Genomic DNA, 60,948 nt, shown 5'->3' on the forward strand with positions numbered 1-60,948 from the left:
TGGGTTCGTGCCCCGGTCCGGGAGGATCCCACATGCCGCGCAGCGGCTGGGCCCGTGAGCCACGGCCGCTGAGCCTGCGCGTCCGGAGCCTGTGCTCCGCAATGGGAGAGGCCACAACAGTGAGAGGCCCGCGTACCGCAAAAAAAAAAAAAAAAAGAGTTGATAGTTCCTCAAAGTCCAGATTTGGTTCACAAATCAAAGTCTTGTTTACCATAAACAATGTTGCTGAGTAGTATCATTGATATACCACCTTATCAGGTTATCGGAGCTAGAAATTTAACCAAAATCCTATGAAGAGCAAGAGTCTTGTGAATCCCAATCACGTGGTCAGAAATGCCCACGATGGGCACTGTCAGACGCTAAGTCATAAGGTTGGGCAGGCCTAGTAGAAACGAACAACAAATAAAATGATACATGGGATTGGGATCGAGCAGGTCCAGAGGACATGAATAAGCTCTCTCAGCTTACATCTTTCACCTGATTTGAGGGAGTTCTCCCAGACTTGCTAATGCAGGAAGAAGAGCTCAGCCTTGATTAAATCGGCATGGAATGTTGGTGCAAGTGGAAAATAAACTGCTGGGCACCACAGCCTCACTCAGAGGTGGCCTTTGAAAGTGGACAGATTAGCCTGCGCAGCTGGTCAATGACTTGATGTAGAGAGAAGTGGCCTGAAGTAAGGCTATACATGGACTCGTGAGCAGTGGGGAATGACTGGCCTGGGTTGATCAGGGACCTGCAAGGCAAACTGTTGGAAGTGACTCACTTCTGTGAGTTCTATGAAGGCTGTAAACCCTAGAGGAAGCACCTCATGCAGCCAGTTCCAGTATAATCGTGAATAGTGGTTGGACAGAGGCAGCAAATTGATGACCTTAGCAGCTCATAGTCGTGGAAAGAGCATCTTCTATGATGGGGCACCGAAGAGCTGGCAGGGAAAGCAGACTGATCGAGGCTTGATATAAAGTGGTTGTTCCTAGTAAGAGGGGCCTTCAACAAAAGGAGAATTCCTGGAACCACACATTCTAGCATCAAGTCCACCAAAAATCCAGACAGGACCAGTGTGATGGTTAATATTTGTGTCAACTGGGCAAAGCAATGCCCACATATTTGGTGAAATGTTGTTTCTTTGTATGTCTGTGAGGTTGTTTCTGGATGAGATTAACATTTGAATCAGTAAACTGAGTTTAAAAAGTCACCCTCACCAACGCAGGTGGATATCATCCAATCCACTGAGGGCCTGAATAGAACAAAAAGGTAAAGGAAGGGCATTTTTGCTTTTTGCTTGAATTGGCATCCATCTATTTCTGCCCTTGGACACCAATACACGTGGCTCTCGGGCCTCTGGACTCAGACTGGGACTTACACCATCAGCTCCCCTGTTCTCAGGCCTTCAGACTTGGACTGAATTACACCACTGGCTTTCTTCATTCTGCAGCTTGCTGGTGGCAGACTGTGGAACCCCTTGGCCTCCATAATCATGAGTCAATTCCTATAATAAATCTCCTGTATATATCCATATATATTCTATTGGTTGTTTCTCTGGGGAACCCTCATCAATACGACCATTCATTTCTCTGAGGTCATCAGTCCAGAGAGCAGCCCAGATCCATCACCCTGATGTTAAGAGAGAATCCAGAGGATACCATGAAGAGTACGGAGAACGTGTATCTCCTACCTCCATCACCAGGACTTTGTGGAAGTTATATTCTACCCTTTGTCGACTGAAAAAAAAAAAAAAAAAAGTACAACCTAAAAGTTGAGAATTACATTTTATTTGGTGGACTTGTTGAGGACTTAAGCCCTGAAGGCAGCCTCTCAGATGTCTCTGAGGGACTGCTCCAATGAGGAAAACGGGGAGCTAGGATATACAGAAGTTTTTGCTATAAAAAACAGGTAGTCGGAACATCAAAAGATTACTGTTAGAGAAAAACAGATATCAAGTTAACTTATTTGGCACTTTTCTATGTTTGGGAAGATGCAAGAGTCTGGGCTCAATGAAATCATGCCTTTGATACGCACCTTAACTATCTAGGGCCAGTATCCTGCCTTTCTTCATCCTGAATCCCTTCAGGGTGTACAGTCTGGGCGGGTGCAGTGGCTGAGGGCTTGATGGCTGCAACATCCTTTGTTTACTGATATGGCGGTGACATTCTTTGTCCACACCTTCTAATTCTCTTTTGAAGGGTTACAGGAAGAGGACAGACTTTAAAATTTCACCTGGGTTATCAAAGCAGAAACTGGTTTAGTTAAAGAGACAGTTGAAAGTAAGAGAAGGTGAGTATGCTAGATTTTTTTTTTTTTTAATCCAAATTTCTCACTTAACTACCCAGTGGAGAGGGGAATATTTGAGGGGATCAGTAATTTGGAAACCGCTGCAATCATGATTGTGGTCTCCTTGAGAATGAATCTGAAGTTGATCTGTGAGTTTGTGAATAGCTGTTGGCATGTATTGATTTTGTTTTGGTTGGTTTAGTTTGGTTTTCTTCTGAGATTAGTCACTGAGGTCTGTGGAAATAGCTCAATGCAGAATAATGAGCTGGGGTCAAGGGGTCAAGGTTTTTTACTTTCAACCAAATCCATTGAAAAGCCTCCAGAGAAAAGAAAACTCAGTAAAAGCCACTAGAGTGAATAACTTAGATTCTAAGAAAAAGCAATAGAAGTTATACAACTTGACAAATATTGAAGATTCTTAGGAACCTGTGGGACAATATCAAAAGAGCAATTATATACAGGTAATTGTAATCCTAGAAGCAAAGTAGAGAGAAGTGGACAAATATTTGAAGAAATGATGGTCAAACTTTTTCAAATTTGGGTAAAGATATAAATAAATGTACAGATCTAAGAAGCTCAGCAAATCCTAAATAGAATGAACACATGAAAACCTGGACTAGGCACATCTTAGACTACTGATCCCCAAAAATAAAAAGAATTTTGTAAGCATACAGAGAAAAATGTATAATACATATAGGGAACGATGGTTTAAATGATCAGTGACTTATCAGAAACTACAGAAACCAGACGACAAGGGAACAACATCTGAAAGTACTGAAAGAAACAGCTATCAGCCTAGAATTCCATATCAAGCAAAAGTGTCCCTCAAGGATGAAATGAAATAAAAGACATTTGCAAATGAAAGAAAATTAAGAGAATTTGTTGTCAGCATTTCCACATTCCCGCGCTACAGGAAATGCTAAAGTGAATTCTTCAGGTTGAAGAGAAAAAACACTAAGGTGAACCTGACTCTTCAGGAAGGAATAATTGCAAATGGTAAATACTTAGTGTTGGGCTGCACCCTGCAGGCCTACTAGCCCTGTGCTTGCCCACCTACAAGACTGAAGAAAGAGCCTGGACTCAGCAACAGAGACATCAATGGTTTAATGGATGGGGGAGCTTACATGTCTGAAGCAAGGTCCTGGAACAACACTCCACCGTGTGCTGCAGAAGGCAGGCAGGACATGGTGGCAGTCTTCACTCCAGGGGGAAGGGGAGATTACAGGTTATAGGGGAATTGATGTCAGGTGGGCTCATTAGTTACCAGGGAAACCAGTAGAGGGGCGCCACCCCTTTGATCAGAACAGTCACTGGCTGGGGCCTGGGGCAAGTATGTAGGAAGGTCAGTCATGTGCTTAGGTGTAGGTGAAACAGGCACTGGTCGGGCAGGGGATGTACAGGGAGCAAGAGAACAGCCACCTTGAGTGGCCTCACCCTACATTTAGATAAATACTTAAGGCTATTTTTCCTCTCAATTTTTGGTTTAAACAGTTCTACGTATTTTAAGCTATTTCGCTTTCTTATGAGGTTAATAATGTATGTTTATGTAATACATATGATTAGTATAGAAAAAAAGGATGGTGGTGGATGAATCACAGGACTTGACTTCTCTCTGGTTTTGCTGGGTTTGTTCTATTTATGTCCACCTGCTGTCATCAGACTGCCTTCAGAACAGGTATTTTGAGATACTTTGACCACACAGAACACATGGTTTTTTGTTTTTGTTTATTTTTTCTCCCTACATTTACTATCTTTAATATTCCTTCAGTTTGTGAGCAGATAGGGTAGGGGGCCTCCCAGAGGAAAAGAACCAGTTATAGCTTTTTGACATAAGAGAAGCCATTTCTGGCCTAAGCCATTTTGTGATCTAAGTTGGGCCACAATGCTTGTCCTTGAACAGGTCTCAGTAATAAAGATCTTGAGGGAACAAAAGAACAAACGATTGTTAACAGGCAAGAGAAGTAACAATAGCAAAGATAATGAATCATTTGTAAAGACCCCCAGTTCTGCTTTGCTGGTTGAAATTAGCCTGAAGCACTTTCTTGAGCTGTTTTCCAGAATTTAACCACCACCCCTACCCCTCACCTCCCAACCACCAGACCAACTGGAGCCTCAGAGATGATGATATTGACTTTTTCTGACCTTCGAGACTTCAACTAAAGTTTGCCCCAATTTTATGCTGAATTTTCCTCTGCTCAAGCCCCTTCATGCATATACATGTGCCCTTGGCTTAAAACTTCCCCAATTTTGCTACTGGGGAGACACTGCTCTGGGAAAGATCCCCAGTGTTTTCCTTACTTGCTGCAAGTAATAACTCCTTCCTTCTCCCCGTCTTTGACTTGGTTGTGTCTTTTGGCTCAACCCCACCAAGAGGCTAACCCAGTTTTCAGGTTACAAGTTTACATAAGTGAACATGAAACTATGAGCTAGAAGACCTGGGTTCTGGTCCTAGGCCAGCCGCTTACAGATCATGACTTTCCCATTGAACTTGCCCTGCATGAATTTCCTTGTCACTCCTGTGAAGCTAATCCACATGTCCACTAGCTCTCAGGAATGCTGTCAGAATATAGTGGCGCCACTTGAAATTGTTGATTTTTAAAATTTATTTATTTGGATCTTTGCTGCAGCACGCGGGCTGGGCTCTTAGTTGCCGCGTGTGGGATCTAGTTGCCTGACCAGGGATCAAACCCAGGGCCCCTGCATTGGGAGCGCGGAGTCTTAACCACTGGACCACCAGGGAAGTCCCACAATTGTTGACAAAGTACCTCCAGGAGGTTCTGAGGGGTCTGAGAGCAATTTAGAATTGGTTAAATGCCTTTTTCTATACTGCCTATCCAGAGCCTAGGATTTTTCTTTTGAGTAATTGAACACTGCCATCTTGTGTGTAATTGTAGGAAATAGCAGGGATTAAATTCCTAAAAGGAAGGTCCTTAAAAATAACAAAACCATTGTCTTTTCATTCTTGTCTCCTTAACCTCATTTTCCAAAGGTCGAGACTCAGATTATCAAAGAGGAGGTCAGAATAGCCTTGCGTAGGCCACTAAGACTAACTTGAAAGGGTAGAACTAAACTTTAGAGGTCAAGTAGCATTTGAATAGGCCTTTTGGTGAAAGGGAGGGATGACCTGATGAGGGGTGCGGGTGGGGGGCGGGGAGTGGGGGGAACAATGGAGTCCTGGAAGGCAGGATGGTAGTTAGAAGCTCAGTCTCAGTGGATGGGCTGGGGCACTCCTGAGCTTGGCCACTTCCCAGCTGGGTGTTGAGGTTGGGTCCCTTCCTGTGTAAAACTGGGATAATAATGGTACCAGCCTCTAATCCTCCCAACAACCCATGTACCGTTTGTAGTGCAACATCTGTCACAGTAAGTATATAATGAATATTAGCTGTTATTATGATTTTGCCCTTTAGACTAGGGAGAAATAAAGGAAGTTCATTAAATTCACTAGCACCTTTGGAATCAATTCCATGTCCACCCCATTCTTCTAAAGAGATTTGAGGCAAGGAAGTGAAAAAAGTGACAGGATTCCTCCAGTCATGGCAGAGTATAAACACAGAGAACATAGCAATAGCTACCACTTACTGAGAATTTACTATGCACCAGGCATTGATCTATGTGTGTTACATGTATTAATTCATTTAATCTTTTAAATTTTTTCCCAGGTTTATTGGGGTATGATTAACAAATAAAAATGACATATACTTAGGTTGTATAATGTAATATTTTTAAGGTGTACAACATGATTTAATATATATGCATTGTGAGATGATTACCACAATCAAGCTAATGAACACATCCATCACCTCACATAGTTACCTTTTTTCTGTGTGGTGAGAACGCTTAAGATTTACTTTCTTAGCAAATCTTAAGTATACGGTATTTTCATACAGTATTCTGTCTTATTTCACTTAAAATAATATTCTCCAGCTTTATCCATGTTGTTGTAAATAGCAAGATATCCTTTTTTATGGCTGAATAATATTCTATTACGTGTATGTTTATGTGTGTGTGTGTGTGTGTGTGTGTGTGTGTGTATATATATGTATACCCTTATACACTACTATATACACACACACCCTCACGCACTACATTTTTTTATCCATTCATGTGTCGAAGGACACTTGGGTTGTTTCCATATCTTGGCTGTCGACTAAAAAATTATTCACAACCTAAAAGTTGAGAGTTATGTTTTAACTCGGCAGGAATTTTTAGGACTTCAAGCCCAGGAGGCAGCATCTCAAGTAACCCTGAGAGAATTGCTCTGAGGAGGAAGGGGTGGGGAGCCAGGTTATACAGAAGTTTTGTCACAAAGGGCAGGTAGTCTGAACGTCAAAAGATGGTTGTTAATTAAAGAAAACCAGATATCCCAAGTTCAGGAATTTAGCACCTTTTCTGTGTATGGGAAGATGCAAGGGTCTGGGCTCACTGAAATCATTCCTTTGGTATGCACCTCAGCTCTCTGGGACCAGTACCCTGCGTTTTTATGTCCTGAGTTTCCTCAGGGCTCACCGTGGGGAGTGGCTGCAGTCTGATGGCTGCTAGAGGGCAGGTATTCTTTGTTTCCTTCCTGAGTTCCCTCAGGGCTCACCGGCTCACCATCCACTGTGGCTACAATTGCTGATGACTGTGACATCCTTTGTTTACTGATATGGCAGGCAACATTCCATTTATCAGCCATCTGTATATTTTCTTTGAAAAAAGTCTATTCAGTTCCTCTGCCATTTTTAATTGGATTTAATTTTTTTGTTGGTGAGCCATATGAGTTTCTTATATATTTTGGATATTAGCCCCTTATCAGGTGTATGGCCGTGTTCAGTAGGAAAAAGCATGGAGTAACTTTTAGTGATGTACCTACTAGATGTAGCTAAGGTAGGGTTCCCAGATAAATTACAGGATATCCAATTAAATTTGAATTTCAGATAAAATGCTACTTTTCATAGCATGTTCCAGAGAATGTATAGAACATATTTATACTAAAAAAGTTAACTGGGCATCTGTATTTTTACTTACTAAATCTAGAAATCCTAAGGAGTTCATTCCATGAGCACAGTTTTGATACAAAGAAGCCAAAGGCATCATGTCACTGTGTGTTGATAGATTTCCTCCGTATTTGCATAGAGTTTAACAGGGAGAGAACTCCAGTAATCATAGTATTGGCTCCCCCTCCGCAGGAGGTTGTTTAGTTTCCAGTAGTTCATATGGCCCTTGAAATCTGGGACAAGATCCCATGGATTTATATCCTAGTCTTGTCATTCTTTGGCCACATAACCTTGAATATACATAGCCTCTGTGCTCATTTTCTCATATATAAAATGGGAATGCTAGTAGTTCCCACCTCATGGAATTTCTATAAAGATCAAATGAAAGTGTCTAGTGAATACGCAAAAGATAAAGAGAAAGGAATGGAAGCATGAGGGGGGCGGGGCAGGGGGGCAGGGGGCTGGTTATCAACAAATCACAAAGGAAGACAAAGAGGAAGAAAGGAACAAAGGAACTACAAAACAAAGGAACTAGAAATTAACAAAATAGCAATAGTAAGTCCTAATTTATCAATAGTTTCTGGAAATGTAAATCAAAAGACACAGAGTGGCTGAATGAACAGAAAAACAAGATTCAATGCTGTCTACAAGAGACTCACTTTAAGGACACACACTGGCTGAAAATGAGGGGATAGAAAAATATATTTTCATACAAATGGTAACCAAAAGAGAGCAGGGGTGGCTGTTGTTAGATAAGAGATAAAGAAGGTCATTATATAATGATAAAGGGGATGAAGTGATTGTGAATATTTATGCACCAAGAGTGGGGCACCTAAATGTATTAAGCAAATATTAACAGATATTTAGACAGCAATACAATAATAGTAGGGGGTTTCAAGAGTCCACTTTCAACAATGGATAGATCATCCAGACAGCAAGCCAATAAGGAAAGAGCAGACTTGAATAATACTCCAGACCAAATGCACCTAACATTCTGTTTATAGTACATTCCATTCAACAGCAGCAGAATACATGTTCTTCTCAAGTGCACATGGAACATTCCCCAGGATAGATCATATGTTGGGTCACAGACCAGTTTTATCAAATTTAATAAAGTTGAAACCATATCAAGTATCTTTTCTGACCACAATGATAGGAAATAAGAAATTAATAACAGAAGGAAAATTGAAAATGTCAAATATGTGGAAATTAAATGACACACTTCCAGGAAACCAATGGGTCAAAGAATAAATTCTTTGAGACACATGAAAATGGAAACACAATATACCAAAACTTTTGGGATAGAGCAAAAGCAGCTCTAAGAGAGAAGTTTTAGTGATAAATGTCTACCTTAAGGAAAATGAAATATCTCAAACAGCCCAACTTTACATCTCAAGGAACTAGAAAAAGAACAACAAACTAAGCCCAGAGTGAGCATAAGGAAGGAAATAATAAAGATTAAAGCATGCCGACCCACCATATTAATGGCATCATGATAACCTAGGAAGGAGGAAACAGCCAGAACTCTGGAGGCCCTGATAAGGTACCTTTGCACCAGCGAGTGGGAGAAGAAATGGAATTCAAAAATCAGCATTGGAGACTAGAACTAATGGATGAAAGTTTGATGCGATATTTACATAGTCCCAAGGTGTCTCCCCTCAAATTGCCTATTAATTACAAAGGGGAAAATGGTAATTTTAATATTGAGAAATCGAACAGGCACCTCCTAACCAATTGATCAGAACTAACATTACCAATATTGGGACAAAGCAATGTCATGTGCCTTCTGACGAGAGGCACTGAGAAAGACACCACATCACTCTTACCGTATTCCTGCTGTGCATAACTTGAATCGTGAATAAACCTCAGACCTAAGTTGTGTTTTTTGACTTTGACAGATTCTCTACCCCCCCAAAAATGACCCTCACTCTTCAAAACTATGAAAGAATAAGACAAGAAGAGCACATATAACCTGTGATCCTGTACTGGATCCTGATAGACATGAAGGCAACTGATGAAAATTTAAGTATGGGCTACAAATTAGATAAACCCATATTAAATTTCCTGAGTTTGATCACTGTACTGTGGTTATGTAAGAAAATGTTTCTGTTCTTAGGAAATACATATGGGCATACTTAGGGGTAAAGGATTTTGATGTCTTCAACTTACACATCTTTTTCTAAACTATTTCAGAGTATGTGTGTATCCACATATATGTTTACATATGTGCGTGTCCACATATGTTTACATATGTGTGTATCTAAATACACATACTTACACATACAGAGAAAACAAACAAATGGGGGAAATGTAAACAATAGGTGACTCTGGGTAAAAGCTCTTTGGAGTCCTTATTTTTGCAACTTTTTGCAATTTTGTAATTATATCAAAATAAGTTTAAAAAATTGCAAAAAGAAAGACGAGACTTTGCAGTGATGCAAGGCCATGACACAGGGGTCTGGTGGGTTACCCTCAGGAACCACGACTTGGCCCAATGGGAGCCAGTAGTGGGTGAAGGGAAGGGGAACTTGTGAGAGATGACTTTACCATAATGCAGAGGAGGAGGAGAAAGACTAGAGCCAGGGAACCAGTTTACAAACAAGAACGGCATCAACAATAGACTGCGGAGACATCCCAGGGACCAAGTGATGAAATCTGACCCAATCAAGCATCAGCATTCCTCCTCGTGAATCCTCATAGTGTCCCTGTACTGCGAAAGGCTGGGGTGAGGAAATGCACACCAGTGCTCTTTGACTAATCCATAATCACCTATTTACCTCCATCAAGAGACTAATGATGTGGTTTATTCAGAGCCAGGTGGTGAGCAAACTTTTCTCTAAGACATAAGGTTTATGGCAATGACTTTAAATGAATACAAGTCAGATGAATGCATAAAAGTCCCGTAAACAAAGCCATTATTCCAAAACCTGTTCAATATTTATCCAGAGCTTTCCAGAACCTAAACCAAATTTACTTCACTTAGGTCTATATGGAAACTATCAACTTCACTCTGTTAATAAAGTTATGTTTTACAACCTAGTACATTTTGCTGAAAGAGATGAGTGCCCCACTTGCAAAGCTGCCTTCCTTTGCCAACAAAAGAATCTGAGGCAACAAATGATGTTAAACACAAAAAAGGAGACCATTTTCCCCAAGAGATGTACAGAAAGTGGTTTGGATGTCGTTGTCCTCAAAACACACTGATATGTGACTTGAATGCATTATGCATTCTTTTTCCAGGAATAGTGAAAATTAGGAAAAAATAATCCATTGTGATGATGTGCTGGTAGCCTCATCTTCACACAGGAAAGACAGGTCTGTCTGCACCTGGATACTTGAACACTCGAGTCCTCAAAAGAGAGTGATGGTAACTTACTTGTATTTTCAATCTGTTCAAAAGTTACCTACTCGAAGTCATACGATAAATGAACTGTTGGTCTTGGAGCACAAATCAAGGTCTTTCACTCCCAGTCTGTAATATTCAAATACACAGCGCAGAGGTGAAGAGCATGCATGGGCTCCAGAGATGGGCTGTCTGAATTTGAGGGCTAGAACAATCTCTTGCTAGGTACATGAACTTGTACAAGATATTTATCCTCCCTCTGTTTAGTTTCCTCCTCTGTAAAGTGGGTATACTCTTGGTACCTACTTCAGAGGTTTGATGGAAAGAGTTGTCGACTGAAAAAAAAATGCACAACCTAAAAATTGAGAATTATATATTATTCAGTGGACTTTCTAAGGACTTAAGCCAAGGAGGCAGCCTCTCAGATGTCTCTGAGGGACTGCTCTGAAGAGGTAAGGGAGGAGCCAGGTAAGGGATATATAGACGCTTTTGCTATAAAAAACGGGTAGTCGGAGCATCAAAGCCAGATATTAAAGAAAGCCAGGTATCTCAAGTTAACCAGGTTAGCACCTTTTGCAGTGGGCTCCTTGAAATCATTCCCTTGCTATGTGCTTTAGCTATCTGGGGCCAGTACCCTGTGCTTTCCCATCCCGAGTCCCTTCAGGGTGTACTCTCAGAGGCAGGGGCGGGGGTGGGGAGGGTGAGGGAGCCCATTTGTTTCCATCCTGAGTTCCCCCTGGCTCACCATCAGGCCGATGGTAGTGGCTGATGGCTGCAGCATTCTTGTTTGCTGATATGGCAGGCACCATTTTCATCCAGAGTCAGTAGGCAAATTCACATTAGATCTGCTCCTGGAACATGGTAAATGCACAGACAGTGTTTGCTATTAAATGATCAGATCAGGGACTTCCCTGGTGGCGCAGTGGTTAGGAATCCGCCTGCCAATGCAGGGGACATGGGTTCGAGCCCTGGTCCGGGAAGATCCCACGTGCCATGGAGCAACTAAGCCCGTGCACCACAACTACTGAGCCTGTGCTCTAGAGCCCGTGAACCACAGCTACTGAAGTCTGTGCACCCTAGAGCCAGTGCGTTGCAAGTACTGAAGCCCACACACTCTAGGGCCCGTGTGCCGCAACTACCGAGCCCACGTGCTGCAACTACTGAAGCCCACGTGCCTAGAACCCGTGCTCCACAAGAGAAGCCGCCACAATGAGAAGCCCGTGCACTGCAACAGAAGACCCAACGTAGCCAAAAAATAAATTTAAAAAATAATTATCAGATCAGCAATAGAATTACTAGTAATATATTTCATGATACTCCAGAGTTCCCCTGTGGATCATACCAGCCTCCCTCCAGAAGACATTGCCTGACGTCACACCTTGCCTGAGTCTTCCTTTCCATGTCCTGCTTCTCCAACCCCTTTTTCAGTTTCTTTTGGGAGCACATCTTTAACAAATGACTGACACACAAATCCTCGTGGCAGGGTCTGATTCTGGGGAACTTAAAATGTCTTAGTGGGGTAGCTATAAGAAAATACCATAGACTGGGTGACTTATAAACAACAGACATTTATTTTTCACAGTTCTGGAGGCGGGAATTCTGAGATCAGGGTGCCAGCATGGTCAGGTGATGTCTCTCTTCTTGGTTGCAGACTTCTTTTTGTGTCCTCACTGAGCCATGACTACGGAGACTGTGCACCTAGAGCCTGTGCTCCACAACAAGAGAAGCCACCTCAATGAGAAGCCTGTGCACTGCAGCGAAGAGTAGCCCCCGCTCGCCACAACTAGAGAAAGCCCACGTGCGGCAATGACCCAATGCAGCCAAAAATAAATAAATATATCTGCCAAGTTAGGGTTTTGGGGCTCATGTACTCCTTTGAGAATCCAAAGAAAGTTATGAAACCTCTTCTCAGAAGAGGAGCCCATCATGCACAAATGTAATTTTGTATTAAATTCCGTGGGTTTCTAGATCCCACTAAAATCCATCGCTGGATCCCATACAAGACGATCTCTAATGAGTTTTTTTTTTTAATGGAGTAAAGACATTACTTACTGCAAAGAAGAAAGTGTGCATTTAAAAGTGAAATCCACTTTTCAAGGAGAAAACATCTGGGAACAGTGTACATCCTTGGACCTCTGTAGGGAATCTCTGTACTCTTTTGGCTAGAATGGATTTTGGAGCCTCATAACTGAAAGTTCCAATCCCAACTCCACAACTTGTCAGATTTGTGTTTGGCCACAGACAAGACAAATCGTTCAGATTTAAATTCTTCTTTCTCTTTCTGAAGGCCTTCCAACACCCCTGGGCTTGGAGGTGGGGCTGCTTCTGAGTTACCTCGGAGCATACGTTATATCATCAGACTCACCTTCTCATCTGAGCTCCTTGAGGGCTGAGATGGTGTCTTTATCTTTGCATCTCCAGTCCCTAACAATTTTTGAATTGAGTTGAATGGAAATGTTAGTTATTTTCCTCCTCAGCCTCTGACAGGGAGCATTAGAATTGAACAACAACCATATTAATTTCCTTGGATCCTTTTGCTTGCTGTTTTTCACTTGTTTTCCCAATACACATAATTTAGAGCTATTATACCTGTCTGCTTCTACCCTATTAGGCTCGACAGGTGACATATGGGAAGAGATAGGGCATGTGAATATGGAGGAATGGAATTAACTTGATGGACAGTCCCTTTCTTTCCAATAAAAGCAGCTCTTTTCTCATTGTTCATTGACCTTGGAATAATGGATTGTGAACAGGGAATCAACATCTTTTATTACAGCGCATTTACTAGGCCCAACCAAAGAGTCTAAAGCTTTCTGCAAAAATGTGCATTTAGGGGAATGTTCACAACTGGCTCCTGCCAACTTCTCTGCCTTTCAATCCCTCTCTAACCCTCAGTGAATGGAGGGTCGATGCACAGTTCCTAGGTGAGAACAACATAAAGAATTACTGAGTTGGAACTAGAATGCCCAGGGAAGAAGTCTTATGAGCTCAGTTTGTTTCATGCATCAAACCTCTGAAAGCTGCTTGGCTTTTGTAACGAGAAAAGCAGTGAATTTGGAAATGAGTTTGAATGCCTGTCTGTCTTGTTTATAAATGAATAAACCAGGACTCAGGCAGGTTAAATAACCTTCCCAGGGTCACCCGCCTAGTAAGGGTTAATATTTATTTCCTGTAAAGGCTGTTGGGAGGAGAAAAGTATATAAGGTATATACAACATCTAACAGAGTGCTGGCTCCCAGGAGCGCCTAACACCTTTTTGAACACCTAGGAACTGGAAAGATTGGTCCTACAATGTCCCTTTTCAGATTTTATGTGTTTCCCCTAAAATGGATGTCTTGCCACTCTTACCCGCATTTCTCACATTTCCACACATAGAAGGGATTTTCTGCTCTGTTCCCCAGAAATGTATGAGGAACACCTCCAGCTCTTCCCCTTGACCTTCATCCTTGCCCAGAGGAGGAAGAGAGCCAGTCCTGTCATGTTTAGGGTGAGAACTGAGCGTGTTTGGTCACTATCCTGATGCACATTGTTTTCTGATTCACCTTTGCCCACAGACGCATACCTTCTGCTTCTTCTTGCCGGGCCCTTACAGGGTCAGACTCATCCTGGACGAGAAGACCGTATTCATCCAGGACAGTCAGGGACTCGGGGTCCGGTCTCTATATCATGTCAAACATCAGGAGGCCCATTGTGACCACACATATGAAGCACAGTCTCCCATCTAGTGGTGTCAGTGGTGAAGCTGACGTGTTTCACACCCTCTGTCTGACTTCTGTGCTGTCTGTCAGTTGGTTCCAAGTTTGGGAGTGGATAAAAGGGGTTTAGGAAGGCCAATTAATAACACTAGTATCTTGATTCAAAGTCCCCTCAAAGCCAGGGACTTTGAGATGAAAATTCTGGTGGCTGGGAATGTAGTAAGGAGCGAGGTCAAGGCTTTGGGCTTAGCCAGGGTGTAAGACCTTAGATTTTAATACAATAGCAGCTGGTGGGACAGAGAGCTTATTTCTCCATTGCTCACAAGTGAGCAGCTGTTTTTATCTGATCAACTCATTGCCCAGGGATTTGTTTTGTTTTTTTTTTTGTAATTCAACTCACTACAATACACATTTTTTTAAAATTTATTTTTGGCTGCGTTGGATCTTCGTTGCTGCACGTGGGCTTTCCCTAGGTGCGGCGAGCGGTGGCTTTTCTTGTTGCGGAGCACGGGCTCTAGGCATGTGGGCTCAGTGGTTGTGCCTCATGGGCTCTAGAGCACAGGCTCCGTAGTTGTGACGCAGGGGCTTAGTTGCTCCGCGGCATGTGGGATCTTCCCGGACCAGGGCTTGAACCTGTGTTCCCTGCATTGGCAGGTGGGCCACCAGGGAAGCCCTGCCCAGGGTTTTGATCAGGGATGGTGTTTGAGTCAATAGTGAGCTTCCCTGTATGTGGTCACAACTCATTGCTGGAGGCATTACATGTGTCCTGTGTGAGCAGCAGACTCTTGGGTGCTTCCGCCTGGTGTTCTCTGGAATTTGCCCCACGCGCCTGCTCCTTTTGCTGGTTTTGCTTTGTATCTCTTCACTGCATTACATCTTGGCCATGTTACAACTATTTGTCAAACTGCATATATATACATTTACATATATATATATATATATATATATATATAGAGAGAGAGAGAGAGAGAGAGAGAGAGAGAGAGATACAACTGTATATCACTGAACCTGTGGTCTTGGAGAACCTGACATGGAGACTTGAAGGACAACTTGGAAGGGAAAAGGAAAATCAGGAAAAAAAAAAAACTGATTTGGAAAAGCTAGGGAAAAGGAGGGTTTTCATAAAATTGAAATGATTTTCAAATGCTGCTGAGCAACACTAAACTTCAAATGCATCTCTTAATGTCGTTTACACAAAGCTAAATAAGACAACCTGGCCAGAAGGCGAGGTGGGGAACATTCCCAAACTGAGGCAAGGGAATACATACTGTCTGTTTATTTTAAAAGCCAGATTGTGGACTGAAAGTTTCAAGGATACCAGAGGAACTACACACATTTTGCATATATGCATTGTGGATTGAATGGTGTTCCCCCTATGCTAGATTAGGGTGGGCCCAAAATCCGTCATGACTGGTGTCCTTAAGAGAAGAAGGAAATTTGGACACAGAGACAAAGACACTAAGGCCATGTGAAGACTGAAGCATAGATTGTAGTCACAAATCTACAAGCCGAGGAACCCCAGAGATTGCTGGCAGCCACCAGAAGCTGGAAGAGACAGGAAGGATTCTTCTCTGGGGCCTTTAGAGAGAGAATGGTCCTTCCAGCATCCTGATTTTGGATTTTTAGCTTCCAGCACTGCGATAGAATGTATACTTCTGTTGTTCTAAGCCACTCAGTTTGTGGCACTGTTATGGCAGCCCCGGGAAGCTAATGCACGCACAAATACGCACTCACATGTAGTCATCATATTCCTGATCGGAATTTTATCTTTAATTTTTTAAATGCCTGATTATTTTTATTTCGTTTTGCCACCTATGAAAGAGCAGTAAGTCAAATAGATGCAAAAGCACTCAAAGAAGGATTACAGTTCAAGCAAACGAATCATTAGGCAAAGAACTTGACCCCTGAATGAACCAGCTGTAGGTTGATCTCTCCACTACAGCCCAAGGAGGCTCCAGGTCAGATTGGGGGAAACTGGTCTGCCCCAGTTTTAGCCAGTCCCCATACAAAAGAAAAAGAGGGGTTCAGATACACATGTGCAAGTGTTTAAAAGTTATTTGCTTAATAATTTGTTAGCTCGATTGGTGTGTTCTATCCTCCTATTTTGACAAGTATACCTTCATAACAAGAAAATTAAAAAATATGTGAAAAGTTATGGCTTTATATGACCGGCAACAAAATATCAAAGATAACCAAATTTAATTCTGCACGTACATCTACATTTCTGCTGCTGATCTGCCAGTGTTCAGATGTGTAATAAACATAAACATGACTTATAGATGATTAAGTAGCATTCCATACTATCTGTCACCCTTTCAACTCAAGTTAAATTGCTAGTTATGCTTTCATAATCATGATTTTCTCATACTTTGTATTCTGTTGACTGAAATGACCTAACCATATTAAAATCAATGTAAAAAAAAAGAATTTTCACATTTTCAAATAAAGTTTAAAAATATTAATCATTGGCAATAGAAATGACAGCAAAAATAAACAAATGGGACCTAATCAAACTTACAACTTTTGTACAGCAAGGGAAACCATAAACAAAACAAAAAGACAACCTACGGAACAGGAGAAAATATTTGCAAATGATGCGACCGACAAGGGCTTAATTTCCAAAACTCAACTCAATAACAAAAAACAAACAACTCAATCAAACAAAGGGCAGAAGACCTAAATAGACATTTCTCCAAAGAAGACACACAGATGGCCAATAGGCACATGAAAATATGCTCATTATGACTAATTATTAGAGAAATGCAAATCAAAACTACAACAAGGTACCACCTCACACTGGTCAGAATGGACATCATTTAAAAGTCTACAAATAATAAATGTCAGAGAGGGTGTGGAGAAAAGGGAACCCTCTTATACTGTTGGTGGGAATGTAAATTGGTACGTCACTATGGAAAACAGTATACAGGCTTCCTAAAAAACTAAAACTAGAGCTACCATATGATCTAGTAATCCCACCCCTGAGCATATATCTGGAGAAAACTATAATTTGAAGAGACACATGCACCCAAATGTTCACTGCAGCACTGTTTACAATAGCCAGGACATGGAAGCAACCTAAATGTCCATCGACAGATGAATGGATAAAGAAGATATGGTATATACACACCGTGGAATATTACTCAGCCATAAAAAAATGAAATAATGTCATTTGCAGCAACGTGGATGGACCTAGAGATTATACCATATGGTATCACTTACGTGTGGACTCTAAAATATGACACAAATGAACATATCTACGAAACAGAAACAGACTCACAGACATAGAGAACAGACTTGTGGTTGCCCGGGGGCATGGAGTGATGGGAAGCGAAGGATTGGGAGTTTGGGATGAGCAGATGCAAACTAGTATATATAGGATGGATAAACAACAAAGTCCTACTGTACAGCACAGGGAACTATATTCGATATCTTGTGATAAACCATAATGGAAACAAATATGAAAAAGAATATATATATGTATAACTGAGCACTTTGTTGTACAGTAGAAATTAACACATTGTAAATCAACTGTACTTCAATAAAATTTTTAAAAAATATTAATTATAAAAGTAAATTAAAAATATGAAGATAAAATTTTAAGTTATTTAAATGCAGGAATATATTTAATTTAAAAATATAATTGAACCTTTTTTTAATGAAAATAAAACTAGCTGCAAATCTAATATTCAACATCCATTTAGTCACCAAAGCATAGCATGTGTACCATGCTTCACACACATCACGTTTAGATCCATATATACAAAAATATAGGAGCAAAATGAATTGTTTAATGTTGGGAAATGTTTTTCAGACACCATGTTTAACTCTAAGTGCCGTGGTAATTTGTGAATACCTCTGGGACCACATGCATAATGAGAAGCAATAAAATGGATGTTCTACAATCCTAGGAACTGGTTGGTTGTTATGAAAGAATTTACTACATTCCTGCTTTCTGAGCAGGAGAATCAGATAAGTTATCCAAGCGCATCCACAGCTCAAATCGTCCACATCATCTCAAGTGGGCTCCGAAGCAACAGAACCCACAGACCTGGCCTTCAGACCAACCGTCTTCTGTTCTTAGAACATAAGTAGGAGATGAGGCATCTTCCCTGGGGCCTGAATGGTGTTGGTCATGAGAATGGACATTGAGAGTTACGGGTTACACTTTGCCAGCTTGGGTTCCAAGTGACTGAGGTTCCCGCTTGTTCTTTGAATAAATTCATGCACATTTTGTGTTTGTGATATTTGAGGCTCCCCGAAATCCAGGTCCTAGTGGAGGCGCCCTCTTGTCTGGTTCTGAGGGTGGTCCTGGTGGGGTCAGAAAGATGTGTGGGCCTGCAGGAGAGGAACCAGGTGGGTGGGTGTTGCTTGCAGTCGCCCAGATGTCCTGACTGGCGGTAGGAAGGAAGGGGATGGAGAAAAGGTCTTCACTGCTGTTCATTCCAGGCACTGGTCATGAGTGAGAGGTGATTTCATGTCAATTCACGTCTCTCCAGAACCACAGGCAGCCCGGCCAACACACCTTACCCAGGCTTGAGACCTCTTGTGTTTAGGATCCAGGATGATTCTTCATCCCAGCTGAGATCAGCTGGTAATTTAGCCCATGCTGGGAGGGTAAAAAATAATTCCTTGTCCTTATGGGAAGCCTCCTTTGGCCTTACTGTTTCTTTAAAGCAAAACTCAGCGTTTCAGTGCCTCACAAGGAGCCCCTCAACTCCATGCTGCTTCAGTAAGAACTTTACTGACATTTTGGTGGTAAGAAGGAAAGGGGTTTACAATCTAAGTAACATGACAGGGACTTCCCTGGTGGTCCAGTGGTTAAGAATCCGCCTTCCAATGCAGGTGACGAGGGATCGATCCCTGGTCAGGGAACTAAGACCCCACATGCTGCGGGGCAACTAAGCCCGCGCACCACAACTAGAGAGAAGCCTGCGTGTGCGCTGCAACTAAGACCCGACGCAGCCACAAATAAATAAAAAAAAAAAAAAAAAAAAAAAAAAGCTGATCTCTGAAGTAGTGAAACTTAAAAAAAAATAATGTGACAAACTTCACACAAACACCCCTTTAAGTCTTTCTATTCTTTCTCCCCAAATTCTCTCCCAAACCAGCCATCCTACCTCTTCCTTAACACCAAGCCCTCCTCCCCTCCCCTCCTCCAATCCCCTCTTCTTCCCCTGCTCTCACCATAACCCCTTCTAAGTAAAGCAGTTCATATCCCCTTAGCTCTGGTTTGCATCTTCCCAGACATCACCCAGCCCAGCACACACAGGAATTTCCCTGGGGTTCACTGTCTTTAGAAAATAGGGATTGGGGTAAATAAAGAGGGGGCTCTGAGACAGGCTTCCAGGACATGCGGATTCTAGTTGAGGTGAATTCTCAATCCCTCCATCTTTCACCTGATGCAGGTTATGAACCATGAAGCCAGAGCAGGAGACATAGGACGCCAGGTCTCCAGTTTGGGAGTGGGCTGTCACCCAGAGGAGAATGAAGTTAAAATAATGGCATTCGTGTACCCAGCCCACTTCCTCAAACTCCTGTTTCTCCTCGTGTTCACATGTGTTCTGGAGTCCGTGGCTCACAGGGGTACCTGAGAAGTGATGCTTGGATCACCCAAAGAGGTTAGACCACCCTAACTAAACTCTATCACCCAAGAACTTTCTCCAAGAGCTTAACTATTTGGTTTAGTTTTTGAGCTGATTCTCCCCTAATCTGCATTTCTTGTCTTCATGGAGAAGAACAAGCAAGGAAAAGTGTTTTGTGGACTACAGGTGAAGGAAGGAGGTTTATTTATGGAATGTTAGCATCTCTCCAGCCACTGCAGTGAAAGCTCCATCTAGAGCTGGACAACTCCGGAGAAGATTCTAATTCCTTCCTGGCAGTTGAGATAGCCGCTAGTGTGAAATATACTTCAAATCAATGTCTTTATTGCATCAGGTATTTTTATCTCAAATGAGCCGACATTAAGATCTGGAAATAAACACATGCCTTAAGACAATGTTTATCTACAGAAAATCTCGAGAGAATAAATCCACCCTCTAGCAGCCGAGTAGAATACTGTCTGTGTTTCAAACATGTAATCACTTTTCCACCACTGGGCATTTTTCATGCTGTTTCTGCTGTCTAGAACATTCTTCACAAACTCTACCCTTTGTTAAAATTCATTTCAGCCCTTTGAAATATCTTCTCAGCCCTTCCTTCTCATTTCTGGGGAAAACTGTTTCCACATTCCTCCACTCATCCAGAGATAAGAAGACGGTGGTTTCTCTCTCTCTCTTTTTTTTTTTTTTGGCTGTACCACTCAGCTTGCAGGATCTTAGTTCCCCGACTAGGGATAGAACCCGGGCCCAGGGCAGTGAAAGCACGGAGTCATAACCACTGGACCTCCAGGGAATTCTCAAGGGTGTTTTCTCTTTCTCTGTGTCCTTTGGTCAGTCTCCTTTCTGCAGTTGACCTAAATGTTCGTGATCCGCTCTCAAATTGCCCCTAATTTGGGTGTGCACATCAGTATCTACCCCTAAGGACTCAAAAATTGGTAAAAAAAAAAAAAATGATGACAAAGGAGTCCCCTTTGGGGAAACACTGGATAAATACTGTTCGTTGAATGAATAAGTGAATCACCAACCCTCTGCCATCACAGTTTTGCAGCAGCCACTGGCCCTCCCACAGAGCCCTCTGCCCACTAACCCACAGGCCTGAACCAGGTGTGAAATGCCCAGCCTCAGTACTCAGCCCTTGTGTGGCCAGAGACTCACAGTATAAGTCTGGGCCTGGATAGTGAAGAAAAGTGAAAGAGTAACAACAAATTTTAATTTAATGTGTTAGAAATGTCTAATGAGCTGTTGGAGGGATTAACACAAAGAGCGGTTTTATTTAGCATTGCTCTTCATACTCTGAGAATAATGTCTACAAAATCCTTGAGTGCCTCCAAATGCACTTTCCCCTGTAAATTTAAACAAGAACAAAAACAGGATACTAAGAGAATTGACAGACGGCCCCCAAATCACACAGTGGAACCACATTTGGAAAATACAAGCTAATGGAATTATGAAGTGTAAAAATAGGCTAAAAGAGGAATTAAACTGTGTCAAGGTTCTCGGGGACAAACATATCCAGCCCCTCATATTACAGATGAAATATTAAAGAACGAGAATGAGGAAGGGACTTGTAAAAGTTGTACAGCTGTTGGTATGAGAGCTGGGAAAAAACCCATCACAGTGGATAGACCAAAAGGAGAACATAATTGCCTCAGATTTTGTTCCCCGTGGGCACACGTGCAGTCTAATAAGCCCAAGTATTGATAGTGACTCATCCAATTAATACAGCGCAGAAGTTTGACATGAAAACCTTCAAGTGGATCCTTAGTCGCCTGGTCCTGCATCCATAGTTAGCTCACCTGGACCACGTTAATTAGAACTCTGTAGAGTGTGGTATTACAGAGCTGATGTCTGGAGCAAGGTTTACTCTCATGGTGAAATTTTGTCTTCTTGTCAAAAGGAAAAACCCAGAAGGCAAGTTCCTCTGTTCCTTCTCTGGAACAAGAGGAGGTGGATGAGGAAGAAAACTGGGGACACTTGGAGAGAGGTGACGGTACCAGAAAGGACACAGGGAGCCATCCTTTATATCCCAGCTAAGCCACTCAGGTCGTGCAGTTCATAAGCCACTAATCTTTCTGAAACACATAATATATCTGTTTTACAGCTAACAAAACAGTGGCTGGTAGAGTTTTGCCAAGTGCCCAGGAAATGATGGGAGGGAGTGGCCAAAAGAACACCCTCTCCTGTGTATCGAGCTATTGATGGGATCAGGGCCCTGCTTGGGTTTCTTGCTCCTGGTGCAGTGCTCTTTCTTCTAGAAGGTATGCGGCGATGAAAAAAAATGTGATTCATGAACAATACACCAAAGGATACTTTCAGGGAAAAGGCTAAAGAGAGTTGGAAAAGACCCTCCCTATAAGTTTATTCATTGTGTGTCGACAACAGGATGCAAAGGAAGCAGCCTTAGGAGTCTGTCCCTTGCTGTTCCTGTATTGGGAATGGTTGTCTCGTTCTAGGTATCTGTGTACCTCATTTGCTTGCTTTTTTTCAGATCTCTGCTCAAATGTCACCTCCTCAGAGAGGCTTTCCCTGAACACTGTATATAAAATAATTCACTCTCTTCTCCCTGATTCCTCTGCAAACATTACCCTGTTCTAATTTCAGGTGGAGAGCTGCTAGGAAGAAGGAGGGGTTAAGTAAACAAATCGATGCATGTATTGCCCATATCCACCCACAGTATGTGAGCACCATGAGGGTGTGAACTTCACCACTGGATCCTCAGCTTAGCAATGCTTGGGACTTAGTAGGCGCTCAATACGTAGCCTTGAATAAATGAATGAAAATTGAAACCAGTTCATGGGATTTAGAGACTCCACTGTGCTCTCTCGGAGGAGAGAGCTCCCCATACTTATTCTTGTCTCTTTGCCCATGGCATTATTTCTCTCCTGGTTTCCTTTTCATACATTAGCTGCTGTTCCTCAACCTCCTTCACTGGATCTATTTCCTCACCCACCTCTAATATATGTGATAAGTGCTTTACATTGTTACCCCCATTTAATATTACCCAAACTCATAGAGTTATGTAACAGATTATCCTGATTTTGCCTGCAAGGGACCTGGTCAAGTTGTTTGAACTGTCTAAGCCTCAAAGTCACAAAACTCGTCAGTGGCAGACTAGGCTTAAGTCTTGACAGTGTTTGTAGCACGTTCTTGGGTTGGTATCGATACAGGTCACGGTCTCAGCACAGTGACTGGGACGTTGGAGACTTGATAAGTGTTGACTCTTTAGTTACCACTGTTGGGCAGGGTTGGGGGTGTGCATCAGGATGGATCCTGGCACAAACAGATGGCATATTTAAGAGTATGATCGAGGAGCCTTGACTAAAGGAGCAGGGAGGTGGTGATTACCAGAGCTCAGAGGGAGGTGCAGTTTTAGGCGGGGCCTCCAATAGACTTGAACTTTAAGACCCCAGTCCCTTCTAAGGCCTTGGAGAGTGAGGCTAGCAGTGTGTTCCACATGGTCATAGGCTTTTGCAAACGTTTCAAAAGTGGGATATTTAAACCACAGTTGGCTAAGATCTCTGTCTCTTTCCACTTGGACTTTGCCTTCGTCACAGTTCCCTTCCTGTTGGGTGGAGTGTTTTAAATTTAGCTAAGGAGATGTTGAGTCTAAAGCATGTTTAATTGGTGAATTGCATACCTATATCTCACCAGACCCAGTCACTTCCACGGACAGTTATTATAAGCATTGCCATATAGAAATGGCCTCCAGAAGAACTCCTGGCACCTTTGGTGATAACTCACCCAGCTATTGTGACACAAAGTTGCAAGACCATGGCTATATTGCCATAAGAATGCGTCCTATGGATGGACCCTCACCACCAGAGGCATGTGGTTGGTGAAAGGGACAGAGGGAATTTGAAATGTACAAAGCCAGACACTAGTCTGTGAAAATTCTTCCAGCCGACAGACATGTAAAATTATAAGCGAGGGTTCAGTTTGCATTGACCGCCCCCACCCCCGGTCTAAACAGAAATATTCTCCTATCTGAAATAAATTCTATTTCACTCTAGTCCCATTGAAAAAAAAAAAGTTTGGCATGTTAATAATGCTTTGATGACAGTATTCAAACAGCTAAAAAATAGATCAAATTATTTTTCTGGCCTTTTCTATTGAAAATACTACGAAGGTAATGAAATTTCACGGTAATAAAGAGAAGGCAGACGAAAACTTACAGAAGAGGTATTGTGGAGGTATGTATGTGTCGACTGAAAAAAAACACTCAGCCTAAAAGTTGAGAATTATGTTTTATTTGGCGGGCAAAACTGAGGACTTCGGCCAGGAATACAGTCTCTCAAATGTCTCTGAGGGACTGCTCCAAAGAGGCAAGAGGGGAGCCAGGATATAGAGGAGTTTGTAACAAAAACCAGGTAATCAGAACATCAACAGATTACTGTTAATTTGAGAAAAACCAGACATCTCAAGTTAATGAATCTATCACTTTTCTACATATGGGAAGATGCAAGAGTCTGGGCTTTCTGAAATCATGCCTTTGATCGGCAGCTCAGCTATCTGGGGCCAGTATCCTGCTTTTCTCCAGCCTGAATCCCCTCAGGGTGCAGTTGGGGGTGGCTACAGTGGGCTGCAGGCTTGTTGGCTGCAACATCCTTTGTTACTGGATTGCTGGCAACGTTTTTCATCCATATAGACTTTTTGAAATTTGGGTTACCTTTAAGACTTTTTTAAGATTTGAACGTTGTAATTTCTCTTCTCATTCTAAAAAGATAATCATTTTACACCTAATTTCGTACTCTTTTCTTAAGGAGTGTCCAAAATTTGCGTAAACTTCTACCCTACAAAACTAGTTCTGCCCCTGGCTATGGCTTTGGGTAGAAAATCATAGGCACTTCTAAAGGGGAACTTGGCAGTGAGGGAGCTGGAGGAATATATACTCTGTGACCTCTTTGTCCCGTAACCCAAATGCAAGCCAGAGGGTAAGGGAGTCCAGTTATTTCCATCCATAGAGCTCAGCCCCTCTGGACACAAAGCAGGGTAGTGGAGGGGCAAACCGGAATATTTCTAGCACAGTGGGAAACCTCGCATTGTCTCTGAGCGCTATTTTAGCGGAAGACCCTTCCTGGCAGTCTTCCTCCGCGCCGGCCCCCCACTCACTCCTCCCTGCTGGGAAAGAAATGATTTATGCAGTGAGTGAATTCGGGAGAAGGAATAAAGCGGAGGGAGGGGGATCAGCACCTCTGGGTTTTCTTTCACTGGTACCCGCCTGCCTACTGAGGGGCGTGTCCTGTGTGCTCTCAGGCAAAGCCGCCATCAGTTACCCAGCTGTGCCAGCGAATGGCAGGTGTCTGCCTAATCCGGGGGCGACACAGCAGAAAGCTCATCGAGAAACGGTTGTTTTTTTTTTTTTTTTTTTGCGGTATGTGGGCCTCTCACTGTTGTGTCCTCTCCCGTTGCAGAGCACAGGCTCCGGACGCGCAGGCTCAGCGGCCATGGCTCACGGGCCCAGCCGCTCCGCGGCATGTGGGATATTCCCGGACCGGGGCACGAACCCGTGTCCCCTGCATCGGCAGGCGGACTCTCAACCACTGCGCCACCAGGGAAGCCCGAGAAACGGGTTTTGACGTACAGAAAGTGGCAAGGTCCCTTTCAGCTCTACCCAATGATGATAATAAGAATGGTAATGATAAATAGCATTATTATGATGACCTAGTTCACCCCCGACATTTTACAGGTGAAGAATGTATCTTAGGGCTTCCCTGGTGGCACAGTGGTTGAGAGTCCGCCTGCCGATGCAGGGGACACGGGTTCGTGCCCCGGTCCGGGGAGATCCGTCCGGAGCCTGTGCTCCGCAACGGGAGACGACACAACAGTGAGAGACCCACGTACCGAAAAAAAAAAAAAAGTATCTTGCTCTTAAAATAAATGTCCCATTTAAATATTTACTATGGCTAAGCTTTTTAGTATTTTTAGCTTTCCTTCAAATCTCAATTTTAATTGTATTTGAACATACAGATAACTTCCAGTTTTAGGGAACGCTGGTGTGAATTACCAGCAAATATAACTGCCAACGATGTCTTCTTTCATTTAATTTGAGAAACCTCTGAGTTCTAAATCATAATTTCCGGAGAGTTCCCTGGCGGTCCAGTGGTTAGGACTCCGCGCTTTCACTGCTGACAGCTCGGGTTCAATCCCTGGTCGGGAAACTAACATCCCAGAGGCCTCATGGTGCAGCCAAAAAAAAAAAAAAAAAATCATAATTTCCTTTCATGGATTTCTTAGTGAAATGTCTACCAAAAGGAATAAAGAGTGGAAAGAATCATTCCCTTTTCCTTCTAAATATAATATGCATCCCCTTCAAAGACAGCAATTTGTATGATATTGAGACGGGAAAAAATGAAGGGACTTGCCAGGTTTATGATTTCTAAAACAAAGGGTAAAAGCGAAATTTGTTTTTCAAAGGGTCGAATTCCTTCTGTTCCTCAAAAAAGTTCAGAGACAAATTAAGAACAACAACAGCGACAAGGAGGGCAGGTCCTGGCTGGAGTGTGGGTAGGGGATGGTGACTCTAGCGCCTTCTCTTTGGCCCTGAAGCACCTGCCGGACTCCCTAGGGATTTTTTAAAAAAAATAAATTTATTATTTATTTTTGGCTGCGTTGGGTCTTTGTTGCGCCCGGGCTTTCTCTAGTTGCGGCGAGCGGGGGTTACTCTTCGTTATGGTGCGTGGGCTTCTCATTGTGGTGGCTTCTCTTGTTGTGGAGCACAGGCTCTAGGCACGCGGGCTTCAATAGTTGTGGCACGCGGACTTCAGTAGTTGTGGCACGCGGGCTCAGTAGTTGTGGCTCACGGGCTTTAGAGCGCAGGCTCAGTAGCTGTGGCGCACGGGCTCAGTTGCTCCGTGGCGTGTGGGATCTGCCGGGACCAGGGCTCGAAACCGTGTCCCCTGCATTGGCAGGCGGATTCTTAACCGCTTCACCACCAGGGAAGTCCAACTCTAGGGATTTTTAAAACCATGAGATGAGCTTGGGGATCTCCAAGAGCAGCCCAGCCACACAATGCTGGTTCTAGGAGTTCATTATAAAGTATTATTCAAAACCCCTAGGCGAGACAGGTCCGTGATTCAAATTACCTTAGTAGGAGCCTCCAGGACCAAAATCCTTAGGGCGGGGGTGGGGGTGGGGGACTGGGAGGCATGAGACACAGATTTCTTAGGATCAGCCTGTCTGCATTGCTGAGATCTCAGGGAGCTGGCTGCTCCACAATCAGATTCACTATTCATCCTTTAATGTTTGAGACGAAATCGAGGAATTTATGGTTGGATCTATTGTGCTTAAAAAGTGGTAAATTGCAACGTTAGGCATACAATTGCTTTCTGTATCATTTCATAGAATAAATAAGAATGTTTGAGCAGCAAGGCTCTAAACTGCTTGAACCGACAGCTGTTGCTTGTTCTGTTTTTATAAAAGAGAACTTTAGGCTTTCAAACCGTGGTCCCTGGAACAGCAGCATTGGCTCGGGTAGACTTGCTGTGTAAGATTCTGTATTTCAGTGAGATCCTTTTTGATTTGTATGAACAGTATACCAAACTATAGAGTTCAAATCACAAGCTTACTATTCACCAGGTCCTGAGAAGTCTTGCCCTCGGTCACAGCTAGCCTGTAAACCAGCCATAAGTTGATGGCACAGTGAGTCAGCTTTCAGGAGAGGAGTTCTGAGCAAGCTCTTAACCAACTGGACCACAACAGCATCGTGGGTCACCTCTTTGCAACCTGAATTTCTCTCTGTGACTCAGGGCCTAGCTTGTCCAGCCTAAGGACCCTCTCCTTAAACTCCCCACTGTCTTCCTCCCTGCTGGCTCCTCCCTCCCCGCCACCCCTGGTTCATATTACCATTAATTATAACCCTGCATATGCAGCCTTCTCTGATAATGTAGAGGAAGTCTCTCCCACGCTGGACCTGTGAGCACTTTTCCCTCTTTCATATTCTAAGAGCAGTAGCAATGCCATGGCAACGCCTAATCCCTAACCTCGGATGGGGGTGTGATTGATGAGAGAATCAGAGCAGGTGTTCTTGAAAAAGGAAACGAAGAATGAGCTGGGTGAAAGGAGAAATGAAGGGGCAGTGTTCTAGACCAGTGCTTTTCAGACTGTCATATGCATAAGTCACCCAGGGACTTGCAGACTCTGATTCAGGAGGTCAGGGATGGTACCAGAGATTCCATAGCCCTTACAAGGTATCAAGTGATGCGGATGCTACTGGTCCAAGGACCAGAGTTTGAGTAGTAAGTTTTAGGCAATGTGAGGGCAAGAATCTTGCTCTGATAGTCACTGTGATATCAGGATCACGTGAGTCTTCCCCAGAAAAGATGTTTAACAGATAAGTACATAAACACTTACTGAATTAAACACTTGTATCTGAGACACCACGCTGGGTGCTTGAATTCTCATAATAATCCTGCAAGATATAAAATGTTAGTTTAGGCTGTAAAATTGGGGCTAATGCTATATGCATTGATGCACAGAGAGGTTGAGTTACTTGCTCAAGTCACACAGTTATCGTGGTAAATTGTTGCTTACCAAATATTCCAGGCGCTCCCCGATATTTCCTAATCGCCCTTGCAGTTACGTGAAGCTGTTGAACTAATTCCACCCAATGGACCTCTGGGGACATGGCATGTGTCACCTCCTAGCTGAGGCAATTGATAGCCAGCCCTCTCTCCTCTACTCCTCTCTCTTCTATTTTGTACTCTGCCATCTGAAACGTATGGTCCCCAAGGTAAGGTGAGCAGGAATGCTGCCCACCCTGCAGTGGACTTCACATGAGGGTACATATATCTTTGCTGAATTTAAACCACTACAAATTTGAGTTTGTTATCCCATTATCCCAACTAGTGTAGGCTTGGTATTGCTATCAGCCAACTCTTTTGTATAATAGGCTTTTTGTCTGGGACCCTAGGTCCCCTAAAGGTGAGCATATTCCAAATACAGTCTAGATTAGGCAAGCCACAGTACTGCCAGTGGGTTGAGCCTGGATAATATCAGGCGCTGGGACTGTGCAAAATGAATGACCACTGCCATGAGAAACATCTGAAGACATGAACACTTTAACAACAGCAGCACAGTGACTGTCCCCTACAACTTGGTGAAGTTTCATTCCCTGAAAAGCACCATTTCCTTTCTAGCTCTGTTCTTAACCCATATAAAGACATGTCCTCAAGCATGGCCAGGATGAATAAAACCTTGTTTTTTGAGGTTTTATGGGCTCCATTCATGAACTGAATGAAGTCTTTTTAGAACAATTTAATGCACACCTTCTCAAGTGATTGACTTTACCACCTCTGTTAAATCATTCCGTAAATGGGGAATGCACATGGATTTGTGTGTCCCATGTAATAATATAAGATGCATCATTCTACTTGCATTTAAACATCAAAAGGACATGACTACTGTTTACGTTTTTCTAGGAATATGGAATTAAACAGAAAGGAGTAGCACAGTCAACTTAATAAGAAATGGAAAACCTGAAAACGTGTATAATCATTACAGACATCAAGTCAGTATTGAGACTTTCCAAACTTCTCCTCTCCCATCCATGTTTTCCTTCTCTGCTAAAGATGCCTGTCCAAGATGTTTTTACTGGTGAGATGGCTCAACACTTCAAGGACCAACTGATCTCTCTCCTCTGAGACAATTTGCATCAAATGGAGAAATAGGGAAAGTGACACAACCCATTCTATAAGAGTAAAAATGGTATAAGGACAGTAATTGTAGAGGAAATTACAGACCAATGTCACTCATATAATGCTTCTAATATTAAATCTGTAAACTCAGCAGTATATACATGTAAATAGAATCCCAGGGATACGAGGAAGATTTAACATGAGAAAAATGTCATAATACACGACATTAGGATTTTAAAGAAAAAATTAACTCAAACATGTTATATAAATTTAGTTTTGGAAAAAAACCCTATGGTTAGAAGGGAATTGCCTTAAGCTGATAAAATGTACCTTCCAAAAACCTAAGGCAAAAATTATGTTTTAAATGGAATGTTGAAACTCTAAAGAACTTTTGTCACTTCCCACGTCTTTCTTTTAAGCTTCAATCTATTGTTTACGTAGAAAATACAAGGATCTCAATCTTAATTTTTAGTTTCTTATTACGTTGGTTAGGACTTTTCTTAGACTGTTGAATAGAAGAGGCGAGAGGAGCGTTCCTATTAGAGCTACTTCCATGGCTGGTGTATAGGAACCCAACTGATTTTTAAAATATTGAATTTGCACTTGGCAATTTTGCTAACCTCTTAGAATTCTCTTTCTTTCTTCCTCCTTCATGGCTGATTATGCAAACTATAGTTCTTATTGTTACTGTGACTGAGAACTTTTCTCCAAAAGAAAGAGAATAAATGATAAAACGTTATTGTCCGGCACAACTTTATTTCTATTACATTTTCAAACCAATTATCAGACTAAATGGTAGTCACATGTTACCACTGATGCCAATCTTCCTCAAATGCATCTGTAAGATCCATGCTTTTCCAGTCAAAATCTCGACAGGGATTGGTGGGCTGACTTTAAAATGCACATGAAATAGCAAAGAGCCAAGAATAGCCTTAGAATATCTTCCAGGAAGAGTCTTCTCATTTTGTATATACCCCTGTCAATGGTAAACCGTCTCATTAGAATTAACTTTGAAGATCACAAGAAACAGTGTAATGCAGCAGCACAGAGACCCCGCCATAGAAACACACAGATATGGAACCTGCATATATGGAGGGAGTGTTACACGCAGGGAGACAAGCATAGACTCCCAATAATGGATGTTAGGACAACTGAGTTAGTAATTCACCTGGAACTGACTTTTCTGAGTATATGAATCTAATAGGATTCAGGTATTGTTTCATATTAAAAAAATTGGACCTAGATCCTTTTGAAAAAGATTTTTGCAAACTCTATAACTGACAGCTTGTATTTTATTATTATGTCCACTATTGTATGGAAGTTTATTTTTAATATTAAATTTATTATCTTTTTGATCTCAAGGTAGGATAGACTATCTTTTTGACTTCAAGGTAAGGAAGGATTTCTAAAAGCACAAGAAGCACCAAACCTAAAGGAAACCATTTTTTTTTCTTTATGGATTTTTAGGAGTGTCTATATTTTCTTTTAAAAGTTTAAAATAAATAGTCCAATGGTAAGGAATACCAGCAGTTCGTACATGGAAAATGAAAATGTCCAATAGACATCTGCAAAAGTATGCTAGCTCACTAGGGATCAGGGAAATGCAGACAAAAGCAATACACTGCTTTTTCAAGTTTAGATATTGCCCAATAGTATGTTGAGGTTCCTGTTTCTCCATACCTTCACCAGCTCTTAGCAGACTGTTACCATTTCACAACCACCAGCATAAGCAGCTGCCCTTCACACGCCTCCAGCACTCACCCTACAATCCAGTGGGTCAGAAATCATCAGTGGTTGACGGGCTGTTGTTTTCTTCTGTGCATAGTGGGGCTGCATAGCCCCTTTGGAAGGTTGTGTGACCACTTCTGGGCAGTGGGTTATGAGGGGAAGTGTTGTGCCTTGTTTTCCACCCATGCAAGACCCTCTCCTGTTTTTTCCTTGTCATGGTGATGGAGAAGCCCAAGTGGTTCAGATGGTGCAGCTGCAAGAGAGGCCCCTCCAGCAGACTGGGTCCCTGACAGACCGTGGATACAGTGTGAATGAGAAATAAACGTTTGTTTGGTTGACCAACTAAGGTTGCAAAGTAAATAATAACCTCAAAAAGTCACATGTGCAACCATTTCTTTAAGGTATAGATAGATCTAGAAATCAAACTGCTTGCTGGGCGTTAATACAGAGCCTGGCACAGAACTGGCATTCCCTAAAAGCGAGTGAAACCTAGCCTAGCCTACCCTAGTTTTATTTATTTTATAGATTGATTGATTGATTGCTGCATTTGGTCTTTGTTCCTGTGCACGGGCTTTCTGTAGTTGCAGTGTGCGGGTTTCTCATTGCGGTGGCTTCTCTTGTTGCCGAGCACAGGCTCTAGGTGTGCGGGCTTCAGTAGTTGTGGCATGTGGGCTCAGTAGTTGTGGCTCACGAGCTCTAGAGCGCAGGCTCAGTAGTTGTGGCACACGGGCTTAGTTGCTCTGTGGCGTGTGGGATCTTCCCAGACCAGGGATGGAACCTGTGTCCCCTGCATTGGCAGGCGGATTCTTAACCACTGCGCCACCAGGGAAGTCCTGCCCTAATTTTAGAGACACATAAATGAAACCCGATCCTTCTGATCAAGAAAACCAGACAAGTAGGCTAATATTTACAATACAGTATGTTTTCCCTTGTCCTGTCCTATTCAATAAACACTAGGCACATATGGGTAATGAACACTTGGAAATGTGGCTAGGGTGACTGAAGAACTGAATTTTTAATTTATTAAAAAAATTTTGGGGGGGGCCTCACCACGCAGCTTGTGGGATCTTAGTTCCCCGACCTGGGATTGAACCCATTCCCCCCTGCAGTAGAAGCGCAGAATCCTAACCACTGGACCGCCAGGGAATTCCCTGAATTTCTAATTTAATTAAAAAAACTGAGGCAGTGTAAATTCTTTCCACTGAACACAACTTAAGTGTTTTGGTAGGACTACATCTCATTTTAACTGAAAATTTAGCATCAGAATTGAAACATGCTTTAAGTTTAAAATAGATACCGGATTTCTGAAGACTTTAAAAAAGTGTGTATATAGAATATATATATATTATATACACACTCTGTTTTTAGAGAAAATATCAATAGATTTTATGTTGAGATTGAAAAATGCTTAAATAGTATTTTAGACGTATTGGGTCAAATAAAACATTTGATCTCATCTGCTCTTTTTACTCTTTTAAATGTGGCTAGTAGGAAGTCAAGATTACATATATGGATATTATTTCTCTTGGACAGCACTGCTCTAAGACTATCTCCAAATACGGTGTCTCATCCCAATGAATATGCCTGATACACGTTGGAACCTCAGGAAAGCAATGCATGCTGAGCCTCACCTGTGGCAAGAAAAGGCTCTATATACTGTAAAGCAAAGAGCTTTACAGATACCCTTTGTATCAAGCTGATACAAAGGGTATCAGCGCTTCCTGCCAAAACACGGTCCTATCCGTTACTTTACTCATCTTCATGTAAACCTGGTGAATCAGGTGTTGTTAACCTTTCCGAGCTTAAGTTTTCTTAACGATAAAAGGTGGATTAGTGACTGCTATTTCCCAACTCTTTGGCCTTGAAGTCAGTTTCTGCCCCTCCCCTATTCTAGTCACACTATAGCCAGCCCTGAAGTCCAGGCCGATACAAATCCCCCTTCAGGCTTCTGCTGCCTTCTCTGATTGCTACTCCCCTAAATAACTAGCCAAAGGTGACACGTTGTTAGACTAGATCTATAGAATTAGAGGATGACTCATCTCAACTCAGATACTAAATAAGCCAAATTGGTGAATTTCAGCAATTCCTATCATCTCCTCTTTATCTTTTCCTTAGGGTTTGCCAATATTCAACTGAAGTCTAAGGCTCTTCTTTTTTGGACTCCTTGGGTGCTGGGAATGAGATGAGGGACTAAATGCCCCTCTCCAAATATCCTCATACTCTTTCTTCTGAAGTATGTGTAGAATCAGATTTAAACAATCAATGGTATTTGGATAGATGGCATTAGCCATGCAATTACACTCAAATGGCCCAGAAGGCTCACTGACTACTTGGAAACTCTTCCACCCAAGCCCCACTTAGTTGAGAGGCTACACATGGAGGGCAGGACCCACACACATTCTCTGATGACACTGACCATGGCATGAAAACTGCCACTGCTGCCCAAACCAGCATCTCATCTCTTGTGAATGTAAGCCAAAGCAAACCAAAGTTACCTGGCCTCATTTCAGGGTATGCTTAGTTAACCAGCAGTGCATCAAATTCAAAATATACCTTTATGGAATTCAAAGCGCCTGTATTATGTAGAATGATGCCTTTATGTGGTTCAGAAATATATCACACAAGACAGGCTGTGTAATTAATAGCCAACTTGCTTAACATTTGAAATGACAAAGAACAGAGAAAATTTTATAGTTGCTTTATTTAACAAAATTTATGCCAACTTCTCTATCTATATACATACGTGTTTCAAAATCAGAGCAGCAGACACACAAACTGTTAATGCAGGACTTTTTAATAATGCTTAAAACATGTTATGCAATGTTTTGTTTTCTGCTCATACTGACGTTAACAGATTCAAAAATTATTCCAAAGGCTGAGTGGCATCACGTCTTCATTTTCTGGGGTGGCTTAAGAAAGAGGGATGGAACTTTTGAGGGTTAATACATTGTGTTCAGTTTAGCTTAACCAAGAGCACTTGGCCCATGAGTGGGGCTCACAAAGTGTTTTGGACTGGGGATAAAAACTTGAGTAAAACAGAATCTATTTTGAGTATACTTTTAAAAAAAAAATTCACTGTCATATCATAAATATAACAATGTTGTCTCATTTCTTATCCCCCAAAGAAAACCTATTTTAAAAAATAAGTTAGAAATGATTTTAGTAAGTACTATGAGTAACATTTACTGAGTAGAGACCCTTCAAAATCAAGGTAAGAAAGAGTAGACAAATACTCAACACAGTTCTGCCCCTACCTTCTCCAATTTTGTTCGTTTCATGACATTAAGCTACATGTTAACAAGCTATTTTCTAAAGTTCTTTATATAGGGAAGACAGCCATTTTTTGCTTTCTCATTTTTTTTTTATGACTTCCAGGAGCCCTCTGAATTCCTTACAAAGTACTGTAGTTCTGGAAATCTCAAAAAGCCTAGCTACATATTCTACTCACAAAATTTTCCTCTGTACAAGTACATAAGCTGAGTTTTAGGTAACACTTGAAAAACAGTTGATGCTGCAAAGTGTAAATGTTTCATGTTGACACTTAACACTCTGACCTGATTCATGGTTATCTTTCCTGAAAGGTCATGGTCTAGCCTTTCAGGAAAGATGCTACTAAGCAGTGAGGTATAGAAGGAGAAAAATAATAAAGCACAGCCTTTTCTTCGCCTCTCAACACCTTAAGAGCCTTCTTTCATGATGGGGGCTGGGGTGGGGAGTGAATAACAGATCTGTGCATGGATAAAACTTAAGAATGCTCTCCTTTATGTACTGAAGCGGTACACACAATCCATTTCCCAAAAAGCACCATCTAGAAATGCACCGGGACTAAATACTGTACTGCAATGATCCACCGGGGTTTCTACTCCCATTTGTTCATATAAATCAGACCCATCACTTACTGTGCTTTCATTTTCTAAAAATGAGATCAGACCATTATAAAAATGTACTTCCAAAATAAATTATTTCTAGAATATAAAATGTTTTATATTTTTCCAGCCCACATAACTTCATTATAAAATAGGAAATCAGAAAATTAGCTACTGCAAGTTTTCATATGGTAAAAAATATATGTGTACACATATATATATATACACATATAAAAAAACCCAAGTTTTAAATTTCAATAAAAACCAATTAATCAACTTAATGATCATGTATTAAACTATACACAAGCCATGCTGAATATCTGTAATGAGAACCAACTACAAAGAATTACAATCTGATGTATCAGAGGATAATCTAAGACTTTCCCACGTGGAAAGAAAAATCAGGAAGTCTCTTAACTGACTACCCAACACAACAGAAATCTCACTCACGCCTTTCTCAGATTTAGTAACAGCCCCCAGTTTCATTCGCTGCCCTCAATTCCCTAAGGAAGGAGTCTTTAAAAGGGAGGAAAACACGTGAGTCGGGGCTGCCTTGTAGCTGTGCTGTGTGCGCTCTGCGTTATGGTCGGTTCCCCGCTGGGTGGGCAAGGGAGGCCTAGAATCCAGCCTGAGCTGCTTTTGTGAAGCCATCTATCTGCCCAAGCAGCCGCAATGGTGCAGAGGGTGGGCTTTTTTCTAGTGCACATGAAGGTGCTGTGGAGACCAGCACCAGTCCTGACTCCTGCTGGTGGAGGGGTAGCTGGAGTGTTCTCGGAGCTGCTTCCCAGGGAAGGTGAGCAACAGGGAAAGCCTGACTGTGGCTGAGATAAATTAGAAGCAGGTTGGTAGCACTGATGAAAACCAGGGACAGTGTTCCTATAAGCTTAACAGAGGTGGTGGGAGGTGTTCATTTTGTTGATTCTTGCCTGTTTTTAGTATTTTCATCAGGGAAAACCTTAAGGGGCCTCAAGCAAGGGAAAGGGACAGGTGAGCAGGGAAACTATCTCATTTCACAGGAGGGCCTGTTCAGAAAACCCACCAAGGGAGAGCAGGATAAGACCTGGCAGAGGCGGGGAACAGTGTCTGTGATCCACTGGTGATGAAGGAAGAAAGAAAAGTGTGCAAGTTCCACCCGTGGTCTGCGATGAGTTCCCAAATGAAAACTGAGAGTCTCATTAAAGCTACAACTTTCGTCACAATCCTATCTATCTTGATTTGTCTCCCCAAACTTTATCTCTGTTGAAAGATGCCTGTTCATTCACATTTTAAATTGATGACTTACTTGACTTTTGTGAGAGTGGTAAGGGCAAACAGGAGATAATTTTAGATATTCTCCCTCTGTGACCCTTTCTTCTCCTTTTTTTTCCCTCCCAAAAGGCACATTCCCTCCCCAGCTGTCATAAATCAAGGTATTTAAAAAGAAAGCAAAAGCCTGAAAATGTTCCTTTCTTCCCCTAACAACACCTGCTGTTGTAGTAAATTCAGGCCAACCTTTGGAATTATTCTTTAAAAGGATCAACAAAAGCCCAACTCTCTGTGCTACAGAGAGCACTTAGCAACACTGCAGAGTGGGTGAGGGATTTAAAAGGGACACTTTTCTATAACCAAACTTAAGATAACTAACAAAGTAGAAAATATACTTTCCATTATGTACCAAATATTCAGGAGATGAGTTAATGCAAAAAAAAAAAAAAAGTGGATGTGTACACCAAGACCTGGGTTTAATTGTTCAGTAGCATTTTGTTATATAAAGAGCATGTGTAAAACATTCTAAACTTGCCCCTCCGAATGGATTAAAATGATTTTTATCTATGCAGAAAAAGGTTGCTGACCAAAGGGAAGTCTCAAATCCCACTGAAAATCTGTTCAAAGTTTCCCTTCGCCCCAGACAAATGCACACACGTGAATTTGTGTGCACTTCCTCGGGGGCCACAGACACCTTCTGATGTCCAGTCACCAGGCTCAGACGCCAGGCTCTCCACATTCCCAGGAAGACCTGAAGACTGAACCAACCTCCTATCCCTGCAGTATTATCCTACAGAGTCAGGGAGGGACACAAAACCAAACAAACCAAACCAGAATCAATTAAAAGTAAGAAAAACAATTTTCTTCCAAGAGCAATTTTTCACTTATTTGCCCTTGGAAGAAAGAACATCCCAATCTCTAGTTGCTTCTATTAAATGCCGTTGGCCATGACTCATCCACTCTTCCTGGTCTTCGTAGAGCCGTCCACAAAACCAGCACTTAAATATACACTGTGATGAGTCATCGGGCAAGGAATCCACCACCTGGTAGTTGTTTTTATGAACTTTTTTAAGTTTCATTTTCAACATCATTTGCCTTTTTATCTGATTGGCTTCCTCCACGTTCTGGTAGGTCAGCCGGACATGATGCCGCCTGATGCCTAACTGACACCTAGTCCTCTCTGATAGGACCACTTTGAGGACGTTGCCTTTGTACTTGTTTATTACCTTCATCACATTGGATACTTCTGGTGAGTCGACATCAGGATGGTTTAACACGATGACAGGCTGGTTCCGACGGGGGCATTTGATCAACTGGTCTGGTTTAGCTGCTATCAGTCGAAGTTGTCTTGCAACCTGAAAAATGGAAGGATCCTTGAAACAGCGGCTGGGATCAGCCTGAATTTTGCTTTTCTTCTTGGATGAGCTGACTTGTTTGGTTTTATTTTTACTTACAGGAAGACTTCTGGAAAACAGTTTCCCTTGCTTACTTATTTCACCGCTTCCTTGCTGTCCGTGCAGGAGTCCAGTTTTTTTAAGCATGGTGCTACAATTTGCACTCTCTTTTCTTGATTTAGCCCAAAGAGATAGATCATGATTCTGGGACATGTCTACTGGGCCACTTTCACTCGTCGAAGACTGTAAGTCCAAGTCTGTCTGTTTCACTGGGCAGAACGGAATGGGTTTTATTAACTGTGTCTCACTGCAGGGGATGCTGACAGGTGCTTCACATGTAGCCTCTATAACGTGGGAATTCTCAGAGGAATTAAGAACCCTCAGCACAGCCCCCTTCGGGATCAATACTGGAGGAGCCAAATGTGGCTTCCTGGCTACTCCGCTCTCGCTTTTCCCACTGCTGCCTTCTACAAGATGCGGATATATCTGCTGTTGAGTAAGCTGTCCATTAATACCAACGTCATCCTGAGGTTTCGGGAGAGTACCCGCAGAATAGCCAGTGCTGGTAAATGACACGTTAATTTCCTGAATACCTTCAGAGGCAGCTTTGGAAGTGACCTTAGGTGCCTTCCCTACAGAACGATGATGTGCATTACTTGCAGCCAAAGATGAAGGCTTGCCACAGGATTCAATTAACTGGGCTATCTTTCTGCGCAAGAGTTCAATTGACTTTATTTTGGACGTTGAACTATTCCACTTAACGCCCTCAGGGACGTTTTCAGATCCAGAGCTCAGAGAAAACACTGATGAGATGACTGGGCCTTCGAAGGAGTCATTAGCCTTTACAGAATTCTTTAAATCCAAAGGTTTATCCCCAGACTGTTGAGGTCTGACTCCATCTTCTCCCGTTACGTTTATGTGTAAATACTCACTTTTATGTTGAGAGGAAATCTGGCCAGTATTTGAAACTGCCTTGTGTTCCTGTGTCTGGTTATCTTTCAGCTTCCTATTAGGGGGAACCATTTTTACAGGAAAACTGATCTCATTTCTAGATTCCACGTCCTTTTTACTTAGGGGCAGTGAGTCCTTTTCTCCAGAGAAGGAAATGGTTGCAGGCGATGCAGCAAGAGGAAATAACTGCTGTGAGTCACTGTGTAAATTTCTTCTATCTTCAGTAAAAGAAAAGGCAGCTTTATATGGAAAAGAGTTTGACGTAGTTCCAAGACCACTTAAAATACCATTTTTTATTAGAGATGATGGAGAATGACCTTTTAAGGCAATGGAAGGAAGAGCAGTTCTTTGTGGATATGTATAACCTTTTTTCTGCAAACCCTCAACTCTATCAGGGTTGAGAAAGGATCCTCCACCACTGCACACGCTAGAATTTGAGGTGAAGAAGTCATAAGACCTTACCCACTTCACGTTTTTAAGTTGTTTCTGAACTGATGATTGAAGATTATTGATGCCTGCAAGTTTTCCAACATTCCCTTCGATCATCAGTGACTTTGTTTGTTCTGCAGAAGCCATTTTTTCCTGTTCGCCTGAATCTTTCTCTTTAGTCACATGTTCAGAATTACCTCCATCACCCCCACCAGTGGCAAGGCAATTACTTTCTTCCAGAGGAAACAGTTTCAGCACAAGCTGCTGTGTTCCATTGACAACCTTCACATCTATCAACTGGGCTAAACAGTTTGCAGGGATGATCAGTTCCGCTGGTGCCACAACCGTTAATGGCATTCCCGGCTGAACAGGCTCCTTTGCAGGGGATAACACTTCCACCTCCACACTTTTGTTCTCAAACAGGTTGACTTCATTGGGCTCTGACAGCGTCACTTTATTTGGAATGCACACGACATCTTTTTGGTACTCCTTTGATTCAGGTAATAACATTATGTTGTGCATTCTGTCTTTATTTGAATGGAGGGAGAACGCTGAAAGCTGATCTGACAAGTTATTTTGAAACGCAGTCCTTGGACTGGAAGCTTTTAAAAGCTCTGGGTTTTGCTTGGAGGCACTGATTCTTTTTGGCTCCAGCTTGGCAATGGTTTTGGGCAGCCGTTTTCCACCAGCCTTCTCGTGGACTCTCTTCCTGTGTTTGACAATGTAGTCATTTCTAATAGCACCATAGTCACAATACTCACATTGATAAGGGAAAATGCCTGTGTGTTTCACCAAGTGCCTCTGAAACTCCCCTTTAGTGTAGGAAATGTAGCTGCAGTGAGAACAAATGAATTTAATCTCTTCATGTTGAAGTGTGTGCTTTTTGTACTGCAGAGGGTCCTTCGTGGAAAATCGACATTTATCACAATAGTATTTGCCTGGCTTAAAGTTCCTTACCCTAAATTTGTTATTGACAGAACTTGAGATGGTTTCTGGTTTATTTCCTATGTGAGTAGCACTGTGATTATTCACAAAATGGAAATGGGGAGGGGCCACACCTAGGCTGCATTTGAAGCAAACATATTTGTCCTCCTTTTGGCTTTGGCCAGTATCCTTTTTCAGATCCTGAAGCGGAATCTTGTACACACTTTTACACTTTACGCATGTAGCAACGGTCATCATGGCAGCCTCTGCCTCAGAGACTTGATACAAAAGAGTCTGAGCTTCTTGTCTATCTGGGCGAGTCGCTCGATTAGCATTAGGCTGTTTGGGCGACATGGTCGAGGAACTGTGTCCGTCATCCACTTGTGTAGTCCATAACTGCTGTCCACTATCCTTCATCTTCTTCATTTGCATTTCTAAAAAGAGGCCATTGAAATCCAGAAAGACATGATAAAACTCTTAGGAAGCATCCTTCAGTATACTTTGTAGCTGGCTTCCCAGGAACATATTATCTTTATTCACAAACCACCAGAGTAGGTCATGATCCCAAAATATGACTGCTTCCAATTCTCTGATATTCCAGGCAACACTAAAGGGGAAAAAAAGATATCACAAAGCATCATTAATACATGAACTTAAGGTTTAGCTAACGTATTTCCAAATTTACCCTAATATTTCAGTGATCTTGGGGATTTTATGCTAAATCTTGACCTACTATCTTGGAACACAGTGACACACAGTACAACAGAACTGGCAAATAACCAGCCTAAACTGAAAACATTTTCAAACTCCGCCCCTCTAAAAGTCATTACTTTAGGCCAACCATAAACACAGATATACTGGGGTAATCATGGCAGTCATTCAGAATAGCCTTTGCTGAGTGAGTTATTTTTAAGGGTCACTGAGAGCATTCTAGCAACTTCACAGGTATAATTTCATAAAAGCCTCACTAAAACCTTAGGAGGCTGGCATTTTAGTTTCTAAACGCACAAGTTAACCAGTGGTAGACCCAGGGCTCCGGCTCAGGTGTCCATTTGTTTCTATGTTATGGGGTGGATCCCAACTCTCTCTCTCATGTGCCCCATTTGCTTTCACAAGTGGTAAGAAGACAATACTATCCTGATAATACTAGGTAGACAAATACTTATTCCTTCAACATCTTACTGAGCATCTATCAGGTGTCAGGTACTGTTCTAGGCGCTACAGGGCAGTGACCAGAAGCAAGTCCGTCCCTCCCCTCACAATGGTACAGAGAGGGGAGACAAACTGTATATTTATTTGGCAGATGGTGGCAAGTGGCTGGGGAAAACAAACCATAAAGCCAGGCAAGGGGGACAGGGCGTAACTATGTGATGAAGTTGTAGGGCTGGGGCGTGGAGAGTCAGGAAAGGCCTCAAGAGAAGCTGATGTTGGAGCAGAGACCTCGGGGGCAGCCTGGGAGGAGGGCGTTTCAAGCTGAGGGAGGGGGAAGCTCTGTGGGAAGTGGGCCTGGAGCACTTGAGTAACTGCAAGGAGGCTGAGGCTGGGGGACAATGAGCAAGAAAGGGCGGAGGGTACTGGTCAGGGGAAGATCCATGGTGCAGCATCATAAGGATGTGGCTTCTCCCCACGTGAGGAGGAGACCCGGGGAGAGACTGGAGCAGCAACAGAACATGACATGATCTGATCTATATTCCAGCCACTGCCTCCGGCTGCTACAGGGACCGGAGTCTCAGAGGGTGAAACCATGGCAGCAAGGACACAGGGGAGGGAGGAAGGCGGCCTGGAATGCAGCTCCTGTTTTCTAGAGCCAATACCACAATATGCGTAATGCAGTGATTTTTACATAAAAATAGGTAATTATTTGTAACTATGCATTCTTTTTTCAGAATACACAGAACTAAACAGTCCTAGTTTGGGACCTGCTAAAAGCCTTTCTTTTATGACCTTAAAAAAACCACTTTCAACCTGTTGAGCCTCAGTTTTTTCATCTGGCAATAAGAATTACGGATACTTATCCAACCTCTTCCACAGTCCTGCCATGACGACTAAAACGCTAAAGAATACAAGACAACACTTTTAAAATTTTAAAACACTTCCCTGAATGTCAAGAGGCGCACAGAGGCCTCAGTAAGTGCTTGTTCAACGATGGGCAGCGATACGAATGGGAATTAGCAGCTTCCTTCTGGCACCCTGCTAACAGGCCAAGAGCTGTACAAAGTAAGTCTGAAAGGCCGACCTGGGGGAGCAGAAGGTCTTGCTGTGGGGTGGAGAGAAACAATTATTGCGTATCCAGATCTAGCATACAACCTGCCTTTAAAAACATTTTTGGAAAGCACCGTTAAGAACGTACCACATTGATGACAATCTTTATTTTATTTTGCAGTAGTATCTTTTCCTATTTTGCTTTTGCAAAAGACGGTTGCCTCCTTTCAAAAACAACTCCCAGCATGCAATCACAAGCACCTAGGGACACAATCAGACTTGCCCCACCCCAAGTGTGTATGTAATACACACCAAGCGGGCAGAGGCCTGTGGGGTTGCAAGGTGCAAACCTATCCCCTCAATGTTCAAACACACACCTATGCAGGGGGACTGTGCACAGGACAGGACACGTGGATGCCTCAAACTGCAAACTGACAGGCATGGGCAAAGACAAGGACAGTCATTTTCCTTTGTACTCCTGGTACATATACAGCAGGCAGAGCTTTCAAATGAGTCACTGGGAGACGCTGACGCACTTCACTTTCTGGATTTGTAAACTGGCTTTAGTGAAAGGAGACAGAAGTGATACCCAGAACTTCTGCACTAATGAAGTGACCTCAAGCCAGCCACCCATTTGTATCTGCTCACTCATCTGTGCTCACATAGATGAATGCTTAGCCCTGAAGTTGCAGACTTTTTATCATCTAAAAATGCTACTATTGTCAACATGTTCAAGTTGGCATCTCCGTCCTGCTAAAATAGAAGAAGCAATGGCTGCAGCCAGAGCCTAAGAAAACCACTGGCCCAAGGAATGCAGAGGCTGAAAAGAAGCTTTAAGGGGATCTGGTCCAGTGGTTCCTGAATCTGGAGGAGCTGCAGAATCAGAGCTAAAATAGACATTCTTGGGCTTCATCCCAAAGCTCATGAATCTTAGTGGGAGAGGGAAGGAGAAGAGACATTTATGGTTTGTAAAAGGACTCCATATAATTCTGATGAAAAGCCAGCATCAGAAATCACTGGTTGAAACTTCCAGCAACATTTCAATCCTTTAAAACATCTTCATCAGTTGGTCATGCAGTTGATGCTCTAATACTACCATGAGCCAAACTCCTTCTCTCTTCAGGCAGCTAATTTTATTTTCACAGTTATTACTGGCCAGAATTTACCCTTAAATAAAACTGAAACCAACCTCCTTGTAACTTCCTTATATCCTGACCTTGGAGCTACAAACAACTTAATCCCTGATAGACCAGTCATTAACCTGCTCCCTTCCTGTCTCAATTCTGTTCACAAGAGGTGCGTATCAGCTGATATGTACATGTCTGATCTACCAGCCTCATAATCCTGAGGGAGAAGAAGAGAAGAGGAAGAAGAAGAAGAGAAAAGAAGCAAGAGAAGAAGAGGTAAGAAGGGAAAGAGGGAGGGAGGGAAAAAGAGGGGGAGGAAAGAAAAGAAAGTAACTTACTTGCCTGGTACAACCTGCTTACCAACTCTTTAAAAAAAAAAATCACAAAAGGCAGTTTTGCCATTTTCTCTCCAAATCCTTTTAAAACTTGGAGGTGTCATTCCTCCTGGAACTGAAGACTTGAAATCTCAGACTGAACGATAAAATCACATACCTTAGCAAGAAGAGGAGAGCATCCTGCTGGAGGAGAGTTCTCTCTAGAGAACTAACCAAGCCCGCTTGGTGCCTCAGTAATGCAGAAGCCTCCTGGTGGTGCTTCTGCAAAACCATCTCAGCAGTTATTTTGAATTAGGAATCCACAGAAGCAAGTGTCAATATGAAGCATGAGGCTGTGATTAGCAAATGCAGTTTAATGGGGAGGCAAGACACTAGGCCATGACCCAATTACGTCACCTGTTTGAAAGTGCCTTCTTGGCTTTTAAACCATTCTCAAAATAACGCATGTTTCTACCTTGCTACTTCCCTCCGTCCAGGTGACAAAGACGTCAGGCTTCTTCAAAACAAGCAGACAAAGGTCTCTTTGGCCACTGCAACATGTGGAGCTAGTTGTGGGTGAAAAAGATCTCAGATGTAGCACCCCAAGACAGCAGTAAATGGATGCAGTGGCACAGAAGAACTCAGATGGCTTTGATGTTGGCATTTATACTTGGACACTCCTGAGGCTACACTAAGCACACCTGAGTAAATGGGCTCCCAAGACCTTGTTCCTTCCATACACCTTTCTCTCCCTGGTTCACATTCATGTACAACCACCTGTGAAGCTGGGTCCTCTTGGCAGATTGTCCAGTGGACTGATGACCAAGGATTACATGAAACACTGTAGATAAAGGGCCGTGTGTGTGCCAGGTGCTGGGGGCACTAATCAATCAGGATTAACACCAGTGTCGGTGATCACCTACCTTCCACACTCACAACACCTGTTACAAAACCTCTGCATCTGACCTCCTAGAACTAGAGACGTACATTTTTTAAAGTTCATTTAGGAAGGTTCTCGAAAACACAGAAAATACTTAATATTATTAACTCTGGACACAATAATAAAATAGCTACTTAATGTTAAGTTGTCTGCTTTTAAACAGCAAAAAGTGAGCTTTTTAACGCAGAATTATCTCCAGCATCAGACAAAGGCGGCTTCCACACACAGAGAGGAGGGGCACAATGTGTGACAAGTGTGCTTCCTCTAGACTGAGTCTTGTCTTTTCTGGGGAAAAAGCCTAAGGGCAGCATCCACTACTGGTGGGTTTTCCTTCTGCCTCTGAGCTCACCTGGCCTGGTTTCTTAAAAATTTATCATGGGGACAGATGGAGAAAAACAGTTTGTTGGAAACCAGTGACATTTAGGGCTATAAAAATCATGAAGGTTGCGTAAGTTTTTATTAAAAAGGAAGCATTTGACTTCTAAATACCGAAAACATCAAGTGCTCAACAGAATCAGAAGAGCAATAAGCAGGAAAATAGTGTTTAAAGCTACAGATCACGGAGTCAGATTACAGGGTTTCAGATCCCAGTCCCATTGCCTTCTAGATGTCTGACCTGGAGCAAACCGTCTGAATCCTCACCTGTAAACCAGACAATAACAGCACCTACCTCACAAGGTTGTCGTGAGGATTAAATGGGACAGTGTGACTATAAGTGCTTATATAAGTTACTTACACATGAAACTATTAAGAGTATTCTTCTCCCTTTTTTATGAAGAAAATAGAAGAAATAATGCCTAGCACACAAATAGTCCAAGGGGCTAAAATACAGGCTTCTTTGCTGCCTGGGAATTGCTTTTTACACAGTGACTCTCATTTTATGATTTTAATTATAGTTGCTTGGCTGTACAGCCTAAAAGACAATTTACCTCTAGGGCCAAACCATCCACCTTGCCTTAGTGGCAGAGGGGCCAACAGGTGATTATAATCACCATGGAAAAGCTGCTTTAACTACAAGAGTGCTCATTACAATTTAGGTTTACATATAATCTATTGATAGTTACCGAACGACCTTTTCCTCTCCAAGCCCAGTTGAACTGTGAATCCCTGTAGCAAATGAATGTGTCCCCACACCAGATGTTAATGAGAAAAGTTTAAAAAAAGTGGCTGGACAATTAAATCATGTGCATGCTACATGGATCATCACATACAGCTTTTGTTCATGAGAGATGCCCAGCAAACTCAGCAAATTTTAGTTGACTGACTGTATCTTTTGGACATTGAAGCAAACTTAGGAAGCTCTTCCAGAAATCTTTTCATTGTGGCTTCTACCATATCCACGGCTAGGGCAGGAATGTATAGCTGCTCCACCCATGAGGAGCAGAGGGAAAATGGAGTTGGCAGGTTTGTCGTTTAAACTCTGATTCTGCCCCTTATTTGCTGGGTCCTTAAGCAAGTGATTTCTCTCTACTTATTGTCAGGAAAGGAAATAGGCTTTAATATCATCAAACTTAGAGGGTAATCAGGAGAAGCAAACTAGGATCATGCATGCAAAGCACTCAGTCTGGTGGCACATGCACTCCAAAATTCTCTCTGCTCCTTTTGTCTATTTAGCCACAGATAGCAAAGGCTAGTCTAACTAACGTTTCCTAGTAACCAAAATTTTAAAACATTCTACCCCTAAATGACCATTAGCATGTAAACGAGTGATACCTGATCAGTGAAACAATGCAACATTAGGTATGTAAACTGCCAACATTTCTCCAGTTAAGTTAGTATTTAAGAAGAAACGGCTGCCTCACTCAGCAAGAACTTTTCCAGACAATTACGAAGAATCAGAATTGAACTGAATGGTAAATAGATCTAAACAATGAAAAACATCAATGAAGTATTTTCTTTTTGCTAATCTATCTTGCACTTGAAATGACTGAACTGAAAACTGATGGCCATCTTGATGGCAAAAAATACTTCCAAATGTTGCTGACAAATGTACACCTTTGAGATCTTAGATTTCCTTCTGAAACCAAGTGTAATGCTTGCAGCACACAAAGAGGCAAGAAGGCTGACCAAGAGCCCCTGTTCTGATTCCTCAGCTTTCCAGATGAAAAGTGCAATAGAGTGAAAAGAGCAATCACCTTGGGGTCTCAGGAGCAAGGTTTGAAACCTAGGTTTTTGACTTAGAAGCCGTGTCATTCTGGACTCAACCTCTTTGAGCCTGAGTTTCCTCACTTGTAAAACGGGAATAATGCCTGATTTACATGGCTGATGTGAGGAAATGGTATAATGCAGCTAGCAGGTAGCCTTATGCTCGGCAGGCAAACTACATGTTTTGACAACAAATAAGTCAACATATTTCTGTTTAAGATTCCTTCCAATGTAGAAGAGTCCAGTAATCCCAGAGAAGCAGAATCTTAGTTTAACAAACGAGCCTAATGAGATAAAGGTCTCTCTGGCTGAGTGCTCTGGCTGGAGGTGAGGATCTTCTCTCCCACCCTCCAGTCTACAAAGGGAGTTACCTTGGGACTGAATGACACTGCTGAGCATGTGAACTGGAGCTACACCAGAGAACAAAGGAAGTTATTATTATAGCTTTTTTTTAATAGTTTAAATAAGAGACAACATTTCTAAAGAAAGAATATGACTAGTGCTAGAGTTTTTTTTTTTTTTTTTTTAGTGCTAGAGTTTTTAAAGTCTAAAACTTACAGTTCTATACATGGAAAAAAATTTAAGAGGCAAATATGCACTTGTTAGCATTTTTGAAAAAAGGTAAAAACAAGGTAGTACTACAAAAGCAATATTACAAAATTCTATGTTATTAAACACACCTAGTAACTTCAGGTCTCTAAAGGTGATAAAAATGAAGGACAAATGTGTCTTTGTACTCCCCCCCCACTTTTGCCTTAAAATCAAAATTTTGTAGAAGAAATGGAGCAAGAGTTTAATAAAAACTATAATTAAACAAAGAAGAATTGAGACAATTCTAAATCAGTGATTCTTAACCTTGGCTGAATTAAGGTAATCAACTTATCATAATATGTTCAGGATGTTAAACTTATTTAAAGAGGTCCCTATGATGTTTAGTCACCCTCCTGCACAGAGAATTTACCTGGGGAGCTTTAAAAATAATGATGCCTGGGCTCCACTGTGTTGGGTGGAAGGCTTTGGGAGTTTTAAAAGCTTCCCAGGTGGTTCTAATGTGCAGCCAAGGTTGAGAATCACCACCGGACATTACAGGTAGAGAGGAGCATATGGGGGAATGGCCAGGGTCATTATCAGCACTCCTGTGCAATCTTTTATATACCAATCCAATCCACCCTTGGGTGCCTGGAGGGGAGGCAAGGCCACTGCCTTGAACTGTAATGGTGTGAGCAGGCAGGGAGACTCTGGCTCCTACCCTTGCTTATTAGCCATTTGACCTTGGAAACATCATCACTGATGCTGTCTGTGGAGTGTGTAAGGGCAGTAACCACTCTGCAGATTCTTGGAAACTGAAATGCGCCTGGCATGGTGTGAGCACAATGGGCATGAGCCAGGGCTGTTTACCCGACACCCGCCGCAGGCTGCTGTCTCTAAGGAGTGTGATCAGGAGATGGAGAGAGGGGAACGGGTGGTTTCAGTAAAGTGGTAAATGCTACACTAGTGACCTGATGGGGATGCTCTCAGTGGCTGGCTGTGTTGCCAATCCTGGAGCACCGTGGCCCAAGTCAGGTGGAAGGGGTGTGTGAGAAGGCAGATTCACACATTACATCCATTACTCCTCAAAGTACCAATTACCTGCAATTACCTGCTTCTTGTAAGATCTGGAGGTACTGTGGCTGTTCTGAGGTCATGGAGTTGGTCAGCTGGCATCTAGACTAAACGCTGTGTTTTCTGCTACCCTGCTGTGTGAGGGCTGTGAGCTGCAGTCATAGTTGGGCACCGTTCTTACTGCCTGCCCGAAGCCATTGAGCTGCTGACCGAGTCAAAAGCACGGAGAGTCCCAGGGGCTCTTCCTTCTCTTCTCAGGCACCGAGTCCCAGCCGGTGTCAACCTCAGGCCCTGGCATAGGCTTCTACGCTCAGAACCCCGGGAGGCAGCGAGGCAGCGCACAAAGGGCCCTGCAACAGAAGCCAGACACTTGGGTTTAAGTGTTGGGCCCGTGCAGCCTTGGTTTCTTCATGCACTTTTCTAGAAAATAAGGGGAATGAGCCCCCAAAGTGCTTCTCAAGCAAGGGAGCTTAAAAGAAAAGGGAAGAAAGGCTTCCCAGGACTCAGGTGAATGAATGAATCAGATTGTTCTTTTCCTGGGGCGGGCTCAGGGCCTGTGCCTTAAATTCTTCGCAGGTGATTCTGATGCCTCCCCACTCCCCACCCTATGATGAGAATGTCTCCATCTGGGGGGCTCTAGCCACTTTCACTCCCAGGATGGAACATGGAGATTGTAGCTGGCCAAGTCTGAATATGTGAACAAAGAAAATGTAGTCTATGCCCGGCAGCTTGAGAACAATCAAGACTGAGAAACATCACCGGTGAGGACCCTGTTTATCACAGTCAACAGCACAGGGCTTGGTCACACAAGGCACTCAATGAGCACTGGCTGAATGGAGTCAATGAATGAAAGAAACATCAGCCTTCCTGGCGACAATAACAATGTTCTTTGCTCTTTCTTTTCCTCTTAAACTGGTCCAGATCCCCTTCCTTTAAAGCAAATAGACCAGTAGACAGATGTGTGTTTTTTAATTGCTATTACTAGATTTTTAAAAATCAGGGAGGAGGCCCAATAAATAAAATAATGCCCTCCTTTGTCTGTTTTCACAACGCACCTTACAATGAATGTTTAACAGCACAACAAAACTGGATACCTACAAAAGTGTTATTTTACAAGGCTATGTTAGATCCAAGATTAAGAAAGAAAAACAAATTTAAAAAATGCATCCTAGGTTAAAGATAACGTCGATATAACTTAAAAAAGCCAAACATTTGTATTCTACCTAAATAGACTATATTGGGATATTGGTTTTTAAATTGCCAATTGCTGGGCCAGTATCTCCTGCTGTGCACACACATCAGGGGTTGGAATGAACTTTGCATACCTGACTCAGACAGAGATAAAGAAATACATTCCGATTCTCTCTGCTCTTTTATAGGAAGTACTGCCTGTTCCTGGAGACCACGGTTTTCTCACTCTTGGTGACTTCAATTCTAAGCTTAAGGGATAATGTTTAAGGGATCCAACACAACAGTTGAGCTGTGTAGACGTTTGTTTTTAATCAGGACACAGTGCTCAGTATTTCACTTTCTAATTTTTCATGTTAGGTTGATCAACTGTTCATTATCCCAGTTTTTAAAATCAAGCGTATTTTCACGGGATACACGGAATAACCAACATATACAGAGGAATTTAAGTGTTTTCTTTCATTCTCTCTTTTGGCTTTCCCTTTCCGATTTAGGCATTTTCATTCTTTTGCACCCTGCGTGGTTTCCTGGCCTCAAACTGCCCAAGGACCCCAAGGCAACAAGATAAAAGGGCAGCTGAGATGGGGGAGATCCCACAAAGAGTGACATCAGCATTTAGAACCGAGTCACACCTTCATCTTTATCCTCCCTTTACACCCTCACCATCCCCGGGCACATGCCCCAAAACTCCCAAGGAAAGACAATGCCAGTCTGGTTTTCAAGTTTATTGTTGGCACACACACCGACGGTACACGTTATCCAAGGCCGTCCACGTCTCACAGCGAGGCTGCTAGGAAGGGAAGGCGCAAATACAGTGGGTTTACAGCCTCGTCCCCAGGGGTCGTCCGGGCCCCTTCCAGGGGTCGCAGGGGTTTCTTCTAACCACTGAAAACCGGACCACGTCAACGCTGACCTCCGAGGCCCGCAGGAGGCTTTAAAAATGGCCTCCTGACGACACTTCCTGCTCGGAGCCGACCGGTAGGAACTCTCCCAGGAGATGCATCATTTAAAACGCTGGGGGCGGGCGGAGGAGGCCGGGCTCGGCGGCTCCACACTGGCAGTCCCGCAGCCCGGACGCCGCCGCCTAGGGTCGCGACCCGGCGCATTCGGGGCGAGCCTACAGGGTCGCGGCCGCGGCACAAAGGCGGTCAAGCGGGGGTCGCCGGCTGCGCACCCGCCGCCACCCCCGGACCCCGAAGTCCGTACTCCCTGTCCCCGGCCCGGCGAGAGCCCCCTGCCGGGCGTCCTTCCCCCCACCCCCGGCCCGGCGCCCCCTCCCCTCCCCTCCAGGCCGCCGCCCTCTCTTCCGCACCCATCCCGGGGCCCGCTGCCGAGACCCGTCTGCCCCGGGGCCTCCTGCCAAGACGCCGGCCGGCGGCTCCGGCACGCGGGGCCGAGCCCCGCACCACCCGGCCCCGGCTGCCTGCCCGGCGCGGCCTCGTCCTGTCCTTGCCCCGCACGGCTCCGCACCACCCCTCCGCACCCCGGCCCCGCCCGGCCCCGCCTGCCCCGCGCACGCGGACCCGGCACCCTAGTCCTCCCACTCAGCAACTCACCGAGCCGGGTCCCGGTCCCGGGAAGGGGCGTCTACACCGCCGGCCGCAGGCCACCGCTGCCGCCTCCGCGGCCGCCCGCTGTAGGTCCCTACTCGGGGGGCGGAGCCTGGCGGCGCCGCGCGTGCGCAGTGTGCGTACAGAGGCTCGGCTGGAGCGCAGCTGGCGCCCGAGGTCCCTAAAGCTGCGCCCGCCCTCACCAGGTTTCAGCGCGGCGCGGAGCCCAAGACCCAGCCGAGCCCTGGTCCTGGACTCTGAGCTCGCCCGAACGCGTCCACATCCACTGCGCACAATGCCCATGCCTGGCCTGGATGTCCGCAAGCTCCGGAGCCTCCCTGCAAAAGAACTGATTCCGCTTACATTGTTGGCCCAGCAGAGCGGTGGTGGGCCCCTGCTGTGTGCCCGCGCTGGGTCCAAGCGGAGGGGGTCTTTGCTCCCTGCCCTTGTGGAGCTCAAAGTCCAGGAGCAGAAAAGGAGCTCAGATCTCCAGCGTCCAAATTCGTTCTCTTTTGAAAGCAGCAGTGAACGAAATGACCTTGAAGACTCAGGTTCGAATCCCAACTCTCCTGACTCCTTTACCTAGCCTGCGCGACCTTGGGCGAGGAAGTCCTCTGACCTCTCGGAGTCTCAATATTTTCACTTTTAAAGGTGGGGGAAGATCAGACCTGAAGTCCAGAGCCTTATTTACCACGTAGGTTGTTTCGAGGGTCAGACAAGACAGTGATTGTGGGAGAACCTGGAGATGGAGTGAGCTTACGTAATGCCACCATTTTCTCTTGCTTCTTGGACTCCAGTACCGTGGGGGGGGGGAACCACTCTCCCCTGGTCACTTTCGACCTTCCAGAAGGAAAATATACCTAGAATAGACCCCTCCCTAAGGAAAGAAGTGGACCGCATTGCTAGAGTCCCCCTACTCAGTGACTCGGATGCCGCTCCCTACAAAATGCAATTTCTTCCTATTAAGAATAGATTATGGCAGAGGAGAGAAGTTTCTTCAGGAAAAGCAGCCGAAAGTTTATTTCAAGGCTCCGGAAGGAGCAAGGCTGGTTTCCAACACCTTCCTGTCGGAGGCCAGAGGTCAGGGTGCATGGACATGGGCCAGATGCAGGAAGGAGATGCAGGGCTGGGACAGTTTTTCAACACGGAGAAGTGGAGTTCAGGATGACAGTGCCAGCCACAGGACCAGCAGTGGACAAAAATGCCCACCACTGAAATAACAAGAGCTGGGCAGAGAGAATGACAACCCGGGGATGGAACACCGACACCAGGTCTAACCCGTGTGCTATGCTGCCGTAGTCATTGCTGATAAGGGCGCTTCCTGGTTCTCTATCTCCTAGGGCTCAGAGAAGCTAGTGGAGCTCTTCTCGGAAAATTACATTTATGTCCAGTTCATAACAGAGAGAATAGAGCAGAGAGTTCAAAGTCACCCTCAAGAGTGCGGTGGGTTTGGGAAGGGCATTGAGAATCTAAAATGGCCACTGCCTGAAAATCTCTGGTGGCAAAATGAGCCATATCAGAAAAACTGTTAATTTTAAGCGTTAGAAAAATTTTTCTTGAAATTTAGCCCAAATCATTGCCTCTCCGTGTAACATACACTCATGCATTACAGTTCTGCCCTCTTGAGTCACAGAGAACTGACAAAAGAGTACCTCTGGGTCTCCTGGAAATGCCTCTGGAGTTAGAGCTGGTTATACATTTCGAGCACACACAAGTTGTGAGCTTGCTCCCTAACCTGGCTGAACCTCAGTTTCTCCCGTAAAATTCAGTGAAGAATAGGACCTACCTCACAAGCAATTGTCAGCATTAAACAGCAGAAAGCAGGTCCAGGCTTAGCATAGTTCTGACAGATTTATATTTCTCAGGAGCCCAATCAGTGAGGTGCAATGCTTTGTGGAGGGTCTGGAAATGGGGTGTTTACAGCCTGGAAAAGGGCCAAGCAGGGAGGGATAGAAGCCATTCCTGTAGAAACCCTTGAAGTTGTAGTGTTTCCCCCGAAAAGTCTTTTGATGCAGGAGAGTTCACCCAGAAATGTTATTTCTGGACGGTCAGCCAGTGCACGTTTCCTATACTTAGGGCTACCCTTCCTGTCTTCTTCCCCATCCTCCAGCTTAGTTTGCCTAAATCCCTTTTCAGTGTTCCATGGATCACCCTCTGTTATAGGTTGGGTTATATCCCCTCAAAAGATATTAAAGCCCAGTGAATGGAAATGGGAATTCACACCTGTGAATGCAACCTGATTTGGAAATAGGGTCTTCGCAGAGGTAGTTAAGGTGACATCATTAGGTGGGCCCTAATCCTATAAGATTGGTATCCTTAAAAGAAGAGAAGAGATTCAGAGGAGAAGGTCATATGAAAACAGAGACACACAGGGAGAAAAGGGCCAGGTGAAGACAAGCCAAGATTGGGGTTATGCTGCCACAAGCTAATGAATGCCTAGGGCTATCAGAGCTGAAAAAAAAAAACCAAGAAAGCATCCTCCATATAGATTGCAGAAGGACCCCGGCCCTGCAGACTGCTAGCCTCCAGAACTGTGATACAATAAATTTGTTTGTTATAGCAGTCCTAAGAAACTAATACAAGCTCCCAGATATGATTGCCTAACATATAGGAGAGAGGAGGGAAGACATGTGAACAAGACCAGGCATTGAGTGTAAGGGCTGGCAGCTTACTTATTCATTCAACAAACATTTGTTGAGTGCCTATTTAGTGCAGGTTCAGGCTACATCTGAGGATAGAGTAAGGAAAAAGATAAGGCTCTGCTTTCTGGGAGCATTCATTTTGTTGGGGGCTGTAGATCTCAAACAGTTAATGGAATATATAATTAATATTAGGGAGTGCTAGAGGCCGGCGGGGGTGAAATAAAACTGGGTGGGGTGACGTGGAAGGGAGTGCAAAGCAAGAGAGAGGATGGTATGAAAGGCTCAATGAAAGAGGCTCTGAAACTGAACTCTAAGCCATGAGTAGGGCCCAGCACAGGAGGATGGAAAAGAGCTTTACACACAGGGAAGAGCATGGGCAAAGACCCTGAGATGGGCACAGGCTGGGGGTGTTTGAGAAAGAAGGAAGGGCAGTGTAGATTTAGATCATCCTAGGCGCTTACAAACCCTGGGATTTAGAGAGCCATTAACTCAGATTCTGCCACTGTCTCAGAGAAAGGTACCTGACCCCATTTTGCCTTGGAAAAGGGCCAGGTCTCTAACAGCCGGGTCAGGAACTTCGTGCTAGTGTTTGAGGAGGAGGGGTGAGGACAAAGACATGTAAATTCCAGGCACATAAAGGCCATGCATAAACAGGAGACCCAAGGAAGCGGCTTTTTTGTTTTTGAACATTTTGAAATATTTCAAAAATGTCTAGTAAGTTTGAGCCTTAGTTTTAGTTTGTTCATCTGTTAAAGTGGGACAAAGGCCTCCTTGCCCAAAGTCTCCAAGCACGAATACCCAAATTCAGCTATCCTCCCAGTCCTGGGGCGCAGGGAGTGGAGGCTGCAGAGTCGAATCCCGGTCCCATTACTCATCTGTAACGGCTGTGTGGCATTGGGCAACTTACTGCCGGTCTCTGAGACGCTTTTCTCAACTGTAAGGGAGTAACTGGGGCAACCATTGATGGAGGTTGTCGGGGCGGAGGGCGCCTGGGGTTAGGCTCAGATCCCAGCCGCCTCGTGCCTACCTGTGGCGCTGCCTCCTTCCCCAGCGCTGCTGGCTTCCACGGCCTTCGCCGCCGCCTCCGGAGCCGCGGTATATACCGCGGTGGGCTAGGCCAGGAGCTGCGAGCAGCGCAACGGTCATGCGCGGTCGGTAGAGCCTTGGGAGGCCGCCGGGACGTCGCCCCCGCCCCGCCCCGCCCCGCCCCGCCCAGCCCGCCAGCGCCCCGTGCTGCAGTACTGCCGGCGGCCTGTGGAGTCGCTGCTCTGTGGCTCCGCATGTGTAGAGCTCTACCCTGCGCTGGCGCACGGGCGGCCCAGCGCTCTGCAGGCCGTCGGGGAAGTAGCCCGGGCGCCTCCGGACCGCGGACCGCCCTCCCCCCAACCCCACTCCTGAGAGAATCGCGCTGTGCGGCTTTGCTTTTGTTTCTTTAGTGTCGCGGGAGTGGGAGCGTCAGCGTCGGGGGCTGGACGAGATCTCCGAGGACTCGATGTAGCGCTAGGCGCCGGCCTTAGTGAGGCCTCCCTAGAGTTCTCCCGACAGAGGTTTGCAGCAATCGCAACGTTTGCATTTAAACAAATGCAAATATCGCCCTGGAAGATCCAGAATGCCTCGGGGTTAAAGGCATTCCTGATGAGCCCTCCACCCCCCACATTTTGTTAGACTTACAGATAAATAAGTGTGCGCCGCCGCCTCTGGGCCGTAAGTCCCACCAGGACACGCGTGCCGGGTGTTTTGCAGGTTGTTGAGGCACCGGGATAAAGCACAGTGCCAGGCACAAAACAGGCCCGTCTTCCAACACGAAGCTGGGTGGAGTCGTCAGCGTCCCCGGCCTAGATCAGCCCTAGGCAAAGCAAGGTGCAGAGGCGGGCTGGTCCCTAGGGGAGGGGATGGGTACAGAAAGGGAGGGGGGGCAGGTGAGAAACGTTCAGAGCAATCGGACAGGGCTGCAGTGTCCGAGCGGGTGACCCGCGGAACAGGGTAAAGGAATTCTGGTGGGCTGTACTCTCAGACTCAGCGCATGGTCGCTCGTGGCTCAGGCTGCGTTCTAGCCAGACGCAGTAGACGCCCGGAGTTTCAAAAAGGATAGGGGTGGAGGATGAGCTCACCATACTGCAGCATACAGATTGCTGCTTCCACAAAGCAGATGGGGTCGAGTCACTCCTCAGCTGCAGAGTTCTTGCGGGACCCTCCAGTCCTGCACAGCCTCCAGCAGCATCTCTTACCCGCTCCTCAGCCTCTGCTGTCTGCCACACTGGCTCCCTCCCTCTGCACAGCTGATGCACCTGCCTCTCCTGTCTCAAGGCCCTTGCCGCCTTCCCTCTGCCTGCCACGTCTCTCATCTCTCTCGTTTCAACTCAAAAACCACCTTTCTAACAATTTCATCTCACAGGACTGTAATTTCCCCTCACTCTGTCACATCTCTGTGTTTTATGTTCTTCATAATGAACTGAAATTACTTTTTATTCATTTACTTGAGTCTTTTCATTCTCCTCCACTACAAAATAAGTTATTGTCTGTCTCGTTCACTCTTGTATTTCCAGTGCCCAAGGTGGAGACCCTGGCACTTAACAGGCACCCACGATAGTTGAGTGATTATTTATTAATTCAAGAGGAAAAAACTGTGGTCTGAGTGACCAGAGCATGAAAGCAGACTTAGAATCCTCAGGTCCGAGAGTATTGACACTTAATTACGAATCCACTCTTTCATCTCTAAATTTTCTCATCTGGGAAAATTATGGGGATAATAGTATCTGCTTCATATGAGAATGAGATGAGTTAGTTAACTTTTGTAAAAAACTTTAAATGATGTTCATATTGAGAGGCATAGATAATTTGGCTATTGCATCAAGTAGGATAAGCTAGGTTACATTCTAGTAATAACCCCCAAATCTCAGTGGCTTAAAAAGACGAAGGTTTATTTTTCACTTATACTATATATCCATCTTCAATTAGCTGAGGACTCGGCTCCCTGACATCTTTAGTCCACAAACCAGGCTGACAAAGCAGCCGCCAGCTGATGTGTCGTCAGTTGTCAAAACAGGAGAAGGAAAGCTTGGCTTACCTGAGCACTGACTCTTAAAACTTCCAACCGGAAGTGGCAAATGACATTCACTCACATTTAATGGCCAAAGCAAGTCACGTGACCGCACCTAGCTGCAAGAGACAGAGGAGGGCTATTCTACCATGCGCCTCGGGGAACAGGAAATATTTTCTAGACAATAATAGCTATTATTATTACTGTTGTTATTCATTCCTGAAGCCTGCTTACTAAAACACATGAGGTCCATATGCATCGCGAGTGACAAAACTCTGGGAAGGCTCAGCTTACGTATGGATTTTTTTTTTTCTTGTTCTTGTATATAGCCTCAAACTCTTGCTGTCTAAGAAATGTGTGGGTGGCAGGTGTTTTGAGATACACTTGTTCACAAAATTTGGATGGTACTGGATGGTACTGGATGGTAAGACCCATGAGAACAAAACATCATTTTTATTTTGCTCACCTGAGAATACAAGTATGGAGGTTATAGTACCCAGAATTTATCTTTCCATTTTATCCAGGAACCCTGTAGAGAAAAATCTGGACCATTCATTTATTTAACAAACAAGTTAAACTGGGTGGAAGCATTACTCCAAAGACGACTGGAACTAGAAATCCTCTTGGGGAAAAACTGTCTTTTTTAGGGAAAATAAAATTCTAGATCTTGACTTTGGGACCTCACTTTCCACACCTAAAGCTGAGAGTTGATTTCTTATGCAGAATGATGTCGCTACCAGGAATTCGAGGTTCTGAAGACTTGAGAGAAAAGATCAGCGAAGTGAGAAGGGGTGAAGATGGGAGAATTTACCCTAAGATGCCTTGTGACCTGTGATCAATTCCCAGGAGTTGGATGGTCACAGACTTTAAGATTACAATCAGTGTTTTTCACTGTTTTATGTAAACTTCCTCTGTTGCCCTGACTCTTTAGGAAAAGTCTGATACACACAACTCAGCATTCATGGTTATGTTGGAAGCTGCCAGTTTTCTCCCAATGTCTGCTTTCTTCTTCTTCCTTACAAAAAACCTACTTTTAGCTGGGCATGTAAACCTGTAGCCTTTTATAAGCTCCTTTCCTTAGGAGTACTCTATAAAGCATTCATAGGCAGCCCACTGGCACTTGCCATCAGTTTAAGATCACAACGGTAGCAGAATCTTCTAGTTGTTTCCTTTTTTTTTTCTTAGTAATAAGCCTCTTCCAATTTCTTTCCTCTCAAAAGAAAGATTAAATTTCCAAGTCTTGCTTGTAGGTAGGTATGATCATGTCACTAGGTTCTAGTCAAGGAAAAGCAAGTAGAACTAGAGTATACATGACATCTAGCAGTGTTCTTAAAGGAAGGCAAGTGCAATTCTTTGCCCCTTTTTATATTCTGTTGGCTTGAGTAGAGGGATGAAGAGGCAATGGCTGGAGCTTTAACAGCTATTATGGACCATAAAAGTGAATATAACTTGTTGAGGATGGTGGAGCAACAAGGTAGAAGGAGCCTGGGTTCCTGACAATCATGGAGCTACCGTACCTACCATTCAGTGATTATCCCAATTTAATTTACTTAAGAGGGAAATGCACTGCTGTTTTGGATTTCCTGTCGCTCACAACAAAACCCAATGTGAACCCATCCAGTGTTGCTGGGAAAAGTAAATGGTGGGAATGGGCAAAGCATGAGCCAACATGATACGAAGAATGAACAGTATGTGTTGGATGATCTACACTTTCAAATAATTCAGCAGAAGCAACAACTCAGAGGGAAAAGTCTGCAGAAGAAATAGAAGTGATCTTTCTCTTCCCACTCCAACCCCTTCAAAAATTCCCAGCTATAAATTGAGCACCATTGCATCTCCTACCATTGGGATTTTCTCACCATTTTTTTTTTTTTGTGTGTGGTACGCGGGCCTCTCACTGTTGTGGCCTCTCCCATTGCGGAGAACAGCTCTGGACGTGCAGGCTCAGCGGCCATGGCTCACGGGCCCAGCCGCCCCACGGCATGTGGGATCCTCCCGGACCGGGGCACGAACCCATGTCCCCTGCATCGGCAGGCAGACTCCCAACCACCGCGCCACCAGGGAAGCCCCTCTCACCATTTTTATTGGAATCTTAAAGTAAAGGATGATATATCTTCTCTTCTTGCTGCCTTTAAAACAGACAACTTTGAGAGCTCTACATGCATATCATGGTTTCTGATGGTCAGATGAGCACAGTCAGAATCAAGCTGTCAGCTGGCAGGTCATTCACTCAGCTAGATATTGCTCCCCAGCGGAATGGTGATCAGTATGAAGTTTTGAACCATTTCTTCATAATTGCAGATTATTTAGTGAATACCCAAAATAGCTAACAGACAAAATAAGAAGGCCAAGAGAATGCTGATGTTGAAATGAAAGAAAATGGGAGTAAAAAATTATAGTTTTTCAGCATGTTCAAGCCTCAAGATGAGATTTTCTAGTGACCTGAGTTGCAGGTATGTGATCCAAATTCATAGGTATTATATCAAGATTCCTCAAGTAATTAAAAATAATAAAAAGAAAATTATATCCAATATTATAATAATTTTATCCAATTTGGCTTTACATTAATTGGAAATAAAGACTACCCACACCAGGGATGTGTTATTTGCAGAGAAGTACATGCAAATACTAGTTGGAAATTCTTTCTTATCATTTTATAAATAAAACTGTGAAAATTATAGATAAGAAGCCAGTTAATTTTAAGTGAAAAATGCAAGAATTCCAAATATCCATTCATGAAAACTGTATTTTCAGTACTGCAGAATGTACTTTGTATTTTGATCTGTATTTTATACAAACTGTTCTCAAACCAAAACATGATATCTGTTTTTTAAAACATAGTGAATTTATTTTTCTTTGGGAGAGGTTCATGTTCAAATCCTTAATGCTTAAAATTTTGATAACTTTTTTTTATTTCATAGAAATTTTAGCATATAGTGTGATAATATTAGTTTTTTTTTATTGAGGTATAGTTGATTTACAATATTATATTAGTTTCAGGTGTAGTAATTCAAAATTTTTATAGATGACTACATTTACAGTTACGATAAAATATTGGCTATATTCTCTGTGCTGTACAATATATCCTTCCAGCTTATTTATTTTATGCATAGTATTTTGTACCTCTTAATCCCCAACCCCTATCGTGACCCTCCCCCTTCCCTCTCCCCACTGGTAACCATTAGTTTGTTCTCTATATCTGTGAGTCTGCCTCTTTTTTGTTATATTCACTAGTTTGTTTTAATTTTTAGATTCCACATATAAGTGATAACATACAGTGTTTGTCTTTCTCTGTGAGTATCTTTTAAAGTCATGCATGCTTATGGCTAAAATATCCAATGGAATAGAAAGACAAAAATACAACGGTCCACACTACTCCATCCCTTCTCAACTGTTCATTTATTAAATCAATATTGACTGAGGATGGCTACATACCAGGCAGATATTATTCTAGGGGCTTCTAATTAACTCCACTTTTAATTCTTTAGGCTATCACATAAGATTAGTTCCATATGGCTAAATAACAGGAGTATAATGTTCTTTTTTGATTTATCAATTTTAGGAATTCTCTATTCTGCAACGATAAAAGAGGAATTACTTCTTTTACAGGAATCATCACTTCACCTCCCTGGAATTATCATATACAATCATTTCTCTCTTTGTTTTTCTCTTTTGGTTGTCCTTGCAATTTGCAATAATGTGCTTACACTTTAATTTCTTTTTCCACTATAGAGACAGAACTTTTGCTCCTAGTTTTATATGATGGAGATAACCGCCTCCCACCCCCACCCAGTGCCTTTCCTCAGTCCTCCTCTCCATGCCCCCCTCTGGTTTCTACATCCTCAACTTTTACATTTTTACATTTTCAAGGCTGAACATTTACATTCTGTTCTGTAGCCATAAGTGTCATTGTCCCTTTCCTTTAGGTTGACTATACAAGTGGAAAGTCAAAGTAGTTACACAATTGTGATTACATGATTGTGAGTTTCTGATTTTCATGGAATTTCTTTGCAGGTTTTCTTTCATTACTGAAAAGAAATATACTTTAAATCTTTTCCAACCACTGCATCCAATAGGATGTTCTAAAAAGTTCCCTCCCGCTCTCCCAACTCCCAAATCTCCTTCCTGACACCTTTTGACCTCCAGTTCT

The 60,948-nt window shown here is 43.4% G+C and overlaps 1 protein-coding gene across 5 annotated transcripts; it reads right to left on the reverse strand.

The window, feature by feature from the left end:
• Positions 1-33,922: 33,922 nt before the first annotated feature.
• On the reverse strand, positions 33,923-51,328 carry ZNF518B (zinc finger protein 518B). 5 transcript variants are annotated; one of them, XM_022567001.3, is made up of 2 exons: positions 51,123-51,328; positions 33,923-40,655 (listed from the first exon to the last, which is right to left on the reverse strand). In XM_022567001.3, exon 2 carries the CDS (start codon positions 40,478-40,480, stop codon positions 37,235-37,237), a length of 3,246 nt encoding a protein of 1,081 aa, XP_022422709.2. In that variant the 5' UTR covers positions 40,481-40,655; positions 51,123-51,328; the 3' UTR covers positions 33,923-37,234. The 5 variants fall into 5 exon arrangements, with proteins under 5 accessions (XP_022422709.2, XP_089767783.1, XP_089767784.1 ...); XM_089911657.1 differs by having other exon boundaries at positions 33,923-42,305; XM_089911658.1 differs by lacking the exon at positions 51,123-51,328 and adding an exon at positions 48,416-50,794.
• Positions 51,329-60,948: the final 9,620 nt, after the last annotated feature.

The sequence above is a fragment of the Delphinapterus leucas genome, chromosome 5 (genome assembly GCF_059928025.1).
Source record: "Delphinapterus leucas isolate spDelLeu-1000000601 "Yukka" chromosome 5, BTC_Dleu_Yukka2, whole genome shotgun sequence".
Lineage (NCBI taxonomy): Eukaryota > Metazoa > Chordata > Mammalia > Artiodactyla > Monodontidae > Delphinapterus > Delphinapterus leucas.

Bases quoted from the DNA above. Each gene is read 5' to 3' on its own strand.
- ZNF518B (XM_022567001.3), bottom strand. From the start codon at position 40,480: ATGCAAATGAAGAAGATGAAGGATAGTGGACAGCAGTTATGGACTACA.